Source organism: Thunnus albacares, chromosome 23 (genome assembly GCF_914725855.1).
Source record: "Thunnus albacares chromosome 23, fThuAlb1.1, whole genome shotgun sequence".
Classification (NCBI taxonomy): domain Eukaryota; kingdom Metazoa; phylum Chordata; class Actinopteri; order Scombriformes; family Scombridae; genus Thunnus; species Thunnus albacares.
In genome coordinates this window covers 18,696,960-18,759,525 of record NC_058128.1, presented here as the reverse complement: position 1 = coordinate 18,759,525, position 62,566 = coordinate 18,696,960, and the positions used below count along the sequence as shown (strand labels likewise).

General features: G+C 40.0%; 3 protein-coding genes across 6 annotated transcripts in view; 1 reads left to right on the top strand and 2 right to left on the bottom strand.

The window, feature by feature from the left end:
- Positions 1-2,818: 2,818 nt before the first annotated feature.
- On the bottom strand, positions 2,819-17,846 carry si:ch73-252i11.1 (uncharacterized protein LOC553517 homolog). 3 transcript variants are annotated; one of them, XM_044343534.1, is made up of 13 exons: positions 17,273-17,846; positions 14,294-14,429; positions 12,694-13,549; positions 12,466-12,516; positions 12,225-12,351; positions 10,619-10,784; positions 6,114-6,234; positions 5,922-6,018; positions 5,735-5,813; positions 5,475-5,605; positions 4,921-5,069; positions 3,869-4,253; positions 2,819-3,805 (listed from the first exon to the last, which is right to left on the bottom strand). In XM_044343534.1, exons 1-13 carry the CDS (start codon positions 17,551-17,553, stop codon positions 3,574-3,576), a joined length of 2,811 nt encoding a protein of 936 aa, XP_044199469.1. In that variant the 5' UTR covers positions 17,554-17,846; the 3' UTR covers positions 2,819-3,573. The 3 variants fall into 3 exon arrangements, with proteins under 3 accessions (XP_044199469.1, XP_044199470.1, XP_044199468.1); XM_044343535.1 differs by having other exon boundaries at positions 2,819-3,721; positions 17,273-17,845; XM_044343533.1 differs by having other exon boundaries at positions 2,819-4,253; positions 17,273-17,838.
- Positions 17,847-20,451: 2,605 nt separating this feature from the next.
- Positions 20,452-48,881, top strand: etv6 (ETS variant transcription factor 6). Of its 2 annotated transcripts, none has more exons than XM_044343859.1 (8): positions 20,452-20,824; positions 24,854-24,980; positions 40,569-40,733; positions 43,297-43,431; positions 45,883-46,482; positions 46,734-46,876; positions 47,995-48,095; positions 48,325-48,881. In XM_044343859.1, exons 1-8 carry the CDS (start codon positions 20,795-20,797, stop codon positions 48,425-48,427), a joined length of 1,404 nt encoding a protein of 467 aa, XP_044199794.1. In that variant the 5' UTR covers positions 20,452-20,794; the 3' UTR covers positions 48,428-48,881. The 2 variants fall into 2 exon arrangements, with proteins under 2 accessions (XP_044199794.1, XP_044199793.1); XM_044343858.1 differs by having other exon boundaries at positions 20,453-20,824; positions 24,851-24,980.
- An 8,482-nt stretch (positions 48,882-57,363) lies between these two features.
- LOC122974803 overlaps positions 57,364-62,566 on the bottom strand; it is a 100,194-nt gene continuing 94,991 nt past the window's right edge. Inside the window, exon 7 of the mRNA XM_044342764.1 lies at positions 57,364-58,119. Coding sequence (XP_044198699.1) covers positions 57,833-58,119 — 287 coding nt within the window. The 3' untranslated portion in view covers positions 57,364-57,832. The remainder of the gene's footprint in view (positions 58,120-62,566) is intronic.

The window sequence follows — 62,566 nt, the reverse complement described above, 5'->3', positions numbered from 1 at the left end:
GGTAAATATGTGTACAAATGTAAAACAAAACCGAATAAAACTAAGAGCAAGCAAAGGTCATTGAAAACATGTATATCTTGAGTTTTGTCTTAAAAGTATCAATGGAGGGGGAACACCTGATGGAAAGCAGAAGACTATTCCAAAGCTTTGGAGCTGTAGCTGCAAAGGCACAATCTCCCTTACCCACTAGCCTCGATCGTGGAACAGTTAAAAGCACTTGTTCTGGTCTAAGTGGCCTAGAGTTGGAGTAGAGGCAGAGAAGTTCTGAAATAGAAACAAATATGAGAGTACAGGCTCAGAGGATTGTCTCTGTCTCACAGCAGTTTTATTATAAGTGCAAGTTTTTCCAAATTACAGTAATTACAGTAAGACAGCATTTCCCATTGTCCCATTGTGCCTGTTGCAGAAAATATATATAAATATATATTTGTTTATATAGCACATTTTATTGCAGAAAACTCATTGTGCTTTACATTAACATGCACATAGTGGCATGTAATACATAGATGTCACTACACTCTTTTATTAGAAGGTTTTTTACAATTAAATTTCAACTGGTTAACATGGTTGTATGTATATATACACACGTTTGTTTGCATGTGTGTATCAGTATGTGTATCTAAATATATAAATGTATATACTGTATGGGTATTGGTAGTCATTTTTGCTTATGAATATCAATAAGGGATGGAACAAATAAAGACTTTTTTTCTAGAAATGCTTTTGCTTTTGCTCTGGTCGAGCAACGCCCTCCTTCAGTTCTGTGCCCAAAAGCAATCCAGCTGATTCTGTGGCTCAGTGTAAAATTCCGTGTACAAACTGAGGTTGACATATTGTACGTCAAGCACCTTTAAAGACCTATTCATGTAGGCACTGGCAGTCTTAAAGAGAAAGAAAATAAAACACAGTTGTTACTATACACCTTTAATAATTAACTGGTCAACAGGTGTGTTGTTGAACTGCAGGGCTGGAAAGAGATTCGCTGACTGCAGCTGTTATTTAAATCACCACAAACATTTCAGAAACTCAACAAAAACTTCTCCTGCCTTTAGCCCAATAAAGATCTGACTCACTTCCGCTCACCCCGGGGTTTTGCCGCCATAGCATTCTTCCATCAGCTGGAACAAAACCACCATGACTCAGCAGAAACATAAACACCTCAAACACCAGAGGGTTGCACACAAACAAAAGGGAAAAGACTCATACTTAATTCATAAGCTGTTGCAATGCACAAAAAACAGATTTTCCAATATGCTGAGGCCTGGAAGCTCCTCACAGCCAGTTCTGTAGGATCTGCTGTCTACAAGGAAACGATAGCCAGGGCAAGAAACAGCAGCCGCTGTGGGCACTGATCAGACAGGAAGTGGCTGCTTAGGCTGGTTAATGTCAGTGGATATTTACTGTCACTGGGTGGGCTGCTGCATCCTGCAGGGCACAGCTGCATCTCCCATAGGACAGCTCCATCTTAATGGGCAGCAAACGCATAATGAAGCACAGTGCCGGAGAAATGGATGCAGTGGTAGTGACAGCAGAATCCATTTTCACCCTGGGAATTCTTTCTTTGTAATCTACTGTACAATCAGGGCTGCTCGAATAGTCTGTACAGAAAAAAAAATCAGCTTTAAGCTTTGAGCCAAAGGGAAATAGATTCCCAATAGATTGCTAAAAGCAGTACTGAGAGTTTTTTGGTCACTTGGCAGCGGTGGAACAAGCTGTAAACACAACATTGTCTTATACCAAAGGTTGACATGGCTAACGTGTTAGCAAGCCATTATTCAGCAGACATAGAGCAACATTATTATTGATTTGGAGTTGTGTTTTTGGTCACCTATTGGATGTAAGTCACATTTTCACTCATTTTAGCTCTAGTTCAGTCTTTCTACAAACTAAGGAGACTAAAAGGAAATATCTGGCTCTTAAAAGCTAAATGCTCCACCTTGTTCACCGGCTAATAGCTAACTTTGGCTGCCATCTGGTGCTGTGCAGGTATCTTGCAGTGAGTTTTTAGAACTTGTTGGTTAAAAAAATTCAAAGCCCCTGAAGTCCTGAAAGATATATTTTTTATGTTGTAGACGCTTTACGAGGTTGATGAGAGCAGTGAGAGTGAACCAAAACAAGTAAAGTTGTGCCAGGCTGAAAGACACTGAAATGCTTCGTAAAACTGCAGTCGGAGGATAATTCTCTGATGGTTTATCATTATCACTGACACCCTTCACATTGCACCCAGTCATTTGATCTATTGTTAATATGAAAATGTTGATTAGTGCAGCTTTAACTGACAAATTTTCTTTGGTTGGAACTAAATCAAAAGTATTAAGACTGTTTATATTATAGACTGTTTAGTATTTTAATGTCTTGTAACATAAACCATTTCAAGCCAGTCATGGCAAGTGTGAAACTTTAGTTTAATCACAGCATTTTCTATAACATGTAGTATGATTCAATGTAAAAAATCTGTCTGTGTAACTGCTGCATACCTTCAAACTGCATCTTAACATGCAAACATATTCCCATTCACACTGCAGTTTGTCGGGAAAGACAACAGGGGGCCTGTGTGTATGTGTGTGTGTGTGTGTATGTCTTGAGGGAGGGTGATTTGCAAGCCTAATGTCTAATGTCACAGGAAGCACCAGCAGCCATATTGATCATTTTTCATGTCCTGCCTCATTTCACTAAGAGGCCCGACCCGACTGCTGGTGGCGTTTTCAATTCACTTATGAGACTGAGAGAGATCGAGAGAAAGAAAGATAGATACAACCACAACGGCAACAAAGAATACCATATAATGTAATACTGAAAATAAATCAGTGTGTCTGTGTGCACTTAAAATGAATATTACATTTATTTTCAAAGTACAAAATCAATGGTGATTGCAAACAGTACAATAATTAGGGAAATGGCAATATTATTAATTGCAGTGGAATCTTAATGCTAATCAAATGAAACACACAAAATTAAAGTGGTGCCCTTAACATTTTGCGTGAAACAGAAACGGCTCAGCTATTCTTCTCAAAACCTCATTTACATTTTGCGAATGAAGCAATTAATTTCCATCTTATTTTCGAATGTCGATACAGGATTCTGTCGCCCTCCGCTGGTTGGGGAGCTGTACAGCAGAATTACTAAATATGAAGTGTTCTTTATTACAAGCATTAAACATGAGTATTCATATAGTGATGTGTAAAATTTCCTGAGCAAATGTATAAGATCCACACTCAGGCATGTCTGTGATACATTTTACCAACTGCAGAAGACTGACAGTGAAAATGTATTTTTTATGTATTTAATGTTAATTCCCACCACCACGCCCTTATGTGATTAGTTGCTGCTCGGCTAGCTCTGTCATTAATAATACCTGTTCACTGCAATTTTTTTTTTTTTTTTTCCTATTGGACTTTATTTTAATGAATTAATCATTTTATAGTGTTATTTTTTTGTTTCACATAGATAGGCACTTTAAATGACATTGTCATGTTCTGCATAAAAGCAAAGCACTGCACACTTCAGTGGATATTATTACTACATGTAATCAAATCACCAAATTAACCAAAGAGGTCTGTGTAACCTGTAGCATCAAGCAATGACACAAGAATCAGACTGTTTCTTTTGGGCTGGGGTTGGTGAGGAAGGTGGAGAAGATTGCATGGGTTGGTAAACTGTTCTGGGTTGGTATGATGATGTGCGAGTTTGGGTAGAGGATGTGCTGGGTTGGTAAGACGATGTGCGAGTTATGGTAGAGGATGCGCTGGGTTGGTAAGAAAATGTGTGGGTTTGGGTGGAGGCTGCGCTGGGTTGATAAGATGATGTGTGGGTTTGGGTAGAGGATATGCTGGGTTGGTAAGACGATGTGCGAGTTTGGTATGTGGATGTGCTGGTTTGATAAACTGATACATTGGGTCGATAAACTGGTGTGCTGGGTTGAGGAGCTGGTCTTGGTGCTGGTACTGGTCTTGGTTTTGGTGCCGGTGTTGCACCATATAAGTCAGCAAGCGGGTGTGTGGTCTTGTATTGCAGCAGGTACTCAGGGTAGATCTGGTGCTTCTCAAACACAACAAAGATGGAAGGGTTTATGCAGTCGTCCACACAGCTGTCAAAGAAGTTTATGTCCCCGCCGTCCTTAGAAGGAGGTCGGCGGTAGTCAGAGGTCCCTCTCGTGTAGTCCCCCACCAGCACCCGTGAGATGAACATGGACTTGACATCAGAGTCACCAGTGTAGCTGTGGGAGTATTTGGCATCTCGGGCAAAGTAGCTACCTGGGTTTTGAAACAGGAAGAGCTTTTAGATTTTGGATACTTATACTGTATGTAGGGCTACAATTAGGGATTGTTTTATTATCAATTAATCTGACAATTATTTTCTTAAATACACAATTATTTGTTTGGTCTTTAAGATGTCACAAAACAGTGAAAATCTATTTTTCACAAGTATCATTTCCCAGCACCCAAAGTGTCTGAGCAACAGTCTACACCCAAAGATATTTAGTCTATCACATACGACAAAGTAACACAGAAAATTCTCACAATTGTGAAGCTGAAACTGGCAAATCTTTGGCATTTTTGTTCAACTTATCAACTCATCGTTTCAGATTTAAAAGAAGCACTTTTGTTTTTTAAAAATGTATTTTTGGGGCATTTTAAGCAAAACAGTAAATTGAGATACATTGTCTTGGGAGGAGTTATGACCAATGTCACTCTAAAACAATTGATGGACAGCTTCAACACTGGATGAGGAGAAAAAGAGTCCCAGGTTTTTGGGTGAACTGTCCCTTTAAATTTGTATGTGAGCAATGTTAAGATTTAAGATTGGTTTAACATGATGTGCCATCTCAGAATAAATTTTCTTTTTAATTTAAGACAACATCGCCCCATCTTTTGCTCCCCGCTCAGCACATAGTCCAGAATGAGTATTTCTTTAACGCACCTTTGCCAAAAGCAGTTCCATGAGTTCCACAGATTCTCCAGTCAAAGTTGGTGAGGCAGATGGCATCTACATGTTTGGAGTCAGTGCCATGAAAAAGCTTTTTTTCTGCCACACTGTGCCCACTGTTGTTCTTCATTTGATTCTTCTGCCTTTATATGGGAAAAAAATAAATCAGAAAACTTAAATCAAGCTGGTATGTTTAGCAATGTGCACAAAAGTAAAGTGAGAATATGTAACCGCAGCCTTTTTGAACACAAGTGGCATTTTCAGGGTAATGATTAATGTCAAAAATGCAAAATCTTTTTCAGTAGAGAAAATAAAGTCACTGAACTGACTCAGTAACGTCAGTTACACAGCAATGCTTAGCTAAAGTTTGCTAACATTAGCTAACATTAGCCACCAGAAACTACTTTCTGTAGCAGCAAAATAAATTGAGCAACAGTACGTTTTACTGCTTATTTGTTCAACTTTTCATTTGTTAGAGGAAGAATGTGTTATTTGTTGTTTAAAAAGTTGAAAATCACATTTCAGCACATGCTACTTGAAATACGCACCACTGAAAGACTTCCCAAAGAGCTCTGTTCTGAATCCTCTCGAGTTTGACGATGTCAAAGCCTTTCATGGTTTTACAGAAAAGGGCTTCGATCTCCTTGAATTCCTCTGAGGAGCGCTGGAGGGAGACACGCTGGAAAACACATCAGAGAAAGGAAATTATTTTTGTAAATTTGTAGATTTTTGAAGCATTGGAGACTTTTAAGGTAAGTTTATAACCAAACTCATCATCAAGTTTGAGGGTGTGATTTATTCACAATACCGTGTATCCTTTTTGAGGAATCTGTGTCTTGTCCCAGTGGTCTGGTATAGTGGTGAAACCTTGTTGACCAGGAGGCCTTCTGTGGACAAAAATTAGACTAGGGTTCAGGGGTAGTTTTATTACAAGGTGGTTTTTATAAAAAGGTTGGGAAAAGACAAGGACTAACAGTATAATTGGGTTGTCATACCTCTCTTTCGCTGTTCGGACGTCAGCTGCGGAGACAAATCGAGGCCGTCTTTTCACAAGCCTCTTAGTGCCATACCGCTTGTTTGTTTGTATCATGTCTGAGGGGAAAAAAGACATCATTATAATAATTCTTTAATATTTCAACATGCACACAACTGTAAACATAGAGATCATTCGCATATTCTTTGTTTACCTTGGAAACTGAGTGAATATGTCTGTGAACCAGCGGTGAACTCCACCACATCTTTGTCATTTTCCAGATATTTCTCCTCCAGTTTAGCGCTGTCCATGTCTGCTGGGTTGTGTCCACCAGTCTGTCATACAAGACAAAATAAGTCTGAGTTTACCTCAAAGGTAAATGACCAATCAGGTGCCAGTTTGTATGACATGTTGACATTATTGTCTACAGAAACTGTAAATACATGTGAATTCCAGTCAAAAACATTACTGTTCACTGAATACAGCAATACACCATTCAGTGTTGTTTCTCTGCCAAATCAGGGAGCTGTGTCACACAGGGCCCTGGTCTTCATACATGGATAACTGAGTTAGCTTGATTTGATTGTTGATGATTTGACACAGGCCTGGATTGTTTAGTTCTTCAAAGCTGGCTAAAATTTATCTGGAGCTGGTATCATAGCAACAAGTCCTAAAACCCAAACCTGTAAAAAATACAGGCCTTTTTGTATGGGCTAAAATTAGGGTCATATGTACAGTGGCTGTGTATCACCATATCTCGATGTTGTTGAATCACTGCAGCTAAATATTACCCAAATTACTTCACAGGGATACACTCACTGTGAGTGATTGAGTGATTCATGTCATTTGTTCGCAGGAAGAATGGGGTGTGTTCAAGACAGCAAATACACAGCTGATTCATATTGAATTCATAAATTTCCAGTGAACTCAGTTTTTAAAAAATGCACAGAAATTGTATTGTATTGTATTCATGTTGTAAGCACATGAACATTTTTGCTTTCTTGGGACAGTCCTATACACTTTGTGCAAAAAGTAAAATGTACATAGCAGATGTGCAAAGGTTTATGAATTCAAATCAGCTATCAGTTTATGAATCAGCTATGTATTTGCTGTCTTGAACACACCACATTCCTCCTGCGAACAAATGAACAAACTTGAATCACTCACTCAGTGACAGAATGTATCCTCCCTGCAAAGTGATTTGGGTTGCTAATTTTTAGCTGCAATGATTCAACAACATTGGTCTTGGATTGCAATCCAGACATATGACAACATTATCTATATTGATTTTATATGTATAGGTTAACATTTAATGTCACTGGGCGTAGTGCCACACACACGCACACACACATTAACACACATAACGTTACTGTTTTGAAAAGAGGACAGCTATAAGGATACACTCACTGAATGGGGCATGTGTGCTACCTTTCAAACCAGAGTTATAAGGTGCTTCACAAAATACAATATAGATTAAGGGGAGGCTTTTCTGAGCGGAAGTTAGCCGTTAGCTGTGGCGTTTGCCGTTGGCTTTGCTAGCTGTTGGCTTCGCTAGCTGTTAGCTCCACTAGTGCCAGGGATCATGAGGAATATATACCATTTGGCCATGTTTCAGTTCAGTGAGTGGGACTACGCAGTCGGAGCTCCAGTCAATCTCCAGTCAAGAACAAATTTTTTTAATGAACTGATCCTAGTGATTCAGTACACAGAAAAGAACTGCTTTGCACATCACTAGCAATATACCTCTTAGCAGACTGCAGGGAAAAACTGCTAGAAAGGCTCGCACCCTGGCTTTGTGATTTGACAGTGAAATGATGATCCTGATTGGATAGTCAAATGATATGTAAATATGAGCATCCCCATTGGCTATGCAGGAAGAAGCATCAAATGTGGGACAAAAGTACTTGCATCCATAGGTTTGATTTGTAGCTGTTAGCCTGGGATTCACACATACAATTGAGTTGTGTGTGAACTTTTTTCACCTTCAAACACATAGATGTGTAATTGCAAACATTTTTTATAACTTCAGACCTTTGTGCAAATCTTTATGCACTCACACATTGGATATTATTTGTGAAAATCTTTTTCCTTTGTTCACTAAATGTCATGCACAGCTTGATCAAAATGTTTGTACACATTCACACATTTGAATGTATTCATACAAAATGTTTTCACACATTCATATACGGTGATACACAGCTACAATACATGTGACCCTAATTTTAAATTCTCCTACTTCTGAAAAACTGCACTGTCAAAAAGCTGAAAGCAGGGTGTTTTTTCAGCTCATGAAAAGTTGATGTTTAGGGGATATATTAAAATAAATTATTCAATTATTTTGTTGTATTCAAGAAAAATGAAAATCAGATGATAGAGTAGATCTACTTTTGCTCACAGTTCAGACAGTTAAGGTTTAACATTACTTTAATTTTGACAAACTTTTGAAACCTGCATGAATTGCTTTTTTTGGTCATTCGGGAGTAGCGGAAACAAGCTGTTAACATGTTAGCAAACAGTTGCCAATTTACACATCCTGCAGACACAGAGCAACATTAGCATTTATTTGGAGTCCTAAGTCAAATATTCCTTCCTCTTTTAGCTCCATTCTGATCTCCACCAATTCCTGAGGGAAATATCTGGTTCTTTAGCTTCTAAATGCTCCACAATGGTCACAAGCTAGTTGCTAGCTTTGTCTGTCGGCTGTGTAACTTTGTGTTGGGTTTATCAGAACTTATAAACTGAACACACTGCCCGCTGCTGCTGTAAATTATGATGATGAGAATGGTGAAACTGAACCAAGAATAGTACAGATGCATGCCATAAAACCAACGCAATGAGCTCAAAGATGCTAAAACGCTACATAGAGCTGAGAGGAAGCAGAGTTGGGTCATGATTCTCTGCAGGTTTGTCAATACGAGCGACACCTTTGACATTACACATTGTCAGTTGATCCATTGTTAATATAAAAATAGTGATAAGTACAGCTTTAAGTTAAAACTTTACATAATAAGAAATATAATCATTATTATGCTGTGTTCATGTGCTGGTGAGAAAGTCTAGCATCTGTAACTTCCACACTTTTTGGAAGTTTTTGGAAATTTAAATCAAGGAAGACAAAGAGTAAAGTGTTAAGGAGGGTTCCGCTTTGAAAGTTAAAGAATTGATTAGCTTTGCGCTCCACCAAATGCCATCAAACTTATTTTTCCTTATCCAACAGTCCAATATGAGCATGACAAATTCAAATTTATGCAATCTGGCAACAGTATCTGCTGTCAATCTCTTTCCTCACAGATGCTACCACACATCCTGTTCTCACGACTAACGAGGCAGTGTGGCAGCCTCTCTGCCTCCTGATTGTTTTGTGTGAACGTAGCTCCGCAAAAGATATGATTTTTGCAATTTTATGAACTTTAATGATGTGCATGGGTAGCAGCTTAAGCAACAGAACACAGCACGGTGAGAAGAAAAGTCTAATAATGTAAACAAAATGAATAAAAGAGAATATAAAGAACTACAGGGTTACATAAACACATGTAATCGTCAGTTCAGCACAGGTTTAGTAGCTCATGAGTGGGAAGGATGACGTGGGTGGTTCAGTCCCAGTGTGATTTGAGTTTTTGACTTTCTGTCCTTTTAAATGGCAGAATCTGAGACCGCATGCCTGGGTCTAGACCTTTGAATTTGCCCACTCCACCATGTTGAGTTGACAGTTCCAATATCAGGCAAGAGACTGCCTGTTCCACCTTGACTGTCAGAGTCCACATGGACCACAGCCAATGCAGAGTGTTATCATTAGAAGGCTTATATCACTTCACTTCTTTCTCATCATGAGCAAAATTTATTAGAGTGAGTTTTAATACCACAGACACATTTAGGGTTGTGGTGTGTCCATTCAAGGGACCATTTTTAGCCCATATCCTCCCCACTAGCTTCACTTGCCGAGGCATGTTGTCAGTGTGTATATCTTCATTTGAAACAGCTGGCGGCTGCTGCTATCTGAAACCGCTATGTGTTAGGAATTGTATCAGTGTTTCATCAGCTGTCATTGCTGTAGAGTAATGACTTCAAACTTGTAAGTCATGCTTCTGTCCACCTGATGAATTTAAGTCCAATATTCACTCTACTTTTAGCTCTGTGGTTGTTTCCACCAACTCCTGAGGGAAATGTCTGACTTTAGCTGCTCAATGCTCCACTATGTTCATCAGCCATCCATCTGTTGGTTGGTGCTGGGCAGGTGTTCTATAGTGGGTTTATAAGAGTATTTTCGCTAACAGCTGCCTGCTGCTGCTGGAAACAGGGTCGAAGCAAAACAATAAAGTTGCAGGCCGTAAAACCAAAACAACGAGCTAAAAGACGTTGGAACGTGGCAATAATTACTGACGATAATAATCTTCTGTGGGTTCATCACTATAAGTGACGCCTTTCACATTACACATGGTCATTTTGATCATTTGCTTCTATAAAAATATAGGTTAGAACAGAATACAGAAATGAGAATACAGGACTTCAGAACATACTGGAACTGTTTAACATATGCTGAAATGTTGTCAACATTTAATAGTCCTGAAAATAGTAATATTTTGTGTACGGGTGTATAGTCTACTGGTCACTCCAAATCATGCTCTAAATTGTGACATCCAGTGAAAATATCTGGCGTTTTTTCATGCATCACCACCACTAATCCTGACTACAAAATGGACTCTGACTGCAGTTACTCACAGCTGAAGCATACAGGGTCCACTTTCCGAACTCATCCTCCCAGTACCAAACCCACTCTGTGGTGTGGATAAAGGTCGGCTCCTTTACAGAGTTAATGGTAGAGAGTCGTCGCACTTCGTTCGCCCCACGGGTCATCGTGTCAAAATGCACAGGTGGGCTGCTGGAACTGAAGGGATGACAAAGACAAAAGCAAAATAAAGATAAGTTTAATTTTACAGTTATTATTTGACACTATTCTTAAGTTGAAATGCACATTTTAGATGCGGTCTATGCAATTCAGACTTTTTCACTCTTGATTACAGGTCATAATGCAAATAATTCAATGAAAGAAATTACAAAAGAATTACTATTTATTATATAAAAAGCCATCACTACTTCAGCTCATGCTGTACTAGTAAGTGGCAATGTAATAACTGATATTATATCTAGCTGATTTACCCTGATTGATCCCTCATTGGTTTATATCATACCCAACAAACCAGTACTGTATCAAAATATAGAAGCAAGATCCTCTCAAAATCAATTTTATTTGGCCTTGGCACATGGGTCAGTGTGACATAAATTTCGTCATCTGTCCACTATGTCCACAAAGGTTTGCCCAATATTTGTGACCATGCTGACAGTACACACTGCAAGCACACTAACTGGTTCTCCTCTCTTGCAAGAGTGTACTAGATTTACCATACTTGGTCCTATTCTTGTTTATATAGACACTTTTCTTTCTTTGACTTTTACTTGTTGTTCAGCCAAATAAAACAATCTCCTCTTATTGGTGTCATGAGGTCCTCATCTTGTTTTCCAATGCGCATGTCCGTAGCTGTCTGTGTTCATACTGAAGTGAGACTTTTAGTTTTGTGTGTTGGCATATTAACATTTGCCAATTAGCACTAAACAAAAAGTACAGCTGAGGCTGATGGGAATGTCATTAATTCTGCAGGTATTTGATCACAAACCAAAGTGCTGGACAAATTGGGATTTTAACCAGTTGATGGCGTTAGATGAAAAGTCAGAGAATTACCAAAGTGTTTACAGTTCATCCTGAGACATACATGAATGTACCAAACTGTATGGCAATCCATCCAACAGTTTTGAGACATTTCACTCAAAACCCCTAATGTCAACATCATGGTGGCACTCAAGGAAAAGTCAGAGAATTTCAAAAGTTTTTACAATACATTCTCTGGGAACCATGAATGTCTGTACAATTTTTTGTGCCAATCCATCAGGGGATAACCAAAGACTGTAAGAATCATCCTCTATGCACCAAGGATATGTACTAAATTTCATGACAATCTGTCCAACATTTGTTGGATATTTCAGTCAAATCCAACGGACATTGTCATTCTTAAGGCCATGCCGCTAGCATGGTTAAAAATTGACAGTTGATCCCTCAAAGGTGTAGACTTTTGAAGTCTTTTTGCACTCAGAGGTGCTGTGATTGTGGAGGATTGGGTTTACTGTAGTTATAAGATTAAACTTGCTTACTGTATATATACACCGCAAGATGGTTGATTTTAAGTATAATCTCTTCCCAGAACCACAGTGTAGTGACTGAGCGTGAAAGACATGAAACACAGTACTCCAATTGAATGTCAGTACTAAGTACCTGTATGTGTTTTTAGGGTCACAGTAGTCCTTTTCAATTGTCTCGTTATCAGGCAAGGCGTTCCAGTGGTCACCCTCTTTGATTTGCCACCTGTATGGCATCTTGTCATGAGCCTTAAAACACCGATCTGGAGCACATCAGTTACAAAGAGAAGATTAATGACACCTAATCAAAACAAAAAAACAATGTAAGTTTTGTATGTAACACCACTTGGAAGCAATATATTTCACTGATTACTCACCGTCATGTTTACAGTATCCTTTGATGAAGTACATACATATCTCAGTTTTTTCTAAAGGAAACAAAAAAAGTACACTATTAAGTATTGTTTTGTGTTGAAAACAAGTTTTTACACATAAATAACTCTTCCCTCCTTACAGGACATTTCTACATGACTTTGCAAATAAAAAAGGACAGTTCTCCCAGGAGACAAAACATACAACAAGCTTTTTCAGCTGCTGTAGTTTACCTCTGACAGGCCTTGGTCTCTGTCTTCTGTTTGGCCCATCATCTGCAGCGTCGACAGCAGCAGGAATGTCATTAGTAGAACGGGTTCGTTGCAGCTGTTGATAGTTACCTCTGTTACCTCTGTTGCCCTGGCTGCCACCTCTCCCTCTGAAAGCATTATTAGTTTTATTCGGATTCCGCGTTTGTTTTCTGTTCAGACCATTGTCGCTGCTCGCATCACTGTCATTGGCAGCAGCAGAGACGTCACTGGTGGAAGAGTTTTGCTGCTGTTCACTGTTGTCATCGTTTGGATCCCAATCGCTGTTCACACTCAAGGAACTGATTGCAGACAGGATGTCACTAGTGGAGCAGGTTCGTTGCTGCTGTTGATGGTTGCCCCTGTTACCTCTACTTCCCCTGTTACCTCTATTGCCTCTGTAGCCTCGGTTGCCTCTGTTGCCCCTGTTGCCTCTGTTGCCCCGGTTACCACCTCTCCCTCTGGCGGCCATTGGATTTATCCCATCACATCCCCACTCCAGCACTCCATCATCGCTGCCCGCATCAGTGGCATTGGCAGCAGCTGAATTGTCACTGCAGGAAGAGTTTTGTTGCTTTTGACGATTGCCTCTGTTGCCCCTCTTGCTATGGTGCCACAAAACCTGTTTATTTGCATAAATAGTCTTCAAGGAGCGAAAGAGGTGGTCAGGCAAGCCTTTATCCTGCAGGGTTTTTAATGGCTGTGGAGCACTGAAATCATGAGTCCTGGAGCAGTAGCAGTCGCCTTTCAGGTACCTCTCACAGATGTGCAGTCTCTTGCAATCGTCACCTTCCTGACACCGACCATACACCCCATCACCGTTGTTGTAATCGTGACATATCTGGATAATAGAAGGAGAAGCCACAGGAAACAAAATTAACTCCAAGAGAATCTGCAACAGGGTCTCAAAATATCTCCCCCCTCAAACCAAGTTAAGTGTCACTGCTAGGTGTCAGCTTCTACTTTTAGATAACATAATGTGTGCTCTTGATTTAGCAAACTTATAACCTTTATGTCTTGTCTTGCGTGTACACTTCACACTCTAACTATGGGTCGCTTGGATTTAATACTGTTAAACATATCGTTGTGTGATCTTTGAGATGCCTCACATGTATTTTATAGAATAGAAGACTGTGCTGCGCTTCATAAATATCTTCTTCGCTGTCTTCTACCAGCTTACTAAATGTGCTGCACTAAAGACATCTGCCGCCCTCTACAAGAGAGGAGGAGGCAAAATATATTATGTGATATTAAATCCAGGGCACGAATAACTAACTATGCCCACAGGTTTGTTTTTTTTTACTCTATGATACCTCCCGAACATCATAGTTTTGACATCATGAATACAGGTTTTACCCAGCAAGATCTGACATTGGGAAAATATTCTGGTTATAAAGATGAAAAAAAGTATTAATCAATAGAAGAGCAGGAGCTTTTAAAGAATGCTTTGGTGCTAGTATTGATACTAAGAGAATCACCATGGCCAGAAGAATAGACCATATACTGAGGGCACAGTTTTTACCACAGATCTGCACCTTGACCTGTTTGAATGACTCCTGTGCATCTTGTATGTTGTCAGACTTACAGAAGGCAGGAGTGTGTGGTCGCTCTGCAGCAGCAGTGTGCACAGCTCCGTCCTGCTCAGACTCTCCAGCTCATGCTCTCTCAGTGTCTTCGCATTCTGGGCAGAGTCCAGCACATGAGGGAAACTGCATCCTCTCCTGTTAAAAAACCCCCCCCCACATAGTTCAGTCATAAGTTTTAATTAAATATACAGTTGCTCAGGAGAAAAAAAAAGTTCTGTATGATGTTTTGTAAATGCAGTACAATGCAGTAAAATTACACATTACTGAATTAATATGAAGGCTTATTAGGCATTCACGCACTAGTTGGAAAATGTGAAACCCAGGAAGTCAGTTTTTAAATAGCGTTGCTATTACAAAAGTCAAATCTGTTAGGCAAATGATAGACAAGCATAAAGCTAACTCTACCGAAGCATATTCAAAAAAATATTAGTTCTATTGGCTACTGCAAAAAGGTATTGAACTTGTGTGTGTTTAATGATTTATTGATAGAAATGTACAATTACATGTTGAGAAGACTAAAGGTCACCATTGCGTCAGAACTGTAAAAAACAGATAGACGCCATATCTGACATGCTTTCATTGCCTGACTTAGATTGGAGTTCATATGAAATTTCAAAGTAGAAAATGCATCCTAGATTTAGTAATTTCACTAATATATATATATATATATATATATATATATATATATATATATATATATATATATATATATGTATATATATATATATATATATATGTTCACTCAGTGAAACATTGGAACAAGCAGACAGACAATTTGTTTATAACTTTGAAGCTACCAAAAAATATTCTAAGGTAACGTCAAATTTAAACTTTTCAAGGTGTCAAATTAGTTGATGTCCTTATTTGTTTATCGTTTGTATTCCAGGTTTGCTTTTATTACAGAGCAGCCAATTAAAGGAGCACTTAAGTGATTTAGTATTGCTCTTCCATAAAGTTGGGGGAATCACAAGATACACATTTAAAGGGACATATTATGCTTTTTGTGATTTTCTGTTGTTTATATACCGTTATAATGTCATATATATATGCTAAACATGGTAAAACTTCCAAAACTTGGGGTTAATGTATAGAACATAGAAATGCTCACTGCAAGTTAAAAGCAGGGCTTCAGCCCCCCCTAAACACATTGTTTGTGATGTTTTTTTCTACTTTGCCGACAAGATGACATCGGCTTGTCACACATGCCCATAAATGGCCATCTGTTCTGTAGCCTTGGTTGCTAAGGCTGTTGCTAAGGCCATGTGTTGTTCGCGTTGTCTGCTTGCAAATTTCAGATTGGATTTCAGCTCGAACATATACAGATGTATTTGAGAAGACATTTTTGAGTAAAGAACAAGAAAAAGAAGTGAAATCCTATAATTATAGTTTGTTGATGGAGCCTCCAAGCAGCCGGAAGTTGGCCGTGACACTTCTGGAAGCTAGCCAACCAGAACAGCTCATCAGGAGCACTGTTGGGCAGTAAGGCATTATTTGTACCATATTACAGTAATATTATTACTTTTTTCAGTAAAAAGTAGTATAAGGGATTACAATTTGAAATTCTTATTATTCTTATTTCTAAATTATATTACGGTTATTAATCTCAGTAACGCTCTGTTACTTTTACACTTGGGGGGTCGGTGTGCTCGCTGTCTTACGGGGATTAATGGAGGATTGATATCAGTGTGGTCTCTGCGTCCAGATCACAGACTCTCCAGAGGGGAAGAAATGCGACTCGTGGATATTCCAAAGTTGTGTTGTAGTTTAGCTGGCTTGCTAACGTTAGCCACAGGTACGCCTACATTCAGGTGTCACCTAACACTAGTTTAGTTCAGAGTTGGAGGGTGTGTGAATCGAATCGTGCAGCTGAGGTCGGGACTTCTTCCAAACTGTATCCTGCCTGCTTGTTAAACCACAAATGTCTCATTTTCTATTTCTGCATGTGTTAAATACAAAAGATACAGTGTGTAGGTGTGGAGGAGTTGTTTAAAGGCAACTTTGACAGAGCTGATGGCTGAGTTACGAAAATAAAGTAACAAGTATATATTTTTGCTGCGGAGTAATAAGTAATGTAATATAATTACTTATTCAATGAGTAATATTTAATCAGTAATTAATTGCAATATTCAAGTAACTTGCCCAACATTAATCGGGGGGGGGGCCTTAAAGACACAAAGGCTAAAACAGCCTGTTTCAGACAGAGACTGAAGCCCAGAATATGAAAATGTTCATATTTCCCCATTAAAAAAAAAGAATGGTTAAAATCATAGCAGCAAAGGCTTAAATATACTGACTTTTAGTCCATATTATAGGTCAAGCTCCAAAAAACACTCCAAGCATTGGATCCTACATTTCCCATAACGCAACTCAACAGCGTATTTTGTTAGACCTTTTTCTGACTGATAAAAGTCCTCATCTTTCAAACGCCACAGCTCCAGTTTGGGTGTCAAGCCAAACGCTGACAACATCATCATGGAGGTGTTTCTCAGACTTATGGAAGCTCCCTCTGAAATCACAGAAGACATTAAACAGCTGATTTAACAGGCTGATCTTTATGTGTAAAGTCGGTGGAGTTCCCCTTTAAATGAGCCTGTTGCACTGCAAGGTGTCCTTCACGGTATGGCTTGCAGGGTTGTTTTCATGACAGAACGGCAGGTGAGTGCTGGTGTAATATCGGATTTTTCCAACAGTGCATGAACGCACCACGTGTGGCCTTCTAAACACATAGACATTTAATGCACTCTCATTAAATGTAGCTACAACACAGAAACAAACCGGTGGTAGTATCTGTCTTCATTGAATATCTTTAAACACACATACAAAAACACCCAATAAAGCTTCCTTTAAAAAAAAAAAAAGCTATTTGTGAAGCCACAGGCCTCTAAAACTGCCAACCCAGCACTAACAATCAGGCAGACAGGCCAGTTTAACGAGCAATGACTCACCTTAGGCCTCATTCAGTAAGCAAACATATTTACCTCAACTGAGTGAACCGGCAGGATCCGTTGAAGAGGAAGTTTTTACACAGGTGTAAACCACTGCAGGATCCATGACAGTCTCTGGCTCTGCACAGCTTCAGTCTGGTCCACGCCACTACCTTCGGCTGTCCGTTTGGATGGCACAAAGCAAATTTATCTTGGTTACAAATAATCGCCGACACATTCGTGGAATCGCCAAAGCAGAGATTGTAGATCAAATCATCAGTGTTTACTGCCCCATGATTGGCGCAGATGAATTTCAGTATTTCGGTCTCCATCATCGTGCTGCTCTTCTTCCTCTTTCTCCCTCCACCTTCAAGAAAGCAGCAGCAAAAGCAGCAGCTGTGTGACTGCTCGGTTCAGCTGAGCAGGGAAAAAGTTCCTATCGTTTCTGATGATTGGAAACCGAAACTTAACTATTTTTAGCCGAGGTTGATGTTGTAACGCTGTTGTCTTCCGCTTGGGGGCGTCACCGTGTCATATGACTTCATACAGGCCTGGACTCATGAGGACAGAGGAGCCAATAACAAATATCCGGTCTGTTAAATATCACTGTCTTGGACTGTAAAGACATTAATATGGGTAAATGTATATATATATATATATATATATATATAAATATATCTGCATTTAATTTTTATATAAAATTGATTTTAATGGTAAACTACACTATTAATCCAGAATGAAACGGAAATTACACTGCAAAAAATATCCAAATCACTTGCTGTCATATGAACACTATCAATTTACTGAATGCTTTAAGTCCTTGTATCAGAAAAATAAAATTAAAAACATTCTATAATATACAAATGATCTCTGTATTTCATGTTTTTGACCGGCAGCAATTATTAACTTTTCTTTCAGTGTTTGCAGTGGAATTACTGTGGGTGAGTGAGTGAGTTTACATTTGCCACTTTTTTAATCTGATTACAGTAATCTCTTTAATGTAATCTGTCACTCCCACCAGATAAAAACCTACCTCCACCTACCTTATTGTGTCTTGCCTGCTGGTTCTTTGTGTTTGGAGGAAATGCACTGATAGTTTTATTCCTACAGCGATCTCATGACTTACATTTTCCTTTACTTGAAAATGACCTCATTCTAGTTGCACAAGGGACAGAGGAAATTAATGATACTTTTTACTTTAACCCATTTTTCAGACCAAAAATACAACAAATCTGATATGAATACTTCCCAGTGACTATGAAAATACCTTTATGATGTATCTTTTGAATAACCAAGTTTACATATATCATTTCAAAGACGGTTAATACTCATGCAATCACTTATTTGGTGTTTTAATTTTAAAATTAGTTTTTTTCTGTTGAATATGGTAAAGAAAAATCCTAATTACGCCTACTGTGATTATTTTTTATAAAAATAAAGTAATGCAGATTTACTGTCAAATCTGACCTGGATGTTCACAGTGGTCAAGTATATATGCAGCATATAGATGCATACCATGTTATCAAGAGATGTACAGTTTGAGTCCAATAACTTTTGTCGTCTGCCAGATGCAGGGCAAGAGTTACCGAAAAGTTTGATACTACGACCTTCATGTCCATATCTCAACCCAACTGAATACTTGTGGGAGACTTAGAAATCATCAAAACACCAAATGAAGGAATATCTTTTGGAAGAATGGTGTTAATCTCTCTACAGATCTTCTGCAGGTTTGGAGAATCTAATACCAAGGAGCATTACAGCTGTTCTGGAGGTTTGTGGTGGAAAAAAGACCTTACTAAAACAAAATGTTCTTTTTTGTGTATGAAATGTGCTGAACAAATAACTCACCTGAAATTGTCACCCGTCCGGTTAGGTTAGTTAATGCTGTGAAGAAACTGGTCAAAACTGAGGCAACAGAGCAGCAATTATCCTGACTTTAAAGGTGCCCTGTGGGGTTTTCTTGTAAACAAAAATTATGTTTACATTCACTGTTACTCACCAAAACTCATTGTGCATATCCTTGTGATCTAACAAATGTGTTGAATCCATTTGCTTCCTCATAAAACATTTGCAAAACTATTTTGAAATGATTTTAAAATCCTACATTGTTTACATCCATATTAACTGGTTTTAAGTCTTCTTCCTCTCTGCCTTTGTTGGCGCGTTACACCCACCTGTAGATCAGTGGAATATGGTGAAACAATTGGTAGGACTGTGTATCGCATCACCCCTGTGGATGTGTGCGTACATGTACGTACTTGTGCGCATGCACAACGCAAACAAAATGGGGACCGACTCATAAAAAAAAACTGCTCCATAGAGCTACAAGAGTTCACAAACTCCACAGGGAACCTTTAAGTCTCTAGGATGGGTCGTATACCTCCAAAAAGACTGGATCCTACATTTCCCATATTGCAATCACAGTGTATTTCATCAGACCCTCCCTGCCTCCTTCTTTCAAACCGCACTGCTCCAGTTTGTAACACTGTGTTTCTTAGTCAAACTTGAATCTCAAGCCCAATCCCATGACATCATCAGTTATTTTGTACAAACTTTGCTAGGCTCTTTCCTGAACCACAGAAGACATAAACCACCATTTCACAGGCTGTGTAGTAGGCTACTTCTCATGACAAGTCAACAAAACATCATGTGTTAAATCAGTGGAGTGTCCCTTTAAACACCCTTTAATGTGGCTTTATATTACATTCCCTGAGTGAAGGTCAATAGTTGACCTTACAGCGACCTTCTCATACTTTAGTAGTTTAGGAGTTTAGTTTGTGAACAATATGCAATACTTAATTACTGATATTATTACATTTAGTCCCTAAACGCCTCTTTAATGAGTTACACTGTTGCATTTTGCACTACATAATGACTAATTAAAGCATAGCGGTTTGGCCTATTGTATAACCGCATTTACATTAAGCTTTGACTAAAAAATAAATGGAAAACCAGTGTGTGTGTGTGTGTGTGCGTGTATCAGTGTCTGAGCCTGTGGTTGAGTCTTGTGAGTCTGCAACGCGACCTGCCGCGATTTCCTGCTTCGGGTTTCCCTTTAAAAGGGGGCAAGGCTCAATGCTGGGAATTCACGTCATTTCGCCGTTTTACACACATCCAGATCAATGAGAGAGAGAGAGAGAGAGAGAGAGAGAGAGAGAGAGAGAGAGAGAGAGAGAGAGAGAGAGAGAGAGAGAGAGAGAGGCAAAGAGAGAGAGAGGCAGAGAGAGAGAGAGAGAGAGAGAGAGAGAGAGAGAGAGAGAGAGAGAGATATGTCCGTAGCTCTCTCTTCAGTCTTGCTCTTCCAGGAAGGGATTATTAACCAGCGCGCTGCCGACATGTGAAGGGAAAACACACGCAGACAAAAGAAGTTTTCACACCGACAGCCGCGCTGCGGACCCGGCCAGCAGACAGAGAAAACAGCAGGCTACATGAACAAAACAACTTCTCCCACGACAACAAGCCGAGCAGTCGGACTGCCGCCGCTGCTGCGCCGCTTTCTATAGGAGAGAAAGGGAGATAAAGAAGAGAGGAAAAACGGAAAAGTGGAAGGAGAAGGAGAGAAGTTGACGGGAGATAATGTCTGAATCCTCCTCCGCTGCGACCAAGGTAACCCTCGGGCTCCTTTCTCTCTCTCTCTTTTTTTTTTTTTTTTTTTTTTTTGTTTTCACTTTGCGCTGTGTTAGTGTCGCTGTGATATTCCTGCAGGGATTCACAGTGTTGCATATCAGCTCCTGCAGACAGGTAGCAGGGTATCTGGTGGAGGCGCGTTTGTTTTGCTTTGCCAGTCATCTGTTGCTCAAGGCTCCACGCTTTTAGTTCGCCTCCACTCTCTCTGATGGGAAGTCGTGACTGTCTGTGACACGATAAACGGTTGATTTAACCCCCCCCCCCCCCAAAAAAACCGACCCCCACTCAAATAAAAAAAAAAAAAAAAAAAAAAAAAGTGATCAGAGCAGGTGGGCGAGCATGTTTATAAGGATGAGCAGAAAGTGAAGCATCAGTAAGACAGCGGCTGGAAGGATGATCAAACAATAGGGATATACTGTGCTGTAGGATTTTGCAGTTATTAAATTCACCATTGGAGAAGCTCATTGCACAGTTAAGGAATACTGTAATGAGATAGGAGTGCTGCCATTTACACATACTACAGTTTAAGTGACCCATCATTTCAGTGATTTAACACATGAAAAAAATTGCTAAAATTGACAGGTTTTCTGTTGTAGAACTGGAACATTAGTCCATTAATTGATCAGCCAATCAACAGAAAATGAATTGACAGCTATTGTGATGATCGATTAATCGTTTAAGTCATTTATAGAGCAAATATTCCTTAAATCCAGCTTCTCCGATGTGAAGACTTGCTGCTTTCCACTGTTTTTTATTATTGTGAACTCATTTTTGGGGTTTGGGATTGTTGGTCGAACAAGTCTGAACATTACCCCTGAAACTATGATTTATGGTTTTTCTGACATTTTATGGATGAATCAACTAATTGATTCATCGGAAAAATATTCAGTAGATTTATCGATACAGTGTTTTGAGACTTATGGCTGCTGGCCACACTGCAAACAATAACAAGACACTTTGACCATTTAGTTTACAACATGTCAAACGTAATGACACACGCCCGTCACAAGCACAATCATTCATTAATCAGTAATGAAAATAATCCATAGCTGCAGCCGAAGGAAAAGGAAAGCTGTAGGAGATTGAAGTCGATAATGATCGCTTGTTAGTCCCTGTAGGAACTAGACCTGAAACAATAAGTTGATCAATTGTTTCAGTTGTTTAATAAAGCAAAAATAGCAAATATTTCACTGGTTCTGGCTTCTCAAATGTGAAGATTTGCGGCTTTTTGTTTTTATATGAATTCAAATGAATATCTTTGGGGTTTGGACTGTTGCTCAGACACAACAAGACATTTGAAGATGTCATCTTGGGCTCTCAGAAGTCGTGATGGGCATTTTTTCATTCAGTTTCTTTGACACTGCATAGACTTGAATTAAAAGAAATCATCAGATGAAATGATAATTGATATAATTATTAGTTGCAGTCTTAACGGGGACACTATATTATTTGGGATGAGGTCAGCCTGTGGTGTTTTGTTTATGAGGGATGTCTAGTCATTACTGAGTCTGATGTCATTCTTCAGGACGCGGTTGCATCCTGGAGAATGATCTTCACTCTGAGAAGTTTCCACCACAGCAGCCGGTAGACAGGACAAACTCTCACCTTCATGCTGCAGCCCAGTTCTGTCAAGAAAAAAAAAAACACTTTCCCTTTTTCTGCAATGTCTTTATCACAAGCACAGTGTCGTCTTTCCACTAACCTGACCCAAAGCAGTGAGTCCCAGCTGTGTGAGGACTGCAGTTGCAGAAGCGAGGGAGATCGCTTCCTTTTTTTTGGACAACAGAATATGTAGAAAGTGGCTCAAAAGGTCTGTCTGGACGTCAAGCGAAGCCAGGGGGGAGAGAAAGCCTTTCGCTTCTGAAAGGAGGAAATAGAAGACTGAAAGATTATTGCTTGGCTTCCACAGGAAATTCCTGGTACATACAGTTGGTGTGCAGCAGGTCTCAGAGTGGCTGGGTGGTGACAGCAGGCTGAAACGGAGGAAGAAATGGCAAACACTAAGCTTCATTTCCTCAAGAAACTGAGGTAGCTTCAGGTTCTGCCCACGTTTGTAGGAAAGGAAACCAGTCAACAGAGAATGACCGCAAACTGGAAAACCTCATACCTTAACCCAGATTCAATAAATGTGCTGCACAATAGCAGAGTTAGAGTGTCTGAAACCTCAGAGTACTTTTTCTGGTTGTTTTAGTCTAATACAATGTTTAAAAAAAGTAAAAAAAAAAAAAAACCCATCTCAATATCCCAGAGCCCAAGGTCACATCTTCAAATTTCTCATGTGGCTCACCAAAAATCCAAAACCCAAAGACATTCAATTCACTGTCAAATAAAACAGAGAAATGCTCACATTTGGGAAGCTGAAAGCAGAGACTGCTTGGCATTTGTTTCTTGATAAATGATGGAAATGATTGATCGATTATTAAAATGTCCAGTCTGATTTCCCACAGAGGCGCTTTTTCAGTTGATGGTTTATATTTTTCAAAAGGTCCAAACACTCATTTGAATCTCCTCACTTCAGAAATGGATGGTTGTACACGTGTGACTGGTATTGCTTAAGGTGTTTCTGTAATAACAAAAAGTGATATTTTATGTATTGCAGTTGTTAGCTACTGCTGTTGCTACCGTATCTGGTCTGTGTGGACTCATTAAAAAAACAAAACAGTGCCAAAATACAGACATATTTACTGACTTTTTTCATGATGGCCCCACTTGTTTCTTAAGGTTTTCCACCCTGGAAAGAAAAAACATCTGGAAATAGCACTGAGAACTTCTAAATGTTTTCTCTGAAGTTCCAGTTCAAATGGTACTTGGAATGAGCAGTTTTCCATGACCAGGTTAAGAATGACCCATATTGTAATCACTATTGAAGTCAGTAGTTGAGTGTTTAAAAAAAGTCAGAAAATAGTGAAAAATGCCCATTACATCCCTATTCCAATAACATTTTTTTGTCCAAAACCCAAAGATGAAGAAAAAATGAAGTGACAAAGTCTCACGTTTGACAAGTTGGAGCAATCAAATCAAAAAATAACCTCAGCAATAGACTGATTATGGAATGAATCCCTTATTTGACTGATTGTTTCAGCTCTAAATTAGTTGATTTTTTAAAAAAATTTAATAATGATGCAATTCTGATGTATCAAGCAAAAATGACACAGAGACAATTATATTCTGGGACTTGATAAATGTCTGTTAAATCATTGTATATTTAATATGAGGTTTGGACTGTTGGTGAGAAAAAACAAGCAATTTGAATATGTTTCGTGGAGCATTCGTGATATTGGGAAATTTCGTAAACTTTTAGAGACAAAGGGATTCATTTAAACAATAATCAAATCAATAATTAATCGCAGCCATAGACTGTCCTGTATATGTGGTAATTAGACCTTTTTCACTGCAGAGACACGGCCTGTTAGGGCTGAAACAGTTAAGGGATTACTCAATCAACAAAAAAATTAACAATTTTGATCAGATGTCGAAAAGAAGGACAAACATTTGCTTCAAATTTGCTGCTTTTCTCTGTTTTATATCACTACAATGTAACACTTGTAGGTTTTGGCCTGTTGCTCGGACAAAACAAGCTATTTAAAGATGTCATCTCAAGAAAAAGAAACTTGTTTCACTATTTAATTACATTTTATAGACCAAATGATTGATGAAAATCCATCTGCATTTTTTCGGAGCCACTAAGACATCTGAGGGGTGGAAGATACTCAGATGAACATTTTTTTACCAGCAGTGCACTGGTTATTTTAGGGCTCAACTGCACTGGGAAGCAACACATGTGCTAAAGCATGTATGGCATTCTGGATTTCCACAGCTTGACAGGCCTACGTATCAGTTTATTAGGAGCACACACTCCTCTGTCTGTCGAGATGAGACTGAGCCTAGCCGCTGTTGTGGGTGCACGGCGAGGTGAGGCGAGTCAGCGTGGGGCTGTTTGGGTTCAGGGCCGGTGTGTCGTGGAGCTTTGTGAGCCATGCTTTGTGTCTCTGTGTCTATTCATAGCAGGAGAGGAGCTCTTTCAGTCCTTCCGCGAACCCGCTGCCAAACTCCACTTCCTCCCCCGTCCATGCTCCCGCCGCGAGGCCAGCCAGCCGAATGGAGGACGAGCCTGCCAGGCTGCCTGCGCACCTGCGTGAGTCACACACACTCTCTCCCTCTCTCTCTCTCTCTCTCACACACACACACACACACAGATGAGCAGTGACTCCTACTCGCATTGATCAGTCGGTCATTTGAACAGGACAGATTGATTTTCGTCAGTGTTTTTAGCATCTCGCACAGCAAATGTTTTCTGTTCGGTTGAAGCGGTAATGTGGGAAATCGTATTTTTATTTAGTCTCATCCTAGAAGTCACCTGTCAATCAAGCCATGTGGGTGGGTTTTCTGTAAACACAGTCTAAGCTTGTGAAGGTGGCGATATCAGAGTTTAGAGCAGTAAACGGATGTTACAGACAGTGTTATCAGATTCTAAAGAACCACTATGTATAAACTGTTGTGGACTATCACTTTAATAGTGAAAATCCATCACATCCGATCATGACAAGGCACACACACACACACACACACACACACACACACACACACACACACACACACACTCACACACCATTATGAGTGCATGAGTGCCAGCCCAGTCATGCCGTACCTCTCAGCTGGGAGGCGTTGAAGCAGATCTGGGGTCAGACACCTGAACCATACACACTTCCACTGGGCCAGAACTGACAGACCTACCGCACTGGAATAACCATCAGTTACGCAGCAGTGAGGTATAGATAATGTGCAGCAGAGAGCAAATGGAGAGGGGGGGGGGGGGGGGGTTTAGAAGAATTTGGGTTAACTTCAAAGTCAGCATGACATGATCAGTTTATCTGAATTCTGCAGTGTTTCCTCCTTTAGTTTGGCTCTTTTGTCTAATTGAGGATGCGGCTATTGACTAGGTAAGGGTCCAAATCACCTGTAAATTTCAGGAATAAGAACACAGTCCCAGCCAGTCACAGAGAGCGACCCCAAAAACCCAAATCTAAGACATGAATGCAGCTTGTCATAGTCTGAAAGCCAAACAGAGCAAAATTATGCTGATGCTTATATTCATCTATATCGGCACATTTTCTTCTTTAGGATCATGTTTCAGTTTAGCTCTTTCAATACATAACACTATTACTTTACATTATTCTGACCATTGAATTAGAGGCGCCCTTGAACCCTTTTGAATGCGCCAACAAGGTGAATCAGTCTCTGCTTTCAGCCGCGTGAACGAATAAATGACTTGAAAAATAAAGGTGGTGAAATGTTCAGAATTATGTGTGATGGAATTCTAGGAGCTGAGTAATTCAGAAAATACCAGAGAACGTTGGATGTTCTTAGCAAAAGAATTTAATGACAATTTTAAGGACTTAATGGGATACCGAGCTGTGAATTTTTTGTAGCATGGTGAAATTAATTTAAATGAACTTTTGTGTTAAAAATTGTATGCTTTGGAAACATTTGTATAACTTCTCAATGGCTGCCTACGTCTCAGGTTTCTAAAGATGATTTACAAAAACAGCTCTTAAAGCAGGACTGTAACTCAGTTCATTAAACTCAGGGGTTTTGCTGCTTCAAATTAACTTGATCTGGTATGACCAGTTATGGTGGCGAGCAGTGGCCAATGCTAGCAAACTTTATTTACATTACTCAGCCAGCTGGCTTGATGATGTTGTACTATGTTTTAGCCTGTACCAGTTTCAGACTGTTGTTTAGCAGAAGTTAAATAGCCTGCTTTAAATTGATGTACTTCTGCGATCGACATGAGAAACATTAAGCTAACTGCTCCTAGCAACTGCTTTTTCCGTGTCGTCCGAAAATGGCACTGACAAGACCAACATGTCACTCATTGGTGATTAGTGAGGGCAAAATATAACAAATGTAACTCCCATTTCCCAAACCAAAAATGGCTAAGATGAGAACGATGACGAGTGGCTACTTGAGTCTGAATATCAGGCCAAAAAACGGCCCACGATAATAAGTGTGCTTGATTTGTAGTTAATGGGCTATATCACAAAAAATAAAACAAGTATCGTCCTCTTCTCTGCTGTTCATACCAGTTAAAAAAACAGATACATTTGTCATGATTAGCTGAAGCTACAGTAGCAGGACTCCGACTTGTTTTAGATGAGACCAGTAAACGGGTTAATTGGAAGTCATGGGGCTTTTGTTTGAAAGCACTAATTGTCTAATTGGCTAAATAATTTAATTGGCCACTTTGAATCAGTGCAAAGCAAATATGGAAATACAACAAGGACAACCTTCCAATTAGGTTCAGACCAAAGAAAACTAACTGTAGATCTCATAGATACACCTGATTTGGCCAGCACTCGACACTACCTGCACTTTTCTTTTGTTCATTTAGCTTTGAGTAGAATATTGATTGATCCCAAGTCAGAATCAAGTGAGTCAGTGAAGGAAAAATCTGTTGAAATACATTTTGTAAAGGTGTAATTAAATGAAATGAAGCAACACAATGACTTTCACGGCTGGCCAAGGCTTCGGTTCGGTTAGATTGGCTAACCATTGCTTAACCAATGAGAGAACAGGTGGGGCCGGTGTGCTGCCAAGAGATAGACTCGATGTTCAAAGAGTAACCTTAAGCTGCTTTGTCCATGCGTCTGTCAATATTTAACCAGTTTATTTATTTTCTTGCAGCTAAGTGTGAAGTTCAGGGCTTTTGTGGGGCGTTGGGCTGGGTGGCTGTACAAGCTGAAGCTGGATGAGACGCACAGGAAACTCCCTCAGCCCACTTCCTCTTTTGTATTGTTGCAGAAAAAGGAAGAACGTTCAACAGGTCCGCGTTGAGTTTCCTGTCGAGTAAACCGATGGGTCAGTTCACATCCGTAGACTTGTGGAAGTCCTCTGTTTTATTCAGATTTCAAACAGTTCCTCACACAGACTCTCACACATCTGCAGTTCAGGAAAATGTCTCTTTTTCTCTTCAGTGTTTAGTTTATGGCCGCTCCTGGTCGGGATCCACTGTCCTCCCTCAGACAGACAGCGACATGTCTTTGTCACTGCACTCACAGTGCAAAACACCTCTGCTCGTCCTTTCTCCTCCTTCCTATCTAAACACACGTGTTGGAAAACAAGTCGTCCATTAACCCCACACTCAGAGGGAGTTCTGTCCTGAAGGGGGGAGAGGGAAGGAAGAGAGCAGGAGGGAGGAGGGAGGAGGAGAGGGGAAAAAAAGACAGAAAGAAAAAGAATGAGGGAGGAAATTGCAGTGTGGGCAGAAATCCGCCTTCTCCATTTCCTGGGGAGGAAGTGGATTAGATCGGGGAGAGTTGCAGCCTGCTCCTCACACTAAAGAATGCTACCAGGCTCGATTTTAACCCTTTCAGTCACTATAACACACCACAAACCCTAACCCAATGAAGGCAGGTTTAGAATAAATAATTTATCACATCCTAAAAATACACCTTTTATTATCTTGCTTTACTTTGTGGTTTTTGTTATCTTGTGTTTTTTTTTTTTTAGTTTTCTTTTTTTTATCAGGGTTTCGATTCTGTTATCTGTTTGTTGTTATTCCAGTGAAGCACTGAGTCCTCAATGGAATGATTCGAATAATTCTTTCCAAGTATAAGAAAAGACATTTCAGTGGAAATGAGTTGGGGTTTGTGAAGTGAACTCTTACAAAAAGCAGTACAGAAGAATCTGAGTCACCATTTCTGCAATGGTGCAAATTGTAAACTCACCTCGTATAACAGTGTAATGTATAGAAGGGGTTGTACTTCTTAAGCGCTCTTGCCAAGAAATTTGTCCAAGACATCTTGTAGAACCTTTTTACTTTTCATTTTTTTGTAAACAAACGATATATAACATGTACTTTTGGACAGAGCTGCAGCCCCCCAATGCCAACTTCAGAAAGATAACGAGGGAGAGTTTTTCCGAAATATTCTGAAGCTTTTCTGATGCAGTATACAGGCGCCTCAACTCCAAAAATAAACAAAGAGCATGGACTACAGCGTTTTATATTAAATGGGTATTTTCATGAAATAGACAGAGCCTAACCTCCTAAACCTAACCCTAACAAACATTAATTACACATTTGTAAAGTTTTTTTTTTTTGCCTGCTGTTACATACGTGCTCTTAGATTATTACATTAAATCAAGTAACAGTGTAAAAAAAAAAAATTTTTTTTTATTCAGTTGTGGCTTTAAAGAACTCCACATGAAACAGCTTGCGTAAGGAGTCATCTAGGAAGATGAGTCTGTGTGCAAATATGTTTGCAGCTTTAAACAGCTAGTGGAGGAGTGCTGTCAACCACCCGTGATGTTTTCTTTGTTTGTCTGTATGTGTCAAAAGCGAGACAAGAACTAAAAGGCCTGGCAGAGTTTTGGCCAGCACACACAGAAACAGAGCAGTGCAGATGCTAACCAACCAACTGGATTTGTTGGGTTTTAATTCAGTCGCGACTCCGGCAACATTGCTCGATATGACGGTTACATACTCTCAATATGAAGCAACTGAGAGTTAGTCACAGAGAAAACACTTCATTATTTAAAGGTCCGAAACACAAAGCCTATTATTTTTCAATAAACGTGCATGAAATACAAAGAATAACAGTGGCTGCAAGAGCAGAAATATCTGACTGGATGATTAAAAAAAATCTATGTCCATGGAAACAAGACTGGCTGGTTTCCTTGGTGTGTGTGCACGCATGTGTGTGTGTGTGTGTGTGTGCTCACAGCTGGGTTTTGCACTATGCATGCTTGTATGAGTGGGTGGATGAGTGTGAGTGAACCTTGTGTCTTTGTGTAAAGCTTGCCAGAGGTAGTGTAGGTGTATAGTGTGTGCGTGTGTGTGTGTGTGTGTGTGTGTGTGTGTGTGTGTGTGTGTGTGTGTGTGTGTATGAGTAAGCATGTGTGTGTTACCATACATGACTGCAAACCCCCCGCCAGCTTCCTTTGGTCTCTGCTCTCTCTCTTTGTGGTATATTACCCATTTTACTGTGTGGGGGAATTGGTGTTATAAAGTGTGTATGTGTGTAAGTGTGTGTGTGTGTGTGTGTGTGTGATTGTGTGTGTGTGTGATTGTGTGTGTGTGTTTGGTCTTTCTGAGGGGAAATTTCCTGCCCCTGGAAGCAGCTCTTGTCCTCAGGAATTTCCTGAGTGGGCAGACGGCGCTTCCTGAATAAATGTTGTTGTTGTTGTTGTTGTGTTGTGTGTGTGTGTGTGTGTATGTGTGTGTGGGTGTGTGTGTGTGTTTGTGTTTAACTCGCTCTCTTTTCTCCTCTGAAAGGGAAACTGTTCTCACATGCCAGCGAGTGAGCTGAGTGCAGCCCCCTTCTCTTCCTGTTCGCGACACACTCCACATGGCATTTAAAAGAAGGGGGGGGGGGGGGGGGCTTTACTCCCAACGTCACAATGAACACACACTCATGTTACAGACTGGTGAGTGTTGATTTCAGGCTTTAACAGGAAAAGTCAGAAAAGCACAATTAAGTGAAACTGCTCTTCTTCTTGATAAATATCCAGTTCATGAAGTCTTTCCCATTTGCTTTTCCTAACACTTGGTCTGGTGGATCTTTCCTGCCATACAGGAAGTGATGTGTTTTTTATATTTCCGGTATGTTTGGAATAATAATAATAATAAGGAGAAGAAGTGGAAAAACTTGGTATTTAGCATGAGCAGTGATCACTACTATGGCTTAACCTGCAGAAACTCAAACCTCAACAACAGATAATCAGCAGACAACACTGTTTTAATGGCTTGCTCCTGCAATGTAGTATTTGCACTTCCATAGATAAAGGGAACTTGAGAGAAACACATTTAAAAAAAAAGGTCAAAATTGATGCAAAAGAGGCAAAAATCCTGACTTTTAATCCCCAGTATGGGTTCAAAAGCTCAAAAACACTAGATCCTACACCTTGATAGCATCTTTTTGTTAGATCCACCCTGCTTTGTAAATGCCATGTCTTTTAAACTCCATAGCTTTGCCCCAATTCCATACTGCATACTAATTGTGTACGGTATGTACTAAATTAAACTTAACAGTTACAGTAGTAACTTAACATACCTGATTGTTTTATACTAATAGGAAATAATACAATACAACGCCACTGGACGACAATCAGATTGACGCCAGTTTAACTTCACAATGTTAGTTCATTTTTTTGCAGATGTGAGTAGGGTTTATATTTTTCAGCTTTGCATTATGGGATTGTATGGTACACCAAGGGCACACTCAAAAACACTCAAATGTTTGTCGGTGTGCATGGTGCATTTTGAGTATACTTTTCCAGTGCAAGCAGATTACAGACTCAAAACCTGCTTAGAATTAGTATGTAGTTTGGAATTGAGACATAGTGCATGACCTTAGTTTTTACGCAGGTTTTCTGTTACAAATTTAAAGTTGTCAGGCCCAAGCTGAGGTTTTTTTTTCTCAGACTTCACAATGCTCCTCCAGAGCAGCAGAAGACATTATCCAGCTGTTTCACAGGCTGAGTGGAACTCCCTGTGACATGTAAAGTGACTTTGACATATAAAATCAGTGGTGTTCCTGCGTAATTGGTGAGTTCTGGGAAATGCAGTGCTGAAACACCGCAAACAAAGATGGAAACAGTATCCCAAACTTAGGATCTGACAGATTTTCACTTAATCCTGCAGTACATTGAAACCCTTTAACTCTACAAATTGTGTGAAAAATTACATAAATTAGTGAACAGTGGTTTCCCAATCTGTGGAAAGATTAGGAGAGGTAAATGAAAACATGTTTTGGTTACAAAAAATGTAATGTGTAGTTTTACCTTTTGAAATGTATTTAAATGAAACAATCTCACAGACTAAGTTCAGGATTTGCAAGTAGATGTTTCTTTTATTTTATATATATATATATATATATATATATATATATATGGTTGTGAATTGCTGTCGTAGACGCTTTGCATTAGATGTGATCACTTAAGTGTTATACTGCACAAAATGCTGACTTCATTTTCTCTACATGGAAAAAAAAGTATTTGATGCTTTCAGGGTGTGTGTGGGTTTCAGACAGGCAGGGGCCTTTTTGATTTAGTTAACAAATGTCTTTGAAGCTTCTGCATTTTAAAAAAAAAAGAAAGGAGAAAAAAAAAATTGGCTCCTGAACAAAAGGAAGAGTGGCAGTTGAAACTGGATTCAGGAACTAACCTACAAGAGCCGGCTTGCTCCTGTGCTCAACAACAAGCTATCAAAAACAGGTCGCGCTACTTCCTGGCCATAAAAGTTCCGTGTGATTGATGATCTGTTTTATGTTTGTTTTGGCTGGATGACGTCCAGTTTTTGCTGGACGGGGACAGGCACGTGCATGCCGGTGGAGGAAGTAGAGGATGAATATGAGAAAAGGGGGGGATTTCTCTTGACTGAAAAGTAAAAGTGTGTGTGTGTGTGTGTGTGTGTGTGTATGTGTGTAGGTGGATTTTCCCCTGCCGCACCCACCTGACAGGGAATCAATGTACAGAGAGACACAAAAAGTGAGAGGAGATGAGTAGTGGTGTGAGGATTGACTGAGGAAATGTGTTGCTCTCATACCCACATGTCCCTGAGTCAGGGTGTCAGAAGGTCATGGCTAGCCCTCCTCCTCTTTCCTCCTTCCTCCTCCTCCTCCTCCTCCTCCTCCTCCTCCTCCTCCTCCTTCTCCTTGGTCTGGAGAAAGAAAAACCTTTACTCTATTGAGATAGCAAGACCAATATCCGCCTACTTCTGCTTCGAGAGAAAAGGCAAACATTGACTGAGGAACTGAGTGAGTAAGGAGCTTTGAGTTTGGAGAGCAAAGTCCCAGTTTTACTGATGCAGCCATGCTTTTTTTTTTTGTTTATTTACTTTCAGTTCATTGAGGCCAGGCTAAGCTGTAATTCTCAGTCTGAGATTTTTATGTGGATAAGTTCGTTGTGTATATTTAGACTCTTGAAAGTCAGAAGTTTCTGACAGAAAATAATATCTGAGACTTTCAGGTTCCAGTATGACTCAAAGTACAGCGTCTGTGCAGTTTTGTTCCAGATTTGCGATTAAAGACAAAGGAAGCAGACAGAAATGTATGACGCACCAGAAAGGCTGAACATGTTCACTCAAAACCTGTTTTCAAAATGACTTTACTAGCCCTCACTTGTTATGCTACAAAATAACTATAGGACACAGACATTAATCCCTGGTGACCAAGTTACTAGATGAAAATATTCCCCAGTGAGCTCCATAGAAAAAGATATGTTTTTGGAATACTCACATCTTCAGGGTCCTTATGTTGAGAGGGTTAGCAGGCCTCAGGTTAATAACCCTCCCGTCATGCGTGCTTGATATCTTCATCAGCTACAGCACATATAGAACATCATCTACCTATATATGTTTTGCACTTGTTGATACTCTCCCACAGCTCAGTTGAACCCTGTTAAAGTTTAGCTCTTCATATAGAAAATGATAATCATCCCACAACACTTTTTTTTCCACTACCGTGTGGCTTTTTCTGTACATCCAAAATTTAGTAAGCCGAGAAATGTTCGTCAGAAAATTTTCTATACTGTAGATTTATAGGCTTGCTAAATATTTTGTGTATATAAATGAATTGTTTTTATTCAGTCATTTACTTTTTACAAATGATTTCATAAATCCAGCTACCGATTTATGAGAGGCGATAAAAACGTTGTCAGGCTTTTCCTTAAGCTGTTTCTGCAATGTTGGCTCATAGGATAAGATCTATGCTGCATATCTGTCATTGCTTGCAAAGAAAGCAGTGCCTATGCAAGTTACTGTCTGCCTAAACTTTGTCTCGAGCAGTTGTGTGCATAAGCTACACAATGGATATCATATACATGTATTTAATCAGTGTTCAAAGTGTGCTAGTATGACAGTTAGTGTACAGAAGTAGATGTTTGCTACCATTTTAAATTGTGATAACTTCAAGAAGAGTTCACACTGTTTTTTTAATTTTTGTTACTTACCTATTTAAAATATTACACCAACATTAGTAATATTTTGACTTTTTGTAAGCTGTAAGTTATCAATTTTGATTATATTGGGTTATGGGAAGATATTCCTGAACCCCACACTCAAAACTCAAGCAAGTTTAGTAGTATATTTCATGTGCTCAAAACATGGTCAGAATCAACATACTGTGTTTATACTGTAGTTGGGATATCTGAACTGAAACCGATATCTAAACACGAAATCAATCAAAAGGATTAGTAATGGTTCCCAATCAGAAACAGATAGAAACTATTTTTCTTGTATCTGTTCAGACACATCTGTTATCATGGTTATTGTTAACAGACACAGATCTCCAATATGGCCACCAGAGGTGGAGGTTACATCTGTTAAATCTTTTTTTGTCAGTCCAGTTATAAATTGGCAGTTTTTAGCGAGTGAAACCTAAGCAACTCGGACAGCAGTGTGTGAGTGTCGGGGTGATGTGTGGAGCTAAACTGTGATTCTGGACGGGACCTTTAAGCTTCACAGCAGGACAGACCTCATTAACTCGTCTGGCTGAGAGGGGAAGTTGAGGGCTTCTGTACCGCAACAACGAAACAAGATACCGGTGATCTCATCCTCCTCTTCTCTTCATTCATCCCAAGCGCTTATGAGTTGCCTTGGCAACTTGTGCACTCTGTGTGTGTATGTGTGTCTTAGTGAGCATGAGCGGGGGCCTGAGAAACCACAGAGTGAAAATTATGTGTCATCAGAGAGGATTAGGAGCCCACGGTTTAGTCAAGGGCTTGGGATCCTACTGCTGGCATGCTTGAGGGTGTTATTCAATGTAAACACACACACATGCATATACACACTCATGAACACTGTGAACCTGAGTTTGCACTCAACAAAATCAGAGACTGATGACAAGGAAGACTGAAATTGATTTTCTTACTGTAAGCAGCAACAAATGTGGAACAGATTCTCTGACAGAAAACAACCAAAAAGGACAAATTTATCAGCTCTAGGAAGTGTGTGAACACATCGAAGGTACAGAACGTCAGGGTCGAAAGTGCTCTCTTTCTTCTCCTCTCACTCCCTCTTCATGCCATCCGTTTTCCTTTCCACCTCAAAGTAAGCAAAGGATGTTTGTGTCTCAGTGGCCGCGCTGCAACTGAAAGTTTCCCAGTGGTGTTTAGAATCAGTTCCCGTTTATATTACATGGATATGAGATAAAATTTAAAAAAAAAAAGACCCTGAAACTCGCAACTTGAATGTGACTCAGTTTTTAATGCAGAGATCAAGAATGATCAACGTTGACAAGACGAGACTGCAGATGGAAATTAGCTAGCAGCTCAATCTGGTACAGTACATCTCTTCCCCTTGTGTGAGATGAATGTTTTCTTTTGTACATGGTCCCTGACAAATAAATGTAATAAACTAAATGACAGATAAATCTTCCATGATTCAGCTACATCTGTCCAGTTGGCGGCTTGCTGAGCTACGTTAGCAAGAACAAAAACACACGTCAGTGGAGAGAAAAAAAGCTATTAGTCACTCGATCTGTATTTGGGCAGAGACTTTAGTAGTTTTTGTCGAATCCTTGGGTTGGACATGCTAACATTCATTTTTATACAGAACCATGCTGCAGTAAATACTCATCTTAGATGGACAGTGGCACAAAAGCGTTTTGGTTTATTTTCTCTATCATTATGGCTAGATTAACCTGCTGTTGGGCCCAAAGGCAAAAAGAGCTATTGTCCCCTATTGACCTCCTATTCCTCACACTCTGTTTGCACTGTATATGTACCCTGTTTGGTTTAAGTACCCATTAGGTCAGCTGGAATACTATCTGGCTCTGGTTCACAGTGTGTCAGTACATTTGTGGTATTACGCACCAGTGTTTATTCAACTGAAAAAAATGAAAGCAGCTATGATCAATATTTTTACATCAACAGTGGATAACATAACTACTTGTATGTGACAAGTGTGGCTCATAGTGATGAACCTACAGAGAATTGTCTCCAACTGTGCTCAGCTCTACAGACAGACAGTTTCTCTACAAACAGTTTCAGCATCTTTCAGCTCATTGTTTTGATTTTACTGCTGGCAAGCTTCCCGTTCTGGTTCACTCTCATTGCTCTCATCAGCGTTCTTTTCAGACACAGCCATTTTCGGCTAAAGACAAAATCTGATAAACCCACTGCATGTTACCTGTGCAACATCAAACAGCAGACAGACAAAGTTAGCAATTAGCTAACGTACACAAAGGAACAATAGCTGTTGAAAAAAACAGTTATTCCCCTCAGGAGTTGGTGGAGACAAAAAACTGAGGTAAAAGGAGCTCATGTTGCTCCATGTCTCCTCAATGTGTAAATAAGCAACTATTTGCCAACACATTCTGCACTATTTGAACTAGATTTTCACACAGGTTTATACAAGACAGGACATAATGGGTAAAAACGCAGCAGCCATCTTAAGGCCCTTATGATTTCAGTTTATGTTGTGCTTTAGCCTATTACCAGACAATCTATTGATCAATCATATCACAACAAACCAATTGCTAGACAGCCTTTGGACCACCTAAGAGTCTGAGAACCAGAGGCGGTTGCCTGCTTTGCCTGGTTGATCTTTTTTTCCTCCTTTTGTATCATAACTTTATTTTGTAAAATGAATCCTTTATCTCCTATCTGCCACATAGACCATACTTATACAACCGCAAGTTGCCAGTGATGTAGATGTAAACATAGTCGGTCCAAACTTGCAATAAGACATTTCTAAACAAAGCAGTGGTTCTTATTCATTTGGAACCAGTTTCCATTCAAACCCACTTATCCTACAACAGATATGAATAGTCGGAAGAGTCAGATAGTATGGATTCAGGACTGAGCATGATGTCCTACTCTGTGAACTTGATCTGAGTACTGGCTTAGTATCTGTTTCCCTTCCTGTTTGTCTTCCCTGTTTGCCTTTCCTTCCTCTTTTTACGTCTTTGTTTAGTCCTCTTGTTCCTGCTATTTTACCTAATCTGCCCCCATGTTTTTCTGCTGTCTTCACACACTATCCCCCGCTGCTCTCATCACTCTTTCCTCTCCGTTTCCACTCTTCCTTTTCTCTCCTCTGTGTTGCTGCTGTCTGTTAATAAACCTCCCGGCGACGCTCTCTAACCTTACCGCAGGAAGTTTCCTGTGCTGAAACGGTGCCCACGCTGGATTGCTTCCTGCCAAAGTGCGTTGTGGGACACGTTTGTATGGGCCCCCTTCTTCCTCCTCCCTTCTGCTCCCCTTGTTGCTTCCTCCTTTGGGCTCTGTGCAGATGGCTGAGGCCAGCAGACCGGATCTTGGAGGGGTTTTGGCAGAGCAGCACCTCTCTCCGGCCCTGGAGAGAGCATACCGCAGCCATGACCTCGCGACCCGGACTGCACTGCTGCCTGCCCGGCCTCGCTGCTCTCACAAGTCAGCCACGAGAGACGAGCGTACAGCTGGTGCACGCAGCGCAGATGGCAGCTTGATTCAATATTGATAGAAAGTCAATGATGTAGTCAGTTAGGAGTATTCACGCATCGTTAATCTATTCCTGTTATTTAGTACAGTTAAAATTACACATAATGTGATTTCTGAAAAACTACAAAACAGACATCGTCACTCTTCTGCCTCCAGACAGTAATAAATATAACCTCAAGGCGGAAATCTTTAGCAGTTTGAATGACACGGAACATATGTTTGATATTTTCTATCACAAATTGATCCCGTTGTGAATCAACCCGTGGCCAGTTCATCTTGCATATGAAAACTTCGGATTGCAGTTAATTTTATCTTTTTCTTACCTTTTCTGCTTATGTCCTCAACGGATTAATATTCCTATTAAAAACGTATTGTGTGTAAATTCATAGCTACATCTACATACAGTATATTACAGATAATATAGGCTAGAGATAATGTAATCTAGCCATGATTTCTATACTCCGTGTTTGAAGGCCTAAAAAACCTGTGAAGAAATGTAGTTTCTTATCTGCTTACCACTAGTTGCTGTGGTTGTGGTTGTGAAACACCTGTATCCCATTCCCTGACACTTTCTTTGGACGTCTGTTGACAAGTTGGGGGTCAGAGCTTGACAGTCTGTAAGCTGCCTGTGCTTCAGATAACCTAGGCCTTCTCAAGCTTATCGGCAGCGCTCGTGCCACTATCTGAATACAGAGGACTAGAAGGGAGGGAAGAAATGGGAAGCTGACAATCTAGACAGGGTTTCATTTTATATTGATTGCTCTCTGTGAAAACTTCCTTTGTTTGACGGGCAGGAGGGAGCTGAAGGGGGGAGGCCTGAAAGCGAGCACAAGGTTCCTATTACTTGTGTGACAGTGACATTGGCGGCCAAAGATAACAGCTGTCCGACTCCCAGAGGAAGTGTTTGAGGTCGGGTGATAAGTGAGAAGTAAGAAATGAGTATTTATGCTCCATGTGGATGTCATGGATGTTCTGATCAGAGCTACACACTCTTGCAATTCTGTTGGTATGTGTGTATGCGTGTGAAAGAGAGAAGGAGATAGAAGAAGAGAAGGAGGTGAGCCTGAGTCATACTGCAAAACACTGAGATACACTGAGTGCAAAATGACTCGATGAGGTGGCAGTATCTGTGTTAACTGGGATAAATAAGCATCAAAAATGTTTATGTGTAATACTAAAAATATACATCCTGTTGTGTCAGACAATATCAAGATCAGAGTTTGAGAACATTTCAGAAATAATCTCAGTGGTGGAAATAAACCTCAGAGGATGGAGCCAGAGAACAGTACAGTAGTTCATCAGGCTTAATAAAATTTGACTAAAATTCAGTGAATGAAATGATGAGGAAGGAAGGAAAAAAGAGTAGGATGCTAATATGATCAAGCCTAGCGCACTGCTGCTAGCTGCAAATTTTTTTTTTTGCCACAATTAGTAATGTATATTAGCTATTTAGCTTAGCTGACCATACCAGTTCAAATCAAAGACTGAAGAAGATGGGCATAGTGTCAGATGCTTCGCCGCTTGCTGACATATTGTCATTTAGTGAAGCTAGAAAACCCAAAATATAACCAAAAAAGGGAATTCTGGATGACTGATATTTTTTTAATAAACCAGTATTTTGAAAATTGTCACAAAGACCTACTTTTGAGAAGTGAAGTTAGCTAATGAGATCTTAACTTTTTGTTTAACTTTGTGTTAACTTGAGGCAGTTTTCTATTCAGTCACTTTATTACAGTCTGAGTTTAGACTGTAATGAAGTGATTTAGTGTATGTAGAGTATTTGAAGTGCTTCCACATTAGCCTAAGCATTTAGCTATGGTGGTTGCTGCTGAGGTCAGGTTAGCCACGTTCTTCTAGGTAAGTTAGTTAGTTAGCCCTCTAATACATAAATACATTTAATACTGTAAAATGGTGTTGCTTTTTATATATCTATCTTGAACAGTTTTCTTTTTTTGTGATTTAGCTAGCTAGCTTGTGCACCAACATTACCAGGTACAGAAATGAAAATACTCGCACAAAACTCCACATTTACTGTATTTTAGGGCAAGCTATAATATATTAAATTTCCAAACTTTATTAATTTCCAAACTGCATTGTTTTGTTTAACAAAAACCAAAAAAGAACAACAACAAAAAAAAACAATTGACTTTGTATTTCTGGGGTTAAATTGGGTGTGTTTTATGGGACTTTAACAGAGTTTTTATTGAGGCCTTTGACGTATCTGTTTGGCTGTTAAAGGAGCTGCACTATAACATATGAGCCTGAACAATCAACCATGGTCTTAAGTACTGGGTCAAATTAGCTGTAGAACTGTGTTGCTTTGTAGGTCAACCAGTAAGTTACTAAATGATTGATGACTCAATTTGTATTTTTATGGGGTTTCTTTTTGTCTTTCTGTTAGCGAACTTGTGCACTGAAAAAGTAGCTCCTCAGTTCTGTCAACAGAGGTTTAACACCAATAAGATTATTTCTGCTTGCACTGCAGCTCTGAACATTTTTTTTCTACAACTAAAAATTTATTCTGCACAACCTCCAGGAAAAAATTTAGCTTTTGTTGAGGCTTTTTTTCCCTCATTTCCACAGTCTTGTCTACAAATGCTTGTTGGTCACCAGTGCAGATGTTTTACTCTCATGTTCCCACGGCAGTGAAAGAAACATTTCAGAGAGCGAGGGAGGAAAAAAAAAGAAAGATACTGTCATTCCTGTTTCCTCTGCTCTCTTTTCCTCCATGTGTCCTTGTCCGTTTATACACAGACTAATAAACTGTCCGTCTTCTGATGTGCATGTCTAGAGAGCAAAGAGCAGAACAGATCAAAACAGATAAAATAAAATAGCAAGCTGACCGTCTTTCTCATATCCCCCACCCACTCCCCCTTTATCCTTTTGATTCATTTTGTATTCTTCCCTGTAACCTATCATCTTCTAATCTTTTATTCTAACCTCCTCTCCCTTTCTGACTCTGCCTCCTCCTTCATCTTTTTTTCTTTATCTTTGCTGCCGTTCCCGTAATCACTCCCTCCTTTTGGCTTTTATCTTCACTTCCTCAATATCCTTTTTACTGCCTCTGCCTCCTTCCTTCCTCTCCCCCCACCTCCCCTCCCTCCCTGCCCTTCTCCCTCCCCTCCTTCCTGCCTTTCCTTCTTTCTTCCTTCCTTGCCCCCCCCAACCCCAACCCCCACCCCCGCCCCCGTCCTTCTGCTTCTCCTTCACTGAGCTCATCCTTCTTTTCTATCCTTCCTTTTCCCCTTCACCTCCATTTTGCTGCCTCTTCACTAAACCCCTTTTCTTCAACTTATTCTACCTCCAGGTTTGCAGCCAGTGTTCTGGAGCAGAGAGGATGTGTCCCAGTGGCTACGATGGGCAGAGAAGGAGTTTGCCCTGCGGCCCATCACCAGCGGTTCTTTCCAGATGAATGGCAAAGCACTGCTGCTGCTCACCAAGGAGGACTTCCGCTACCGCTCCCCCCACTCCGGTACTCCACTTCTCTCCACCTCTTTATATATTTCTTGAAAAGTAGTGTATGTGACGTGTATTCCAGGCTGGGAAAACTGGAGACATCTGTGAAAAGCAAAGAGTTAAACAAATGACTCACTTCAGTTGATTGCATGAGATGATTTTTCAGCCCAACTGGAGCAATTCTCAGGCTGGAAAACAATACTAACCAACCAGGAAGTAAAAGCAGTTTTAGATAATGGAAACACTCTGACTAATTGCAAAAAAATCTTAGAAATTTAGTTTCTATGCACAAATTGTCCAAGGGCAAAAAGTGACACCTGTCTTCACAAAATGACTGGATGATGGGACTAAATAAAATTGAAAATGGATAGTTTGGGGTCTTCACAGAGGAGTGAAATACTTGCTAAATGCACAACCATGACCACATTTGATCTTATAACAGAATTAATTTGGGACAAACACCATGAGCCTTTATCAGCTGCAACCCTGTTGTGATTTAAACCTATTTTAAGGCTTATTCACATTAAAACCTTTGCAAATACAGATTTAAAATCATTGTTGTCACACTAAAACTAAAACCTAATAAAGAAATCAATAGTCAGACTGTGGCAGGCAGCTGTTACAGTGAGGTGGCTGGGGGAGGAAGTAGGAGACGGTTAATCAGGAAGTACAAACCAACCTCAACTGTCGCCCCGGCAACGCCAGTGGCCGGGCACATGAAAAAAAGAGAAAACACACTATTTTCCCAGCAAAGTTTTGATTTCTATTTTAAAAACGAAACAGGATTTGTGTCCTGATTATGAGTAACTGTGTAGAGTCCTGGAAATTTTACACTTTCACAGTGACGAAGTCAGTGCTGTGTGGTGTGGTTCGAGGTGATAGTCATCAGAGTGGGATGAAATGAGTATTGGCATTGTGAAATACAAAGATAAGACAAACAATCATTCACATTCTGGGAAAGCAATTTCTGGTAATTTAGGTTTTAAGTGTTGGGACTGTATGGAAGACTGAAAATGACTTATTTGTCAATAAATAAACGAGCACATGCATAAATAAATACTGAATGTGTTTACCCAAACTGAAGTCTGGGGAAAAATGTGATTCATCTTCACAGGTTTTATTAGTTGCCTTTAGTTGTCTCTCATGTTCGATGGAGTCATTCTGCTCCAAAATGGTGTCTCAACAGCTTTCCTTAAAAAAGGGCTGTTGAGAGATAAAGCTGACACATTATAACATTAGTAGTTGTTTTGGCCCTGTTGTCAGTGACATCAGTGAAAACGTCATTTTAGGGAACAGAGCTTATTTTTGGGCTTGTCTATTTCCTCGTTTGGGGGAATGTACAGTAAGGGCTCATTTCCCATCATACCCTGCTGGTTGCCATATTTTCTTTTTTGGAGGCTCTCTAAGGATCCTCTTAACCTCACTTTAAATAACCAGCCACTCAGTTTGTAAAGCTATATTACAGTGACACGTTTCTACCAGAATATGTTTAATGAGAAAAACGCACAGCCAAAGAAGGTGTTTTCATGTAAGCTCCAGATCACTGCCCCACTGAGTGTGATTCTTAATGATTAACAAATCATTGTGAACACAAAGTGTGACGCTCTAAGTTTAAACTCAACATGCTATAAATCAAACATGACTGCATCAGGAAGCAGGAATTTTCCCTGCACTGCAACTCAATGCCACAGGACCTAAAAGTGAGAACTGAAAGGGGTGTGTGTGTTTGTTTGTGCGCGCGTGTTCACCATTACTTCCTTTGTGAGAATCATTTCCTTGTTATGGTAAGCCCTTAAGAAATTCTTTGAGATAATGTGTGATGGCAGTAACTCGGCTTTGTTAAAATCCTATCTACCGTGTCTGTGATCATTTGTTAACCATATAAATGTTTTTTCATGTTGGGAGAGGAGCAGTAGTTGTTGGTGTTGAAGCTGAACAAACCATTGTTAATCATTCAGTGAACTTCCTGCTCAGGCTTTGTACCAAATGTCACCACTACTGTATAACCACTCTAAGGAAAACGCCAGGGTCATATAGAGCTATGGCTCATTTACTTATGTCAACATCTAGTTCAACTTGTTCACCAAATAGGCTGTGAAGCATGTGGTAGATATTTAGTTTTTATAACATGTATTCGTGCTGTTTTAAGTCAAAACTTTACAAAGGAATATTTAATGCAGGTTAAAATGGTAGTTCTTTTAATTTATAATGACAGATTATCTTATCTGTGGAGGTGAAAAAAGTTTGAAGGAGGAAATTGGGTGCAGTCACCTCAGAGGCATTCTGTACTCGCTGGGTCATCAGGCCAGGTAGTGAATATCTAGGAAATGTTTCTAGTACCAAACAAGCCTTGATGTTTCATGCCGCCTGTCCTGACACCATCACTCTAACATAGCGTCTTGTTTTGACTGTTCCATTATTGCTCAAGCTCACTGCTGCCTGGAAAGCAGAGAGAAGTTCCTATCTTCTGTACGGGAACCTGATTCTGTACATGATGGCATTGCTAATTTCCCATTTGGTGCAGACGTAAAATGCTACCGAGTGACGTATAGTAACCTCTGACCTTTGCCTCTCTGCAGGGGATGTCCTGTATGAGCTGCTGCAGCACATCCTGAAGCAGAGGAAACCCCACGTGTTCTACCCATCTGCCTACTTCCCTGGGAACTCCTTCCACTCGCTGCCTGAAAGCGCTGTGCATCACCTGAAGCTCGAAGGTCAGTCAAATAAACATAGTTGCTGTGGAATTGGAGTAAATTTCAGTAAGCCAAGGCATCTGTCTCCACATCAAGTGGAGACAGATGGTGTTGTCTAAATCTAGGAAGCACTGTAGCCATTTTCCTTAACACTCAAGTCATTGGAAACCTACATTCTTCTATTGGTGAGTCAAAAATGACCCATGTTAGAATCAATAGTGTTTATTCATATTAAATATATATTATAAATAAATAAAAACTCTTCCTTGTCCAGCATCTGTAAGACCATTTTAGCAAAGAACAAAGAAAATGTTTTGAATAACACATAAATCATAAAGGAATGTGCAGATGTATGGTGTACATGTATACATATACAAACAACTGTCAAACTAAATCTAATATGTATATACAATCAATAATACCAATCATCAAATTAGCAAGCTAGCAAGTATTAGTTTAGCTAAATAGCTAACGGATGAACAGTTCCTATAAATGCACATAGTGAATGTATATGGATCATTTTGACCCACTTTTGGAAAGTTTGTGGAACTTGTGGAAAAATCTATAAAAAGTTGATTCTCTTGTGAGCTAAGAAGCAAGGCTATTAAAGTAGCTTAGTTTTAAAAAATACATCCACAACAGTAATGTTATCAAACGTTAGTTAGCAATAAATTCGATTATAATACCAGATAATAGGATGATCAGTTCCTGTAAAAGTCCACAGGAAATGAAACAACAAAATTTTTCTCACAAAAATAAAGACAGACTTGCCAGGTTATTTTTGACCCAACTATCCAAGTAATAATGTTGATTTGAATGAAAATGTTTATATTTTTTGCTATCTGATCTTTTTGTGTATATGGTGCTGAAGAGTAGCAGTCAGTCTCTTTCTATCTTTAGCAACACAGATTTCTTCACTTGGCATCCGTGTTTGTTGTAATCAAGGAAGTAATTATAGTGTTCACTGAAATACCTGAGACAGTTTTCTGGCTCCGATCTGAGGAAATGTGACACAGCAACAATTAGACGGGGCTGAGACGCAACTTTGCAAGACCTCAAATGTTGACAATAGAACTTGTTCCACAAGGAAATGCTGTTTTAATTAAACAAGCTGTGGTAAAGGACTACACAAACTGCTCCAGTAGCTTATTGGTCCGCTGGTATTTGTTACTACTGCCTTCCTGGTGTTGCGTGCCTTTTTGGAGAAGTGTTTTAACAAACAAACATGAGGTTTTTTCCATCACTTGTGAGTTAAGGGAACTGAGCAAAATTCAAAAGACTTCAGGTAAAGCCCCATAAGTTATTTTTGTCAATGTACCACAAGGTTGATACCACTACCTCCAAGCCAAACCAGAGATTTTTTACTAAAACTCAACACAAATAATCTAATAAACATGCTCATTACTCAACTGTAGGAGATTAGTGACACCTAGTGGACTTTTCAGTGTGAAGCCAGGAAACATACAGTAACAATCAACATAGTGGTAGTAAGGACAAATCACAGCACTGGTTCGAAAAGAGCGAAATGATTGAAACATAATAAAAGCTATAATACATATCTTAATTTCTGGCTTTATTACTCATATTTTCTGAAAGATTTATGTATTTTATTGGCTGTTGTGCTACTTTGAATGGCAGGCTGTAGGAAAAGATAGGCTCACTTCACCCTGAGGTACTATGGCTACATGAACAGGGGATGTACAAAGCGATAGGAGAATCCTTAAACATAATGATAGCCAATACCATAACCCTGAAAATAAGTATGTACTAACTTTGTCAAGCTTATAATATTTAATTTGTATTAATACTTGGTCAGAGAAGTGTTTATTCAGATCAAGGGCCATTTTTGTCACAGTTGATCGTTTCTCACTGGGCTTCCTATGCCCTTCATGTCATTTTCTGCTCAGAGGCTGCCAGTATCACCTTGAAAGCCATTATCTGTTAACTGTTGGCACACCTGCATGGTAAACACAGGAAATGGTGTACACCCAGAAACTTTGCCAACATTACCGCAAAGCTGCCTTCAGGCTAATGAGGGAATTTTGTGCTAACCACTCGGATTCACAGACACAATGATAATCTGTACTCCATTCAAGTTAGTCAAAGGAATAATTATTTTAACTGGCTGCAACTAGCAATTATTTCCATTATCAATTAATCTGATAATTTTATAAATTAAACCAATTGTTGAGTCTATAATAGGTCTGAAAATAAAAATGTCCATCACAATTTCCGAGAGCCAAGGATGACGTCCTTAAATTTTTTTTTTTGTCTGACAAAACAGACAGTTTGAAACCTAAAGATATTCTGTTTCATATGATGCAAGACTACAGCACTTCTTGGATGCTTCATATGTTTGGTATTTTTGCTGGAAAATAACTTAAACAAAATTTGTTGCAGATTAATGTTAACAGCTCTGTTTTGATATAAGTTGTAGATATTAATCACATATCGTATCTTTTGTGACTTTAGAAACGGTACGGCGGGGACCACGTGGTACAGAGCCACTCCCCCAGCATCCACCAACCATTGAGTTGCGGCACCGCTCCCGCTCCCCCCACCACCCAACACCTCGACGATCCCCTCCAGAGCCAAACCATCCCCGCCCCACCAATGAGGATCACCTCCAGACCTTCTCCCAGCTGCCCGACAGCAACCACCACCTGCCTGAGGACATGTACCCTCTGTCAGTGTCCCCGGCTGCCCCGAACGGCCGCTGCGCCACTCCCCGAGAAGCCCCCTGCCCGGGCAGCCCGGGAGGCCAGGAGGCGGGCCCTCCTCGCGTCATCCAGCTCATGCCCAGCGCCATCATGAACCCTCTGCTTCTCAGCCCGAGCAGGAGCGGTGGGGGTGCCGCCATGGACTTCAGGCACAGCCGCGGTGGACCCCAGTCTCAGGCCACACTTGAGAATGGACGTGATGGGAAAGTCCACGGCCACCACCATCAGATACCACTGGCCCAGCAGCAGCAGCATCTACTGCAGCAGCAGGAGGAGGCACTCTACAGGAACCATGTTATCATGCCTGTGTCACCTCCAGAGGAACAGCAAATGCCCATTGGGCGGATAGCAGGTATGACTGATGAGGTTAAATGTTAAAGCTGTATATCTATTTATTTTGTGCCTTTTGGTATTAGTAAACGTAAATTATGTGTGCCGTTTACTAATGTGACATTTTTGCAGTTGTGGGTGCTGAAAATTTTTACTCAAGGTGCACTGCTACTTTGTGCAGCTTTTAAGGACAGAAAACTTCCACGAGAAGTTTTTCAGAAAACAACAATCTTGTTCAAGCTCACTCAGTGCTTCCCTGTTGTGTCCTTGCAGACTGCAGGCTGCTGTGGGACTACGTCTACCAGCTCCTGTCAGACAGCCGGTACGAGAATTACATCCGCTGGGAGGATCCAGAGAGCAAAGTCTTCCGCATCATGGACCCCAATGGCCTGGCCAGGCTCTGGGGCAACCACAAGGTAAACACAAACACACACACACATACTCTGCAGGCGCTAGTTGTTCATCTGTTGTTGTCCTTTATTGGGCTGCAAGTGGTTCAGTGAGCAGGGAGATCCAGATCCTGACAGGAAAAAAGTCATTGCAAATCTTTTCTTGTGGCATTTCTGTTTGCAGACAAGACATTAAAGCTGCATTAATCAGGCAGTGGTTAGAGAAGTGACCTTCTTGTGACCAGAAGGTTGTCAGTTAAATCCCCAGACCAACAGGATGAATCTGGGTGGGGAAAGTGAAAAAGCAGCACTTGCCCCTCCCTCATTACCACCACTGAGGTGCCCTTGAGCAAGGCCCTTAACCCCAGCTGCTTCAGTGGAGCTGCTCAGTGTTTGACAGGTCAGACTTTGGTTGTACTTTGCAGCTTCCAGGTGTGAGTGTGTGTAAATATGATCAGGGTGTTCCTGCAAAAGAAAAGCTTCCTCTTAGTGAAACTTCCTTGAATAAATAAAGATTTAAAAAATAAAATAAATCAATATTTGTCCTATTAACATCAGACCAAATGACAATGTGCAATGTAAACAAGATTGTTCATAGTGACAAACCCACAGAGAAGTATCACCTGAATATGGAGTTCCTGTTTGAGTTCATTGTTTTGGTTGTATGACCAGCTTTACTTCTGATTTACACGTATCATTTTGTGTTATTTCTGTTTACAGACAAAACATTGAAGGCACTTGTTACTATGATAGAATCACTATGTGATATGAAAGGTGACGAACTCAGATTCATCTGTGAGTTCAGATGATTCTCTGTGATGATTCTCAGCTCTACATACTGTAGCTTTTTAGTCTCTTGTAGCTCACTGTTTTGGTTTTACAGCCCAGAGACTGTCCGCTGTATGTCCAAATAAGCAACTGTTTGCTGACACGTTCGTCATGACAAATTTATAAGCTGATAGATATTTGATATAAATAAATATGTCAGATGTTGTGGAGTTATTCTGCCCCCAAGTGGCAAAAAACAATGAATGCAGCTTTAAATGACAAAGAGCATTGTAGGATGTTGAAATTGTTTTTTGTTTTGTTTTTTGCAGATCAGTATTATCACATGAATGACACTTTTGTTTTTGTACCTCTTACAGAACAGGACCAATATGACGTACGAGAAGATGTCACGAGCACTGAGACACTACTACAAACTGAACATTATCAGGAAAGAGCCTGGGCAAAGACTTCTATTCAGGTATATCAACTCATAATCAATCATTTTTTAAAGAATCAGTGAAGCCATTCATGATATATTTCAGATTTTTGGATCAACTCTTGCTGTGGGTTACTGGTCAAACGTCGATAACACAATACCACATTCAGATGTAATATTTCCAGCAGCTGCAGAAGAGTTTACAGTTGAATCTTGATAAAAACACGATTTTCTATAACAGATTCCGTTGTCAATGTTGTGTTCACTGCAGGTTCATGAAAACCCCTGACGAGATAATGAACGGGCAGACGGACCGGCTGGAGCACCTGGAGTCCGACACAGACGAACAAATCTACATCAAAGAGGAATGCTGAGGAACTCTGGGAAAGCGAGTGTATGAACTACTACTACTACTACTACAGCCGCTGATGCCTTTCAGAAGCAGCTTGAACAATCATTATTGAACCCGGACAACTCACGTCAATCCCAAACAGAGAGACATGAAATCTGATATCTCTAAAGATTGCCTTAGGATACTTTCCTGTAGTTTAAAAAAAAGACAAAAAAACAAAAAAACAGCATCAGTTGTTTTGATTTTCCTGAGGGACAGAGCTAAAAGGACTTTTTAAGTGTTCCCTTTTTATTTCTGAATGAACTGCAAAAGCAAGCCAATCACTTTGTGCTTAAGTCACTTTTATGATTTTATTTTATTTTTTGTCTCCTCACATGCATTATATGGAATTTTGCTGTTTGTAAAAAGAAGTTGGGTGTGTCCGTGTGTGACAGGAATGTTTTCACCATGGAATAAACATTTTTGATCAAACTGTATATTCTTAGTGTGAACACTAATCACCTTTTTTCTCCAGTATTTCTTGTCTCCTCTGGGTGAAGAAAGTGAGTGAAGTACGTAAAATATCCACATGATGGCACTACTGGACAACTGTTGATGAGAAAGGACAAGCAGTGGATGTTCACAGTTAACTAAACTATGAACATTCACCCAATTACAGCCTCATTAAAGGAGAAAATGTGCTTACAGATCACGAGAAGTGTTAGAATATGGAAATAGGTATCACATTTTTGTGAATTTCTAGCTTTTAGTGGAATTCTTGATGTCTCAAGATAAGATCAATGAATCAAAAGAAATACTATAGTGTTTGCTTTTCACTCCCAAAATTAGTGATTTTTAAAAAAAGTTTTTTAGTTTGAGAATATCATAATAATACCTATTTTTCTGCCTGTCCTTATCTTGCTAATTAGATTATTATTGATTATCACTTTATTCATTTGGAGGTGATGACAAAAGCAGCTTTCTCTTTCAGCTTCTTTTCGGACGGGTCACGGTGACATTCAAATCAAATCTGAAGAGTAATCTGAATATGACACAAATCCATTACAGTAATCCGATTACTGTAACGCGTTACCAGCCGAGCAGCAGCTGCGGTGCGCTTTGCGCTCTCGGAGTCTCCATAAAAGTTAGTGCGCACAGAGCCGAGCTGTCATACTGTGAGAGGAGACGCGGCGGAGCAGAGACCGGAGGCAGAAGTGATTGATCGGGATCATTCTCACTTTGAGAAACCAATATAATCATTTTAAGTGTGTGGTCTGATCCTCTGAGGGACTGTCAGCCACGAGAGACGCACCATCAGGACGCATTTACACCATATTATCCGCCCGATTCTTACAGGCTGCTGTTCGGTTCTGGACTATCGGAATAAAAGGACAGAGGAGGTTTGGATCCAGAAGTGTGTCGGCTGTGCGGCGGATGAGATGCCAAAGCTGACGCGTTAAAAGACGAATAATCGTGTCTGATTCTCATAAGGCTGTTTGATTTCATCCGGAAAGCCTCCACTCACATTTTTTTTTTGCCAATCCAGGACGCAAATGTCTCCACATCACAAACACACCACTGGATTGTAGCAGCGGCCCCACCGATGGTTTAAAAGGGCGTTAAGGTGCGGGAAGGGAGTGGGACAATTACAGGTAAGAGCCATTCAAACATCCCCGACAGTCTTTTTCTGCCCTCTTTCGGAGGCTGTTGAGAGTTTCCCCGCCGGTGAGGGCGCACACAATCAGGTGCAGAAAACCACTCAACCACTGCAAGTGGCTATTTGTTGACCATCAGCGCCGCATCAATATGTAATCAAGACTGAAACAATTACCGCAATAACGAGCATAGGCATGGGTTAACTGTCAGTCACCCGCTCTTCTCCTACAGAGGGAAGAAACATACAAAAATATTCATTTATGCCTGCCGTTTATCTGTAATTTATTCCCGAAAATCTGACTTTTCTCACAGGAGGTGAGGAAAACACCTGAGACTGTTTTCCTTGCTTTCACTGTAGGCTGATTTGCATTGCAATTGTTTTCTTGCAGTGCCATTTTCTGACGTGCTTACAGTGCAGTGACGCTTCATTTGAACTTGTTTCCACTGGAAGCTTATGTTTAGAAAACTTGCATGATCTATTAACAAGTAAGAGACTGTTTTTCATTTAATTTTACTTTATTCCAGCATGTGCAAAGTTGTGAAATTCTTCCTGCAGCTGTATTTGGTACTTAAAATGAAGCTCCTGCATACAAGCTGATCTGAGGTGACTACAAGCGTTGCCGTTGATAAGAGGAGTTTTCCCAAGTGTCAGGTCCTTTGATGAAGCATTGCAACCAGGCTGAGCAGAGGGAGATCACACTGTGTTAAAAGTATGCAGTCAGTCACTAACAATAAGACAACAAGTTATTTATTGGGAATCTGGACATGTTTACTCCTGCTGCATGACCTTTTTATCTCTGTGGAAACTCAGCAGTGTCCAGAGCTAAAAGAAATACAATAATATTTTCACGCAGCTTATATTATGTGTTTGGGTAAGTGTGGCAGGATTATCATCAGTATAAATGTTGCCAGTATATCTGTGTGGAAATCAGCTAATTTAAATAGTGATTTACTGATTGGACCTCCTGCACTGAGTCTTGTCAGCTCACCTGAAGCAAATAATCGAGTGAGTCCTCTGATGATGAAATGCAGTGACACAGTGAGGCAGCAGGCTGATCCAGACACTTCCAACTCCACTTCACAATACTGAAGAAAAAAAACAGATGAAAAACACCAGGAATACACTGTAGATGGACCAGATGTAGCCTGGAAATTACACACCAAAAAGTGTGTAGATTGTAGCTTATTTTTAAAATGTGGAGTGCTCTGATGGACAAAATCAGTGTTTGAACTTAAATGGAAAAGAATATAAATGAAAATGCCAGTAATGCTCATTCATTTATTAATGTTAGAAGGCCAGCAGATAATGCACATGCGGCTGTAATTTCTGTTCTGTTTCTCAGAGCACATTATAACATCAGTTTCCTCCTTTAGCTCTTAGCTTTTCCCTGACATTTAGTCTAACATCACATACCCAGAAAAAAACTGTGGTTGCTTGCCTACACTGCAGCTCTGCATTAAACTATTGTTTGTTAAACAATTAAAACTCCAATCACTGCAGCCAACTTAATAATTGTATCTCTACTCTACAGGCTCCTTGGTAACAATAGCTCTAGCAACAAATCTAGTTGCTTTTTTTTTAAACCACAGGGAACAACGTTAATGCTTCAACTCCTAAAATAGTCCATGCTGACATAAATAAATGTGCACAATTTGCTTGTCTAATCAAAAAAAAAAAAAAACATATATATATAATTAATGTACTCCTGTCTCTCAGCATAGAGCAGAGGGATGCAACAAATCACAATGACGTCATCTGGCAACTTCCAACAGTCAGTAGCTGCTTTCCTCTAACAGAACTGGCAGTCCCCAGTTAGCTGGAAGCATTAGCAGCAGCTCCTCCACCATGAATGATCAGGTTTAAAGCTCTGGGCCGACCGCCTCAGGTCAGACTGGTCCCCCTCCAGCTGGGCGACCTGGTGCGGAGTGTCTGGCCAGCGCCAGCAGATCAGCCAATGTCACCTTTTTTCGGTGGGTCACGTGACCTCGTCCTCATGCTGCCTCGCCATTGATCCAAGAAATGACACCCAGGTTTCATGGACCGCTGCTCCTTGCCAACCAGGCCGACTTATTGTGCAGCCTCTGAACAGTGGTGATATGCAACACAGCAACAATGGGGGGTCTTTGAATTAGTCTGTTTTTGTGGGTGCCTGGGGACTTTTTCTGAGAATTTCTATTTTTGCTGAGTGCTTTGAAAAGTTCAGGACAGTTAGGAACACTTCAGAAAAGTACAATAACAGAACTATGTTTGCCCTTATTAGTAAATGTAGAAATGTGATTTACTTCTAGATATTAGTTTATTACTTTTGGATAGATAAGTCATGAAAATTAATGAACTGGAAAAGCTACACTTGAAATGCCCATAGCTATATCCTAAAAGTTAAGATGACAGACTGTAATAATATGGTATAAGGGGAAACTGGGAAGATTCCCACTGTGTTGCAGTTAAAAAGAGAATTATTGGCTTCTGGGGACAAGCTGCTGGAAAGTAGAGAAACTAAACTCATAATGTACAACTATTAACTTCACTTGTAAGTCTCCTGTTATGTATAAGTGTTACCATGAATTTTGCAGATTAAACAAGATAGATGACTTTGGTTTGCCTTAGCTGGCTGCCGCTGACCTTCAAAAGATCAGGTTGAAGGTTGAATGATCAGGTCATACAGAAGTGGCAAAGCAAGCTGCCTATGTATGTACATGTATATTATTCATATTTTTTTAATATGAACAATGGATCCCATGACAATATGTACAGTATGTAAAAGTTGGTGCTCACAGTAATGAACCCACAATGATTTATCACCCGACACTGCAGTTTCCCTCAGCTGTTCAGAGCTTTTTAGTGTCTTTCAGCTCATTGTTTTGGTTTTAAGGCCCGTAACTTTACTGGTTTGGTTCACTACTGTTCTCAAAGCACTGTTTTTGGCCACAGCAGGCAGCTGTTTTCAACGAAAAATTTCTAAAAAAAAAAAAAAAAACACAGGCTACCTGCCCTGTGCTAAACAGCAGACAGACAAAGTTAGTGACTAGCTGGTGAGCATAATGTACCTTTTAGCAGCTTAAGAGCCAGATACTCAATGTAGCTCTGCATCTGCTGTATGTGTAAAATAAGCAAATGTTTGCTAACAAGTTCTCTATATCAAATTAAAGATCTCTATATCAATTAAATGATAACATGTTAGTGTTGTGTTCACAGCTTGTTTCTGCTGCCCCCAAGTGACCTAAAAATCAGTTATTGCAGATTTTAACAGGAGTTTAAATTACAGACAAGCTGACACCAGATTTCCTGAGTCCACTGTTAGATTTAAAGGCCTGAATAGGCTCAGAGGGTCTGCAACCTTTGTAGAGACAATAGTATCACATTTTGCTTGCGTGTAAGAATGCAAGACTAACAGGAAAAGGAATCTGACAAAAGTATTATTTAAACTATTCATCTATGTTTAAAATGATTTTGTTGAATTTTGTAAATGAGATGCCTTTTAGGTGAATGTTCTACCTCTGCAATTTCTGTTGCACGTATTTCTTGATGGGTGCCATCGTTTTCTTATTATATAACATATTTTGTTGGCGCGCTACACCATATGACAGTGGTCTCAAGTCTATAAAATCTGAATCTGAACCAAATTAACAAGCTATACAACACCATGAAGGGACACAAAAATGGAATATATCAAAATATATTATATTATTAAAAAGCTTCTTCTTATGATTAGATTTTTGCCTGCTGACAGTTTTTTGGCAGGGCCCTATTTTGACTGCTCCTTTCACTACTTTTCATATTTTGCTGCTGTGGGCTTTTTTTTTTCCAGCCAAATATGAGATAAACTGTAGCTGCCACCTTTGACTTTCTCTCACTACATTGCTGTAAACACACTGTGACCTGGAGGTTGCTGTTTCAAATCCCATCACCTAGTGGTAGAATTACACTGTGAAATACTGACAAAATGATCATGTTGCAAATACTTTACTGAATATTGCAGTTGCAGAAATATATAACATATAAATAATAATGTGTGGCCGAGTGTACAGACAGATTTTTCGTTATTTGTTGGGTTTGTTGGGCCTATCAGCAGAAGATGATAATCAGGATCCATCATGAGCAGCCAGCATTAATAAAATTATAGCAGCAGATCTGAAAATTAAAGTAGTAGCTCATATTGTAATTTTCCCTCTATATTAATTCAATTCACAGTTCGTGTACCATGCATGGTGATAATCATGTTGTGCAAGCATGCAGTTTTAAAATGCAAATGGCAATAGTAGCGACAGATAAAAGATTGTGTCGTCTTTTGTTGTCACTTTCAAATATCTGGTGCTTAGTTTAAAACATGTCCAAAATTCTGATCGCTCATATTGTTTGAGACCCTTTTGCTTGACAAGAGCAATGAGACTGTATTGGATGATTTTGCAAAATGCCTGATTTTGAATGTCTTTCTTTCTATGATATCTGCTCATGGCAGCTGTGTGTGGTTAATGTCAGGAAAAGATTGAGGTTAAGGTTAATTTAAAAAAAAAAAAACATAATTAGAAGTGTGTGACAGGACCTCACCTACTGTACAGTCTCCCACATGAAAGTCAGACACGCTACACACCTATCAAGCATCCATGCCCTTAGTTTTCGCTTCGCTACATAAAGGACACAAGGATGTTCTCACCTCTCCAGGTTACAGAAATGACATTGGTGTGTAAAATATTATTCTGACTAATAGGAATGGGAGCTAAAACTACCAAAAGAAGGTTGTAGAGTACTGAATATTCCTTTAACCTCTTAAATGATCCAGTGAACATTTTCAGCAACTATCTCCCCTACAAAGAAATGTTCATTTAGCTTTCCCACAAGCGGTAAAATAATGAAAAAAGAAATTAAATTACTTCAGACTGCTCTAACAGCAGTTAAATCTTTTGTGTTGCAGCTGTGATCAGCAGGAAAGTGTAAGTTAATGTAGAGTACAGGGCTGCCCTGTCTCCAGAAATTAAACCTTTATGTTTTAATAGACTAGCATGGTTTTGAGGGTCTATATTTCATTCTGTCTATTGCTGTCCCAGAATCCTCCTCTGTTGGGAAGGCCCTGTGCTGGTAGTTTTATGTCATCCTCCCCCTCATTCAAAAGTCCTCCTTCAGTTGACTGTGATCCTGTTTCATGCAGAGAGAGAAAAGGAGGAGGAAGAAGGGGGGAGAGAAAACGGAGATCCGCTGGTCTGTGTCCAGGTTTTTTCCCCCTGCGTGGCCGTTTTATCTCTTCAGCGGCGTCTTAGTGTTGCTCCATGTGTGGCCCAGTGGCTTATAAACATGTGCCCGTCACGCAGGATGACTCTAGCCTCTGAAAGCCTCCAAACAAACACACCAACACACATTTTGGACAGCAGAAACATCTTTCTTTCCCTCTCTCCTCTCTTCCACCCATCCCTTCCATTTCATTTCGATGGCTGATGGTTTGTGCAAAGCTGTGGGTCTACAGTACTTTCATGATGTGAGCCAAACCCATCTGGGACTCAATATCCTGTTTACCAGCTCTCAGCACTCTGAAAACCACAACAATACTAAGCTGAGGCAGAAGTTCAGAACTCATTACAGTTTGTTCAGGTCATGGCCAAGGTCAAAGTCTTCTCCTTCTCCGTTACTCATGTTGTCTGAGAGCACACTATGTCATCGTTGCGTCTCTCCCCTTTTTCCAATCTTTACATGTTTTCATGTCATGCTTTTATCCCAGCAACCACATCTTACGTGGTTATGTTCAGAGGTCCACTGAATAATTGACTAAACTAAGAAAAAGTGAGCTTCCTAAAACAGCCTGTAGATTGATTTGTCACGTTATTAGACAAAGTAAAACTATCTGATGTGGTAGATTTGTTTCAAACTGTAGTGTACCAGGACACAGTTATCGTACCTTTAGTAGATACATCTCTGACCTTGCAAACCTCCAGCTCAGTTAGTGATTTACTGTATTTTTTCAGAATGCCTCTCAACAATACTATTTTGTGGCAGCGTTCTTTCTTTTTTATTTTAATACCAAATAATATTCTGGTGTCAGCTATTGTATTTGTTATGACTCTGATGTCTGCTGCAAATTAGACAGTAGGTATACTGAAAGAATAGAGTAGGATAATGGAAAAGACTAGCCAAGGGTAGAACATAACAGACATTGCAAAGAAGAAGAGTCACCTCAACCGAAACAAATTGTTGCTAACTAGCCACAGGCTCATTTAGAGAAGACAATGATGTTAACCGTTTGCATGGTTATGCTACCTTCTTCTTCATAGGCTTTGTTCAAAATCACTCCCTCTTTACTATACAGTACACTATATTTACTGCCCACCATTTTATTTTAGTGTCCAAATTCTGTGTGTAAATTTATCCACTATATAGTGTCCATGGTACATAACCTACACTACTTTTCTATGAATATGTGTCCATGCGAGTTGAAAATGTTTTAACTTGAGCAAAAAATGTAGGAATGTGCTTCATAAACATACAGATAGGAGGGAAATAACAGAAAGAAGTCTTTTGTGAGTTCTGAGTTCAGTCTGAAGCTGAACCTACGACATGCCACAGACACGCTCCATCGCTAGCTAACTTACAGCTAATGTAGCTAATGCTCACTGCTGAGTAAAGTATTCAGTCTCTATTACATAGGGAGTAGGGAAGGAGTGAACAAGGGAGTGATTTCAGACAATGTTAGCTAGCGTACTTAGCTAGTATAATGAAAAATTCTAAAATTAGATTAGTCTGTCTCTCAATACTCTCTAACTTCCCTGCCTGGTCTGCTGCAGACTTAATCCAAAACAGGTCACTAATATCTATACATATATATATATATTTTAAAAAGGCTACATAAACAGCTGGACACTGTAGTTTTTAGCAAATGTTACTCAAACAGTAGTTTGAATAATATTTACAGTAGCAGGACAGTGTATGAGGGATTTACCACAAATAAACTACAGCATATGTTCATCATAATGAAGGAATTTGACACATATAGTGCAACAGTGTTGTTCACTGATGTGTTTTTAGTAGATTCTGGACAACAATGGAGCTCTATGTCACAGCGAAATAAGCTACACCTGGCTTTGGCTACACAGATAATACTGGTTAGTCAAATACATCCATTTGTTAGTTTTGGTCTTTTTGTTTTATTTTGGAGGAAAAAAATAGAATATCGCCAGACAGCCGATGTAGAAATTTTCAAACTGGTTTGATATTAATCCAAATACTGGACCGATCCGGTAATGCCGAATTTAACCATTAGGTGTTGCACATGACTCTGCCTCCCCCGAGTGAAACATACTGAGAGCCCATGAATGAGAGTGTAGTGGCACGACAACTAAGTGAAACATTGTGTTTTTATTTCTCACAACAACCATTTACCTTAACTTTTCTTCTACTAAAATTTAAACACAAAATAATAAATAAAATAAATCGGTCTAGTGCATCTTGAGAAACTGTTAGTAAAGAGTAAAAATATAAAATAGTTCTCAGTAACAAAGAAACTTCAAACAACAATTTACATCGCCATAAATTGGTAACCTACTCAAACCTAAGCAATCAGAATGGAAAATGTAAATGATCTGTAAACATCGACATTGAAAGATCAGTCAAAACTAACTGTCTGTCTGCAGCGAGGTACAACATGAGAAATGCTTTAGGCCAACACATTATGTTCAAGTAGAAAAACTGTTATGCATAACAAATATAAAACAAATAACACTGCAAACTATGCAAAGATACAAAATAATGCCATTTAAAGCCTGCATGGCATAGGTTTAGTCTAGATTTTGTCAGGGCGTTAATTGTCTACAAATTCTTGGCCAGATACACCAGCATGTCCACTTTTGCTGGCTTCAGAAGAGACCTTTGAGGCGTAGCAACATGGCCCGCTGTGCTAAACGTTCTCTCTGATGAAATGCTTGTTGTGCAAATGCATAAGTACTTGCATGCTACGTTTGACCACAATGGAAAGCAAGAGTTGTTGATTCTCCACCACTCTAAAGGGTCGGCTTCTCCATCAATCACTGCCTCTTGTTTGTAGATTACTGTCTCTGTGGCAACTTTCGCCTTGGTGGTTTGGGAATGGTTTGGAACTGAGAAGAAGAAAAGAAGTTTCTTTTAGGGGTTGGTGGATGGGCTGGTTAATCCCCCTCCTGCCCCTCCTCCTCCTCTAATGTGGTGCATTTCCCTTGCCAGAGTCACCACCTAGTCCTTGACTTCGAGCTTAATGCAATCCAAATCTGCTTCAGAAAAATGGATCCCACAATACCGTGGATCATTCAATGTGGCCATGCACATCAACTCTTTGAATGAGTCGTGTCATATTTCGACTCTAGTTGCATCAAGATGCCAGCTTTCAAATCCTTGGTGATGGCTGTGTCCTTGTCTGCCTCAGCCAAAATCTCATTCTTGATAAGCTGGAGCATTGGGAGAAGAAATGACGTGGTGACATAGTTCTCCGCTGATAGAATGTCAGTAAATTCTCTGACTGGCTCTAGGGCTTTGTTGATGGAGTCCAAGACATCAACATCTTGCCAAGTGAGAGGGATGTGGGCGTTGGTCAGCATTTTGAACACGCCGGATTGTGATGCTCTGCTCGAGAATTCGCTCATTTTTTGTTTTGTGGCCCCACTGAGCTGCACAATCCTGTTGGATGATAATAATAAATTAGTAGTAGGCGTAGGCCTTAGTTTGGGTCTAATTGGAATAGGCTAAACATCGATAGTAATTGTGGGTTCAATCAAGTTTATTATGCACTCATTATGCACGTATATCAACATGTAATGGAATGCATATGCCCTGGCTCTCTCAGCTTACACAATAAATAAATAGACATCACAAGACATATGTACAAGAATCAAGGCCATCACATGATGTGTGCATTTATTGATGGTTACATGAATGTGATAGCCTATCGTAATTAGAGACCGCTCCAGTAGACCAAGCTCTTGCTGTGCTTTTCTCAGGGCTCTTTTTTTTAATGCTGTGGCAGACCCCCAAGGCTCGTTCTGTGCGTTGCCTTTTGCATGAGAGTGCATTGGTCACAGCTAGATTGAGATTATGGCCGAAGCAATTTAGCAATTGCCAGTCCAATGTCCTAATCGCAGCTACAATATTGGCTGTGTTGTCAGGTGTTATCACTGACAGTTTGATCTGATCCAGTTGCCAGTTGTGCAAGGTCCCTTCAAGCACCTCAGCCAAGTTTTCTGTCATGCGGTTCTCAGGGAAGAAGCTTGTTTGGAGGCACTTTGATACCATCTTCCATTCTTTGTTGATGAAATGAACTGTCAGGGAAATATATGGTGTCATATCAATATTTGGCCACATGTCCGTCATCAGCACAAAGTGATGGCCCAACGAAATCAAAACTTGAACCTCATTTATCCGTCTATTGTATATCTCAGGAATCGCAACTTCAGAAAAACACTTTTGACCTGCTGGATCATACTGACGGTCAAGTGTCTTGAGTAGTGATTTAAAAGACGGTTTTTCCACTGTATTGAAAGACACCATTTCTTTAGCAATAAATGTGGTGACTGCTTCAGTGCACTCCTTCCATTTAGCACCGTCTCATTTGTATTTCAAGCCCATGGTAAATACTCCTTCTATGGATACTTGTGTTTAAGCAGGCCCAGAAGACTGTCCCTGTTTTGCGGTGGGGCCCATCTGTGCAGCAATGGAGATATGATATTTTTGTAGGTGGGATTGCAAGTTAGATGTATTACCACCTTTTGCCATGACTTTTTTCATGCAATATTTACACATTGCCTCAACTATATTTTTCGGGTCACCTCTGTCATTGGCTTCGAATCCAAAATTTTGCCATATTGGCGCAGTTTTTGTTTTCTTTGACACTATCTCTGCCATGTCTCGTCTTGTCACCCCAAAAAACACATGAACTTTCTAGTAAACAACACACCGTGTGCCGTGCGCATCGTCCTCCCCCCCACCGACCTTTGATTGGTCTACTGAAATTTGATCTCCTTGTTGCCGGCTCGGCACTAAACAAACATAATATTATCTTAATCATGTTGTCATATTGCTTATTACTAATACAATACAAGTTGGATTTAGCTCCATTGGCACAGGTTGCTGATGTAAGCTACTTTTTAATTTGCCAGATCGTCTCATAATGACAAATGCCAGTTCAGTGGGTTTGCATAAAATCAAACCAGTTTAAGCTCGTACACCAGACCGGACCGGCGAAACCATAAACCATCATCATTTTGCTCCATCGATGACAGGTGTATTGCATAGTGGACATGGAGGATGTTGAGGTGATGGAAGGAACACAAACAACGTTGGCATGAGTGTATCTGCAGAGTTACTGTGAGTGTCATCTTATAATGGCGGCACTGCACTCCACAGGTGGATCTTGGTTGGACCTTACAGCTGGTCAGCTGGTAGCCAAGCGGCTCATGAATGAGTCTGTGATTGTGAAGCATGAATGAGGCAGCGGATGCCAATCAGCTGATGCAAGTGCACCGTCAGTGGTCTGCCTGAACTAACGCTATACTCAGTTTACACTTCCCTGCTTTTGAGCTACATATTTTGCTCTGTGTGGGAGTTTTTAGGGTGCTACACACTGCATACATTATACATGGATAATTTAGACACCAAATAAAATGCTGTAAAGTAAATAGTGCACTAAGTAAAAAAAAAATAGCTATAACACAGAACTGAGACCTACAATATGGCTATCAGAGTGCTAAGTTAACCTCTCTGTACTGATTATTTTTATTGCGATGTAGACAAAGCGAGTGTTCCTGTGTATTTTAGTCCCTGAATAAAGTATGTTTGTGATTGTGTTGCACCTGTCAGCCGTTGAAAATCAGAGCTGGAAACAGGCTTTGATGTACAGATATGAACTGCTTCACAAAGAATGTGGTTCCTTCATTAGACATGGACATAAATTGTGAATATTTCTTTCAATTCTAACTGTGCTCACCTATCTACTTCCACATACATACAGAGTAGTCTTTGAACACAGAATGGCATCCTCTCTATATATATATACCCATCTTTATTTATGATGATGCTTAAATATTCATTTCGGTACATGTTGGTTATGTGGAAAACACACAGTGTCTTGTGTGTGTTTCCCTCTGGCGGAGTTTCATCCCTGCAGAGACTCACACAGAGCTGCATGCCTCGTTTGGCTCACTCTGCTCCCCTGGGCTATTTAACCCGGGGCTGTAACCTAAAGACCTGATACTGGCAGCCTGTGGCTTTCAATCTGACCACTCTCCCCCACTTATCTGGCAAATAAGCCGTTTTAATTGCTTACACACAGAGCCCTATCAGGCCATGTAGTGAGCATGGAGATAAGGGTTACACAGAGTCAGGCATTAGTAACAGGATGAGAGGACCGCAGAAAAACAGAGCTGTGGGGTCCCAAGAGGAGGAAGAGTCAGGAAATAGCTATGGCCATCCTATTAATTTCAAACTCATAGAGCTGTTCACCAGCTTACTGCAGGGCTCAGGAGACGGCTGTTGTTCACCTAAAACAAAGCAAATTTGAGTTATCTCTTTAAGATGATAGTGTACAGTGTACTGACATTATCAATCAGAAGATTGAGTAAAGAAATGAGTGTAAAAAGAGTAAAACAGTGCAAAATTATACAGGTTATTGAGTAAAATGACCTTGAAGATCTCTGCTTTTTTTATGCTTTCATGCACGTAAAAGAAAAGAAAAATGTGGCGTATTTGCTGTTAATTCAGAATCTTAATTAGACCAGCTGCCCGGAATTTGTCATGCTGGCCATCAGTGCAGAAACACTGACAACGTACAGACACTGACAGTACACAATACTGCAAGGACACAAAACATCACAAATGGTGATGCTTCAAATTTCTTACTTGTCGTAACTTCAAATTAGACCACATGGGTAATTTAGAAAGGAATGTTTATGGATTTTTTTTTTTACATTTCAAAGCTTTATGATGGCATTTTAGTGATTTTTAGTCAACATCCAGTCATTTCGCTGGCTCCAGCGGCCTTCCTTCCAAAGGCAATTGGGATTGTTGAAGTTTCACCATGTATTGTTTTGACCCATGTGCCCTGCATGAAGAGCTAGTCAACACAGTGGCTGGGTAAATGTCAGCTACACTAGGCTTCTAATGAGACCAGAGACTAAGGAGAGGGCTGACACCATCATAGGCTCTGCGCTGAGAAGCTCATTTACATTCTACCAGGCGACAGCTGGAGATATGAGGGGAGAGAGGGAGGAATGGAAACAGAGAGGAAGGGAGAGAGAGCTGGGAAAACATGTTAGATTTAGGTCTGCAAACATTTCTCAAAGGCAGAAATGAAGTCAGTGGTTGAGTTGAACCTCAGTGGGTGGAGCTGTAGATTCATTTGTTTTTCTAGTTGACGCCAGAAATTATATTAATTAACAATGAAAAAAAGTTCCCCTCAGCTATATGACACATTTTAGTGTCTTTAAGCTCATTGTTTTGGATGTACGGTCTGCAACTTTCCAGCAGCAAGATGCAATGGTTTTCATTGAAAAAGCTCTGACAAACCCACAGTACACTACC

Coding starts and splice junctions, on each gene's coding strand:
- etv6 (XM_044343858.1), top strand. CDS start 20,795: ATGTCTGAATCCTCCTCCGCTGCGACCAAG. Junction 24,981..40,568: donor CAGGCTGCCTGCGCACCTGC/GTGAGTCACACA, acceptor TTCTACCTCCAG/GTTTGCAGCCAGTGTTCTGG. Junction 46,877..47,994: donor GGCTCTGGGGCAACCACAAG/GTAAACACAAAC, acceptor TACCTCTTACAG/AACAGGACCAATATGACGTA.
- si:ch73-252i11.1 (XM_044343533.1), bottom strand. CDS start 17,553: ATGATGGAGACCGAAATACTGAAATTCATCTGCGCCAATCATGGGGCA. Junction 5,070..5,474: donor CTTTGGGAAGTCTTTCAGTG/GTGCGTATTTCA, acceptor TCCCATATAAAG/GCAGAAGAATCAAATGAAGA. Junction 4,254..4,920: donor TGGAACTGCTTTTGGCAAAG/GTGCGTTAAAGA, acceptor TTCAAAACCCAG/GTAGCTACTTTGCCCGAGAT.